Source organism: Castanea sativa, chromosome 4 (genome assembly GCF_040712315.1).
Source record: "Castanea sativa cultivar Marrone di Chiusa Pesio chromosome 4, ASM4071231v1".
NCBI lineage: Eukaryota > Viridiplantae > Streptophyta > Magnoliopsida > Fagales > Fagaceae > Castanea > Castanea sativa.
This window is the reverse complement of record NC_134016.1, coordinates 46,289,183-46,361,071: the sequence shown is the minus strand read 5'-3', so window position 1 is coordinate 46,361,071 and position 71,889 is coordinate 46,289,183. Positions and strand designations below refer to the sequence as shown.

The 71,889-nt window shown below is 36.2% G+C and overlaps 4 protein-coding genes, 1 long non-coding RNA gene and 2 pseudogenes across 6 annotated transcripts; 2 read left to right on the top strand and 5 right to left on the bottom strand.

The window, feature by feature from the left end:
- Positions 1–11,260: 11,260 nt before the first annotated feature.
- Positions 11,261–17,091, bottom strand: LOC142632118 (26S proteasome non-ATPase regulatory subunit 6 homolog). Its single transcript, XM_075806535.1, has 8 exons — positions 16,771–17,091; positions 16,535–16,649; positions 13,190–13,280; positions 12,939–13,084; positions 12,615–12,834; positions 12,344–12,452; positions 11,936–12,104; positions 11,261–11,631 (listed from the first exon to the last, which is right to left on the bottom strand). Exons 1-8 carry the CDS (start codon positions 16,904–16,906, stop codon positions 11,457–11,459), a joined length of 1,161 nt encoding a protein of 386 aa, XP_075662650.1. The 5' UTR covers positions 16,907–17,091; the 3' UTR covers positions 11,261–11,456.
- Positions 17,092–27,355: 10,264 nt separating this feature from the next.
- On the top strand, positions 27,356–30,519 carry LOC142631907 (putative ubiquitin-like-specific protease 2A). The gene is made up of 7 exons (XM_075806257.1): positions 27,356–27,594; positions 29,049–29,238; positions 29,328–29,495; positions 29,628–29,759; positions 29,837–29,918; positions 30,029–30,139; positions 30,240–30,519. The coding sequence occupies exons 1-7, from the start codon at positions 27,504–27,506 to the stop codon at positions 30,333–30,335; spliced, it is 870 nt and encodes a 289-aa protein (XP_075662372.1). The 5' UTR covers positions 27,356–27,503; the 3' UTR covers positions 30,336–30,519.
- An 879-nt stretch (positions 30,520–31,398) lies between these two features.
- LOC142632116 (uncharacterized) lies at positions 31,399–34,131 on the bottom strand. The gene is made up of 2 exons (XR_012843730.1): positions 33,714–34,131; positions 31,399–31,838 (listed from the first exon to the last, which is right to left on the bottom strand). It is a non-coding gene; the product is annotated as an uncharacterized LOC142632116 (long non-coding RNA).
- Positions 34,132–34,696: 565 nt separating this feature from the next.
- Positions 34,697–43,869, bottom strand: LOC142631834 (uncharacterized). 2 transcript variants are annotated; one of them, XM_075806157.1, is made up of 13 exons: positions 43,677–43,869; positions 42,667–42,695; positions 42,452–42,554; positions 41,575–41,746; positions 40,649–40,825; positions 40,255–40,415; positions 39,342–39,618; positions 38,104–38,318; positions 37,791–37,889; positions 37,177–37,703; positions 36,057–36,826; positions 35,588–35,786; positions 34,697–35,031 (listed from the first exon to the last, which is right to left on the bottom strand). In XM_075806157.1, exons 1-13 carry the CDS (start codon positions 43,840–43,842, stop codon positions 34,873–34,875), a joined length of 3,054 nt encoding a protein of 1,017 aa, XP_075662272.1. In that variant the 5' UTR covers positions 43,843–43,869; the 3' UTR covers positions 34,697–34,872. The 2 variants fall into 2 exon arrangements, with proteins under 2 accessions (XP_075662272.1, XP_075662271.1); XM_075806156.1 differs by having other exon boundaries at positions 41,575–41,763; positions 43,677–43,849.
- A 3,508-nt stretch (positions 43,870–47,377) lies between these two features.
- On the top strand, positions 47,378–48,584 carry LOC142633016 (putative arabinose 5-phosphate isomerase; annotated as a pseudogene).
- Positions 48,585–50,347: 1,763 nt separating this feature from the next.
- On the bottom strand, positions 50,348–51,621 carry LOC142630593 (B3 domain-containing transcription factor VRN1-like; annotated as a pseudogene).
- A 110-nt stretch (positions 51,622–51,731) lies between these two features.
- On the bottom strand, positions 51,732–63,603 carry LOC142633015 (uncharacterized). The gene is made up of 5 exons (XM_075807306.1): positions 63,496–63,603; positions 62,692–63,417; positions 52,420–52,592; positions 51,898–52,005; positions 51,732–51,735 (listed from the first exon to the last, which is right to left on the bottom strand). The coding sequence occupies exons 1-5, from the start codon at positions 63,559–63,561 to the stop codon at positions 51,732–51,734; spliced, it is 1,077 nt and encodes a 358-aa protein (XP_075663421.1). The 5' UTR covers positions 63,562–63,603.
- Between the last annotated feature and the right edge of the window lie 8,286 nt (positions 63,604–71,889).

Here is a 71,889-nt window from a genome sequence, read left to right as displayed (position 1 = left end):
AATGTAAAATGTAAAATGTAAAATGCCAATGATAATATTAATAACATGAGGTTCAACTATTTCAAACAAATAATATTCACAACATTAAGAGAATTTTAGCTTGTTTCCTATGATATTTGATGAACACATTAACAGTAGCAATATTTTCATTTTTGTGATTGGTGCCACTATTTTTTTTTTTGGCACTACTATTTATTTATTTCTATAATCAGCTTTCCAAAATTCAAAATTATAAGTGCAAAAGATTAAGGCTCCCAACTAGAGAAAAGCTGCTTCTACCTTTTGTTTAATCATGTTGTGGGAAATTAATGCAGCGTGTTATGTGTGTTATGTTTTGGGGTTTCGATGAAATGCATTCTACTGTTTCTTCTTCTTTTTTTTTTTGGATGAACTTAAATGGGTGAGTGCGAGCAACTATTGTGACGGACTCCCATGGGCATGATCATTGGGGCACTCACTCAATAGGAAATGTTGACCATAACTACTGCTGTCCAGGGTGACAACAGAACCCACTTTAACCTCACGAGAAGGCTAATACCTTTCAACTAGCTGCAGAAAAGAACTCCCATGTTCCGACCATTAATGGGGTTCGAACATGGGATCTCAAGCAGTGTTGTACTCTTGCATTCATGCCAAGACTACTAGGCCACCCTTCTTCGTGGTCTACTGTTTCTACTTGATCAAAAGGAGGATAATAATCTAACATGATATATACTATCAAATGTCGCATGTTGAATTGATTCTTCTAGTTGTGTGGGCTGATTGTAATTAAAGACAGAATATCATGTTATGCTTATCAAATTCACAAATCTAAAACCTAAAATAGGAAAACTGATTAGATGAATCATAATAGCACAAAGAAGGCATCTAAAAACTCACATGATAAAAATACAAACATAAAATAATTAATTAAAGTCTTGGAAATAGTTCTATATGAGTTTATTTCTCAAGCAGATCAAATCAAGGTTATTAAAAAGCCTATAAATTAATGAGTGTAGGCTCAATTTGTTTTTAAATTGTGCCCTAATATTTTAGAGCATGCTCTTGAACAATTTTTTATTTACAATATACTTTTATTTTTTATTTGTAATTTATTGTTTGGACTCAGCTCGTTTATTAAATAATCTTAAAATTAAGACTCAAGTTTGAATTGTTTATAATAAACAAAAATGAGCATACTTTTTACCAAACCAAGCTCGAACGGTTTATAAACAACTTGGTTCAAATAACCAATATTTTGTGTAAGATGCTTGAACAATTATGTCCAATTTATCCGTGATTCCAAATTCAATTATTTCTTTTTGAAAATTTACCAAGAAAACTAACCATAAATAAATAAATAATAAGCCCATAATTAATAAATAAACCCATAGTAGCAGGAGTACAAACCAGAACTATCCATATCAGAATAGGAATCTTGAAGAAAAAAATTTAAAATTTAAATAAAAAAAGTGAACGGAAACCCTAGAAACACAATACAGTTTCAATTTCTGAATCCGTATCCAAAAGCAAATGAGCAAAGAAGAAAAACGAAAACCCTAAGAACACTGTACGGGTAGAGACATGGCTTCAATCTATGAATCCGTATCCAAAAGTAAACGAGCAAAAGATTCATTGCAATCATCATCAGCTTTTGTTTTTGGAATCCGCATCCAAAAGCAAACGATCGAGCAAGAGAATCGTTACAAACCACTTTAGTCCTTACGAGGTCTACTTTAGCTGCCACCACAAAGTTGTTGAACCCATATTGTTTAGAGGCATCAATAAGATGGGACACGATCAAGGGCCTGATGCAGTCACAATGAAAAGGGTTAAGCTCCAAACAGTCGAGAATCTGATCAACTTCTATTTTCAGCGACTTGGGTGACTTCAAGATATGGTAATGAATGTTAAACCCTTCAATGACATCCAAACTGACTGTGTCTTCAGTGAAACCCAATGATTCTACTGTGCCATTGCTACCGGTCCCAACAACTTCAACTTGATGCCTTCTTCTCAGTCGGAGTTCCAAAACTCCGGCTTCCGGGGTCGGTTCTTCAGACTTGAACGACTCAATTCCAAAGTGCAGATGGTAATCCAAAGGATTAAAATCAAAAGCAGTCAAATAAGGATCAAAACCTGCAGTCATTAGCATTGATAGGGAAGACAATGCTTTGGTTTTCTTAACTAAGATTTTTGATAGACAAAACAAACGCACTGCTAGGGCTTAATATATAGTTAGAGCTTAACTATTCCTTCTGGGATTCGGATTATAAACCCAGTAGGATACGAATTTCGGTAACTAGGTAAGTCGGTTCTACCAAAATAATTTAAAATATGGTAAGTACCGCTATGTTTCTTGAAATATATACGTAATATATATATATATATTTTTTAAATATATATTTTAGGAGTCATCTTTAAAAAAAAATATATTATTTTATGAGGTGAGGAGGTATATATAAACTTCTCTGTTGCTTTTAGAGTATCATCTCGCTTATATATTTTAGGAGCTAGAGAGGGTGTTATTTGTGAAATCTTAAGGGAGGAAGATGTGATTTACTCTTTTATATTTTATATAATATTGTTACTATTATATCTTCTTATTCTTTTTTATTTTTATATTTTTTGAGATCTTGCTGGTATTATATATTTTGTTATTAAATAAATTTATGAAATCTTAAATCTCTAATACATTAATCATTACGTTTTCAAAAGAAATAAATAAAAGTTCATTAATTATTATGGTACGTAATTGGTTGGATCAACCGATAATCAAGATTCTAATAAACTATGCAGACGTGCTTATGACCTGAAAAAAGACATAAAATTCAAGACTCACTGTTTAACCTAATTACTAAATTGGTTAGTACCCTATGTCTGCGGTGGACTGGTAATGCTAATACCTTAAGGAAAGTTGTAATTAACCTTTGTCTAGTTCTTTGCCACGTATATAGTGACTATTAAAAAAAAGAGTTGTAATTAATTAAACTAGTGTGTAACTCCACAGAGTACATTTAAAACCAATCTCAATTAGGAGCCACGAAGCACTCAAGGGCAGCAGCGATTTTACTGACGTAATAGACTTTGTTTTTGCAGGAAATAAGGATCCGGAGCTGTTCTCCATCGTCATCAGGAATTTGTGGAATCGCCGGAATAACCTTCGACTAGGCAAGGTTGCTCTGCCCATTGACCGAATAACAGAGCATGCGAGAGAAAGAAAATTTGAAGTTTTTGCCCCTCCAGTGCTCCACACGCCAAACCGGAATCAGCAACAGAAGGTTTGGTCTCCTCCAGAAGCCCAAGGTTTTAAAGCAAACTATGATGCGGCTACATTTGTTGAAGAAAATAAGGCGGGTCTGGGAGTTGTCATTCGTAACAGCAACGGCATCGTTCTGGCTTCGCTGACACAACAAATCCCATTATCAGCCACTGTGATCGAGCTAGAAGCGCTAGCAGCGAGACGAGCGACGGAACTTGCACTAGAGATTGGTCTCTACAATATTGTTCTTGAAGGTGACAACGAGTCTCTGTTCAAAGCTTTGAAGAGTGGAGATAGAAACTTGGCACAACATGGTCACATTATAAATGATATTCTGTTTCTCAGCTCTTTTTTTCAAATTTCAATGTATCATTTGTACGTAGACAGAGGAATAAGTTAGCCCATTCTCTAGCTCCTAAGGCAAAAGACGTCTCTCATATGTCCGTCTGGATGGATAAGGTGCCACCAGATATTGTACCAGTTTTTCAGGCTGACCTTCCTAGCCTGACTTAATATAAGGTTTTGTCTGGATTCAAAAAAAAAAAAAACCAATCTCAATTATATATATATATATATATATATATATATATATAATTTAGAATCAAATTAATTCTAGACTCTTTGGTTTTTGCACCAAATAATTCATTTGTCACAAAAATTAAAAAAAATTAGATGGCACATAGTACAAAATTGAACTTCAATTAAAATTTGATTTTTCCTCTAACAAAAATTAAACTTCAACCTAGAATCTAATTGAATTTAGACTCTTCAATTTTTACACCTTATAATTCACTTGACATATAAATTTAAAAATTAGATGAGACACAGTATAAAATTAGACTTCAATTTAGAATTTAATTAGATTTTTTCTCAGTTTTAGCTATATATATATATATATATAGACTAGCTAGTATAATTAATATAGATACAGGGAAGGTTAGTGCCCGTTTGTTTCAGCTTTTGCGAGCTGAAACACGCTTTTTCAAGCTAAAAAAATAAAAAGTGTGTTTGATAAGTTTTTAGAAAGCTGCATTTTCATAAAATTCGCATTTTTATTTGTGAAGGAAAAACTCAAATCGGGAAAGCAGCATCTTGCTCCTTTGCCAAAAAGCGATGAAGCGCGTTTCAATATTACCGTTGGAAGTTGCACAAATTCCCCAAATTGCCCACTATTTTTTCTTAAAAACTCAATTTTATCCCTTTGTTTATAACACAATTTTACAAAGAAACCTAATAATGAAATCAGAACAAAAAAAAAAATGATCTGACCCATTTCTACCGCATGTCGTTGGCAGTGGGGAAGAGATCAAGCAACGGTGGGAAGGAAGACAGGCGGCAGTGAAGGCAGAGCAAATGAGATCAAGCAACGGTGAAGGCAGAGCAACGGTGGCAGACACTGCTGTTGCACTGTAATGTTACGGTGGAGCCGTGTAGGTGTGTAAAACACAGTAACACAATACAAAAAGGCACACAATTTCTGATAGTTTGGTTGGTGGGCTTTTTGGTCTCTTTGAGAGTTGAGACTGAGATTGAGTCTGACTCTCTGAGAGGAAAGGTGAAGTGGCAAGAGAAAGGGGAGAAAGGAAGAAAAAAAATAGAAAAAGAAAGAGGAAGAAAGGGAGCTGTGTGTGGAATGTTCTGGAGTGTGGAGGAAGTGGAAGGGAAAAAGAGGAAAAAAAAAAAGTTAAGGTACGTGTGTGGAGGAGAAAAAAAGATGGGGAAAAAAAGGAAAAAAAAAGAAGAAGAAGAAAGAAATGCCTTGTGTGGAGGATAAAAAAAGAAGAAAAAAGAAGGAAAAAAGAAGAAGAAGAAAATGTTATCACAATATTTTCACAATAAATTTTAAGTTGTAGGTTATTATTAGCTAATATTGGTGAGAAAAAAATAATTTTTTTAAGAAAGAGAAAAAAATAATTTTAATAGTACGTTAAAATTAAAATCAGTATCAATTTTTATCACAATATTTTTACAATACTTTCACAATAAATCTTAAGTGATAGGTTATTATTAACTAATATTGGTGAGAAAAAAATAATTTTTTTAGAAAGAGAAAAAAAAAATTGTAATAGTATGTTCAAATTAAAATCAATATCAATTATCACAATATTTTCACAATAAATCTTAAGTGGTAGGTTATTATTAGCTAATATTGGTGAGAAACAAATAATTTTTTTAGCAAGAGAAAAAAGTAATTTTAATAGTACGTTAAAATTAAAATCAGTATCAATTTTTATCACAATACTTTCATAATAAATCTTAAGTGGTAGGTTATTATTAGCTAATATTGGTGAGAAAAAATAATTTTTTTAAAAAGAGAAAAATTGATTTAAGTATGATGAAGTAGTTGATTTAAGTAGAGTTGACCATACCCATTGGATAATGGATATCCAACCCTATCCGATCCAAATATTCCAAGTAATACCCGGTTCTTAATGGGTATATCTTAATTGGGTAGGGTACAGGTATTACCCAAATTGTTCGAGTAGGGTATGGATATTATCTAAACCCGACCCATATTAAAAAAAATACTAAACAAATACTGAAGTGTACAAAGTACAAACCACTTGGCACTCAATCAATGATCAGTCGTTTACCACCTTTTCTGCTTCTCCACAACAAAACCTAGCAACAGCAACCACTTACATTTCCTCAAAACCATTCACCTGCACATGGCGTCGTTTCAACTATCACTCTCTCATTTTCCCCAAAATGAGTTCACAGCATGTACCGACTTTCGCATTGGATGGCAATGGTGATTGCACTAACCCAAAGAACTAGAGCATTTCGGAGTTGGTTTCGAAGCTCCAAACTGCATATCAGAGTAAAGACTTTGACCGTGCCGAAGAGATTTTGGTAGCAAGAGAAACAAAATTGAAACTAGAAATTGATAACGAGAAGAAAGAGAACGTGTTGTTGACGGAGAAATTCCAGATGGAGAATCTGGATCAGATCTACCTGGAAGACGAGCTTGAAAATCAGAAGAAGGTGTTGAAGGCGGTGCTAGAGAGAGAGAGGAAAGCATAGGAGAGAAAGAATTCAAAGCAAGATGAGAAGAACGTGGTAGGGTATGGGCCCATGGTTTTGCTCTGGGCGTTTTCTTTGGTTGTAAAGCTCCTGGGCCGGGCTTCCTTTGTTTGTTTTTTTTTTTTTTTTCCTTTTGATTAATATATTTCTATCTTTTCAGTAAAAAAAAAAAATGTTTTGAATTAAAAAAAAAAAAAAAGGGTTTCGAGTATGGTATGGATATCCATAAATAATAAATTCGGGTAAGATTGAGGTATGAATACTAATGGCTATTAATATTCAGGTATCTATGGGTAAACTTTTCGGGTAGGGTATGGATTGGGTATACCCATACCCTACCCATGGACATCCCTAGATTTAAGTATGAAACAAACTCCTTTATATTTATATTGTCCTTTTTGGTAATTTACCACTCAATCCACCACTTTTATAAGTGCTAGTCAAATATTCAGCTTTTTCAAAAAGTACTTTTTAACAGCTTTTATCAAACATTCAGCTTTTTCAAAAAACATTTTTTCATACTGCACTTTTTAAAAACTCCAGTTTTTAAAAAAGCTGAACCAAACTCACCCTTAATGTCTTAATGAGAGCTTGAAGTTGCTATCTGCATGGGCTGCTATGTTACCATTGCTTTAATTATGCACTTCCACATTCACGAATCAAATATAAAGTTATCTAATATTATCGCAATCATCAATGTAAAATGTCCATAATAATAACATGAGGTTCAACTATTTCAAACAAATAATATCTCACAACACAAAGAGAATTTCGATCTTGTTTCCTTTGATATTTGATCCATACATTAACAGTAGCATTTTTTTTTCTTTTTTTTGGTGATTGGTGCCATTATATATTTATTTCTATAATCTGCCATTATATATTTATTGCTAAAGATTGAACAAAATGAGTAATTTATTTATCAGTTTAATACAACCATATGGGAGTGTGCCTGCATTGTTTGGAGCTTACTTAACATACAATTGTGAGAAATCATTATCCCATTTCAACTGAACTCCACATTCATATGCCTACATCACTCCTTACCTCATATATAAAATTTAAGCCTAAATACATTTCTAGATGAAATAGAGATGGACATAATTAATTTTATGTGACAATTTCAACTCAACAAGACACAATCTGATCAATCAAGCATGTGTATCAATCAATTAAGCAAGAAGCACTACCTATATTTTTTAAACCTTACAATTTAAAAGTGAAATTTTGGGAAATCATTTAGTGTGTTCTATGTAATAATTTTTATGGTGATGCTAGCTAGCATGCACTGCTATATATTTTTTGAGCCTGAGTAGGTTCTCCAGCCTAAATTTTGTGGTTATGTGCTAAGTTTAACATGTTCCTCTAGACAAGGATCCTCTGATGTAAAGGCTTGTGAAGATAGTTTTGTTGAAAAGAGAAGCCAAGCCCTATAGCTACTCCTTCATTCACTTATTTTGTATTGGTAATTTCCATTCTACAACAAGGCATACTTGATGCCATTAGTCCAAAGAATGCATATTCCAAATTATTCAAATAAGAATGACAAATGGCAAAATAATTGCATAAGATTAAGGCTTCCAACTAGAGAAAAGCTGTTTCTACCATTTGTTTAATCATGTTGTGGGAAAATGCAATGTGTGGGATGTTTTGGGTTTTTGGTGAAATGATATCCTGCATGCATTCTACTGTTTCTGTTTGATCAAATTGGAGGATGGTAATCTAATATGATAGATACTGTCATATATCGCATGTTGAATTGGCTCTTCAAATTGTGTGGACTGATTGTAATTAAAGGCATAAGATATCAAGTTATTATGCGTATCAAATCTACAAATCTAAAACCTAAAATAGGAAAACTGATTAGATGAATCATAATAACACAAAGAAGGCATCTAAAAACTAATTCACATGATAAAAATACACACACACAAAATTAATTGAAGTCTTAGTAATAGTAATATATGAGTTTATTTCTCAAGCTAATTGTATCAAGGTTATTACGATGCCCATAAATGAGCTTAGGCTCAATTTGTTTTTTAATCGTGCCCTAATATTTTGGAGCATGTTCATGAACAATTTATTTGTTTATTATATACTTTTGTTTTTATTTTTTATTTTTTGCTTGCTCTGCTCATTTATTAAACAATCTTAAAACTAAGGCTCAAATTTGGATTGTTTATAAAGAAACAAATATGAACAAACAACTTGGTTCAAGTAACCACTATTTCATGTAAGGTATTGAAATTTTACCAAGAAAAGTAATGATAAATAAATAAATAAGCCCATAATAAATAAATAAACTCGTAGTTGCATGCAGTAAAAAACCAAAACTATCCAGATCAGAATATGATTCTTGAATAAAAAAAATTATTATAAAAAAGTAAACGAAAACCCTAGGAAATAAAAACTGCAAGATTAAGAGAGTTTTGGTAGGTAATGCCATTGACTTGACCAAGAGAGATTGATTAAACACAAACAAGAACATAAATTAAAGAACAACAACAAGAATTAACATAAAGTAAACGCAAAAGATATTTCATTTCATCCTCAATCTTGAATACATGGCTCCATAGAGAACGACGACAAAAGACCCACAAAAAAAAAGCCCCAATTCGAGATTATAGAAGAAAAAAAAAACAAAAACAAAAACAAAACAAAATATCCCACACCTTATACCAAAGCCCTATACAACAGAGACCTAAACCTTCTTTTTCTTCTTTTTCTACACTAAATCCTAAACCTTTTTTCTTCTACCCTCTAAATCCTAATACTTTTTTTCTTCTTCAGCTCCTTAAGATTCCTTTGCTCGTTCTTTGAGAGTCCCTGAGTCACCTTAACACGACCCCTGTAGTTGTACTTCCACACGAGTACTTCCAGAGCTCGGACTTCATCTTCGTTAGGGAAAAAGACAAAAAAGCCCACTCAAAAACCTTAGCCCTATGCCATGAAAAGAAATAAGAATAAGAATAAAGACTGAACTACCTAACCCTTAAACCTCCTTTCATACCTAATCCCTAAAACCATTACACTCCCATCCACTTCTTCTACTACTCCTACGCACAAACAACAAAGGTCTTGGGATTTTGTTTGGTACTGGGCGAGAGTTTTCTTCGATGATTTGTTGGGGGGAGGTGTGTTGATTCTCTTTCTTATTGATCTAGTTGAATTTCTGTGCGTGGTGCAACTTATCTTTAGTTTTCTCTAATATTTCAATAAGTTATATTAAAAATATTATAATTTGACACCTCAATTTTCAATAGAAACATTCAAGACTCAGATCCTCACCCCAATGTATAAAAAAGATATTTCAATAAATTTCATTGTAAAAAATTGTATTCTTTAATTATTTTATATATAGACAAAATAGAAATACACTAAGAGTAGATTAGTGATTTGATCATACTATATATATGTGTTTATAAATTGAAAGTTACATGATATAGTAGCTCATATATATAAGCATGTTTCATGCCTACTAAAAAATGCATATATCCTTCAATTATTTTTTTTACATTCTTGATTGTGTTACTAAATTTTTTTTTCCCCTTTTTGTCGGACATAGTTTTAATTGTTGCAAAAAACAACTAAATTTGAGTAAAAATGTCATATTTCAAATCAATTGTTTTTCACGTAAAAAAACTAATTGTTTCACATATAAATCTTAGAAAAATTATATTAAAATTTCATTATGCTCAAAATAATTAATATAACAAATAAATAAATGGTGTAGCATGTGATTGATTTCCATTTTGTAAATTTTGTTACAACAAAAAAAATATAAAACACAATGTTGTTTTAGTATCGTTATTTAAGTGTTGTGGAAATACATGTTTTATTGTTTAAATAATGAAAACTGTTGTTCAAGCAACGTGAAACAACAACATTACCAAACAGGCCTAAATATTTTGGGTTGCGGTGTTTTTCCACTGATGTAAGGTTTTGAATTTCAGCTAAGCTTAATGCAACTAATTGGGTTTACAATGGGAAAGCTTAATTCGACCCCCTAGGGTATAAGAGCTACCAGTCAGAATTACAAAAGGATCTGTCAGAAAATATTTATGACTTATGAGCCCTATTTTTTTTTTTTTTTGGGAACCCCCAAGGGAAAAAAACAATTTTTTCACTGATGCAAATCCCTGCTTCAATCATTTGCTATAAAGCAGGTTTGCGATTGATACTGGGACTGAGCCTACACAGATACAGTCTCATTCTCATACACATTTCTATCTTTTGCTAGTTTATCTGCAGCTTGATTAACCTCCCTAGCTTCGTATTTGGCCTCCCAACATTCGAAGTTCATGAGCTTGGTTTGTATCTCCTCCACTAGATGAACCAATCCTGTGAATAGCTCTTATCACATTAATGGTCCAATGGAGTCACCTTCAAGTATTAATCTTGCAATGCCCATATTCTCTGCTAAACCTATAGCTCTTCTGCATCGCCAAACATGTGATCTTTTTGACTAACAGCTGCTACCGACTTTACCGGCTTGATCACAAATGATTACACCGATACCAATAGCTTTAAGAGATTCAAATACAGCTCCATCAAAATTTATTTTGACAGCTCCAGGAGGAGGTGGCTGCCACTGAATTAATCAGCTCTCTTCTATGAGTGTCTGTGCTAGTTGGTTGATTATGAATTCTGTAATCTACTAATAAGTAATAACAAGACCTTCTGGACCATTATGGTAGGATCACTTCATTTCCCATCTACCATTATTCTTTAAAAATAACATCATACTGCTTTGATGACTGATGCAGCCATGTGTATTTTAATCAGGAACCTAAGGAAACCTAACTTATTGGGTAAATCAAATAAGAAACGGTACCTAAGTTTTACCAAAACTAAATCCAGAATTTCCACCAATAAACCTAAAATCTACACGCACACTTATCCATCATAAATAACAGTAAACGATTTTTAATTTGTTTGGAGGGCCACAGAGACATGTTGTGTGACATCTTATAACCTAAGCAAGCAGTCATAAACTCAAGAAAACTGAAAACTGAATTGAATTCTGAATCAGTATGTTCAATGCTTGGTAAGTTTGGAAAACAAATAGTTACAGATAAGTTAATATCAGATTCACGAATAAAAGGCATCCAACAGAACTTCCTTATGCTCTGTGTTCCTCTGAAATGTGCAAATTTTGGCATCATTTTCAAAATGAAAATCAAATAATACTTCACAGATCAATCACACGAGATAGCTTCTGGATCCGGTTTAATAGGAAGTCTCCTTGCTTGATAGTTGCTTGGTAAAGAGCATTCTTTGCATCTGGACGATTAGTCTCAAGAACGCCTGCAACTTTATCAATCTTGCAATGAAGCTTCCCTGCAGCAATAAAACGCGAGAGCTCCCTGTAATAGAGAAATAGCGAAAAGGTGGATTAAAAACACAATTAAACACACCACCGTCTCAAAAGAAAATCTCAAACCCTATTAAAAATATACTATACATAACGAACACGAAAAATGCATTGGACAAGAAAATCTCAAATCCTGTCGAAAAATATTTTTTGCTTATTCATTTTATTATTCAATTTCACTGATATTAGTGAAATTTATTTTCAATTTACATATAATTTTTATTCAATGTGTGTATGGCACAAACATACTGCTAGATAGAATCTAAAATAGAGCATCAATAAATTTATGTACTTACAAATCAATAAACTCCACTGTAACTCCAAATGCCTTAGCCATTGCTTCAATTGTAACACTTTTATAGGATTCCAAAAACTGGGAATAAACCACAGTTCTGACCTCCCTCATATAGTAACGAAAGTGTGGATGCAAATAGCGGTCCAATTTTATTTGCTCCGTAAGGCCAGCTGAAAATGAAAAATGCAATAGAATATACAAGTTATATATAGAATTGAACAAGTTATAAATAAATTAATTGGTACCGGTAGCACTAGCTCTTATAGGTATACCATATCACATAAGCAAACACCAAGAAGCTCAGAGTGTTGCAAGAAATCAGACCATGCAGAGGAACCAAAAGAACATATTTCTTTTAACATTTTATTGTTATGTTTAAGATTATGGGCTATATTAGATCTCAACTTACCAAAAGCCACAAAAAATGATTTATATTGACACTCGTACAAGGAGTTCAAAAACTCTGAAAGATATGGGATTTTTTCAATAATTGTCAATATCTCTGGAGCATCAACAACCTAAACAAATTTCAACCAGAATTAGTTAGTAAAATAATATCAGAGAACTTGCTCAAAATATATATATATATATATATATATATATATATATATATATATATATATATATATATTACATAAGTTGGATAAATTTAAACCATCCAGTGGGGAAAACCTGAATACCTTCTGCTTCAGGGAAACTCTATCCAAGGTTATAATGCTTGTAAGGACAGTGTAAAATATGAAGGTGTCATAAGGGAAAAGTTCATAAGTTGTGAAGGTTGATATAGAATCCAAAAATAGACTGGCTGCCTTCTTGAAGTTTCGAGTGGACATGCAGTACAGGCCTTCATACACCTTCAAACGATTCTTCCTTTCCCAATCTCCTCCCTCTTCAAACAAGCTGGAATCATTGTACAAACAGTTATAATTCAATGACTCATGTGGGCCAACTTTCAAAAAGACAGAAGCACAGAATGTTGTTGGGAATTTCATGGCATTGCTTACCTTTTTGCTTTATCAATGCTTTTGGAAATTAGATCAAAATCCATGTAGAAAAATCCAAGCTGTAGTGTATGGAACACCAAGTCCATCTTTTGCCCAACTGCAACTGTTTTGCTTTCTGTCACCTTGAGTTGTTCCAATGCTTTCTCCTGGGTTCATGGTAGGTCAGGAGGGGGAGTTAGATGTCAAATTCCACTGTAAGCAGACAATGGTCACAATACTTTCAATAGCAATAAGATATGAAAATTATGTACCTTGTCACCAATTTGAATAAAATACAAGGCTTTTGCCAAATGGGCTTCTCGAACTTCAGTTTCACCCAAGTTTAGCTCAGCATCAGCAATCCTGAATAAAGTACAACCAGATAGAATTGCTTAAGTGAAAAAAAATAAGGATCAATTGGTGATCATAATACTTTGAATCCTAATAGATACTCATGGTTCCATCAAACAATATACCAAGTGATTCCTATTATTTGACATAATTTTAAGTAAACACCCTCTTTCATCCACAAGATTTACAGCAAGCTGTTTTTACAGAACAATCTATTATCTAGGACACGTGGTAGATAAGGATTAAGGAATTCAACCTTATTAACATAGATTTTTTTATTAAAAAAATTGACACACAGCAATCAGAATTTAGATGAGTTGACACAAGTAAAAGCATCCAGCAAGATGATCTAAGGTTCAGACCAAACCTGATTCAACTCAACCTAATTTAAACACAAACTTTAGACCATAATACAGTCTTGTTGCAAAAGATTAATGCACTAAAATAAGGAGACAGTTGTGCACTTGTGCTCTCCTTCAAAAAGAAAATGTAGCAGACAAACTAACAAAAAAGAAAAAAACATTGAAAACACTGAGCTGAGGGGCTAAAATTTTAACTTGTCATGTAAAAATAAATTGTGTAAACATAGAAGCTCTTTTGCATGGAATGCCGCCCACCTTGTTTAAGTTGGGCTACATGGAAGGAGAGAACAACCAAACTTTTAATGACAAGGAATCTTTTATATATAAATAATGGGATTTAATTAAAAAAAGGAACTATCTCATGTACATGAGAATACACAATGACAAGCATTCTACTATTCTGGAGCTGAAATCTAGCCTCCTAAGAGGGTTCTTCAAGTGGTCCTGAATCATAGGCACTAGAAGTTCAAAATTTAAATTCTATTTTAGGTTTTTTTTTTTTTTTTAATTCAGTAATTCACTCTCTTCACATTGATGAAGTGATGATAGGTGTCACAATATTTTAGGAATGTTTAGTGAAAACAGTTGCGTGCTTAAAGTATCTCATCTTTCTCAATAAAATCTTATTATCTAAAAGGGAAAAAAAAACCATTTCACAAGTTTTAGTTCACTACCAATTATTACAGTCCATATCCTTACATATTGTTTGTTCATTATACCATACTTCTTCATTCCATTAATATTCTATCAAAGTCAACTCCATGACATTCAACTCAATAGCCAATAAGGAAATCATTTTTGAAAAAACAAAGAGCATTCATCTGCACAAGCATGTGTGTCATAAAAACATTTGAAGACACAAGGGAGCACAATTGTGAGTCCATTGTAGAGGATTAAAGAAAGCACACAACTGTGGGGAATGTTTTGAGCAGAATCCAGCACTTAAACTACTCAGAAGATGCAGAAAATGAGTGTATTCATGCACACAAGCATATGTTCTGCTCATCAAGCTTGTAATCGTAGAAGTCTAACTCAAGCACAATTATGATGCCAAAATCTTGTGAGTGCACTAAATTTGCAGAAGATTATAAAGAAAGCATCATAGTGATATGGTTGGTTTGAGCAATAGAAAGAGGAATCCATTGCTGAAACTACTCAAAAAATATGCATTCCACAACCCCCCCCCCCCCCTCCTTTCACGTTAAGGCATAAATCTTGTCACTGTCATGCATCTAAAAACTAGTTCCAGCGAAAATAAATGCATATAAAAACTAGTTCCAACCAAAATAAATGCACCTCAATACTAGAAACCCCAACCCAAGCCATACCAATTACAATTAGGTTGAAAAAGCTCAGCCTGAATACAATGCAATTAGTAAAAAAATCAACCATAGCTTTTCTAATCTAAAAAACCCAATTCTCCAACACCCCCCCCCCCAAAAATAAAAAAAAGAGGCTAAAAGTCTATGCAAGTGCATTAAAGTTGCAGAAGATTAAAGAAAGCATGACGGTGACAAGACTAGTTTGAGCAAGAGAGAAGAATCCATCACTTAAACTACTTGGAAGACTTTTTAAATAAAAAATAATAATAATCTTCCTCTTTCATATTAAGGCTTTCAATCTTGTCCCTATCATGCATCTCAGAACTGGGAGGTTACACTGAAACCCAACCCAACTCAATAACAATTTGTTTGAGAAAGCCCGGCCCAAATACAATGCATTTAGTAAAAAAATTTAATTATGACTTTTTTAGTCTGGAAACCCCAACTTCCATCCCTCCACCTCCAAAATATGCCCCAAAGATTTGTTTAAAGGCTTCTAAATCCCCTTAAACATTTGACACAAGATTTCGCAGCTCCAATTATTTAAGGGTCTTGAAGACTTCAGCTTGGCATGAGATTCTAATTTCTATAGCTTCTAAATCCCCTTAACCTTTGCACAAATGTAAACACATTTGAAATAATCCAGCCTTTAGAATATTGCAACTAAGTCATCAAGTAACTATCATAAGTCTAACCACCTGCTAATATCTCCTTTGAATGAACATTCCACTACTTTTTCCTAGGACCTAAACCCCACCAACCAATAGAATTGGAAGACACAGCTAAGAATCTGACTATCAAACACCAATTCCCTAAACTTCAACATAAAAACTAAGCCCTCTCCCATTCCACCATACCCCTTATTATCATCTAGCAGTAACATACAGGAATTTAAGGAAAAAGAAAAAGGTAGCATCAACACTTATCAAATAACTAAAAAAATTTAAGATAAGGGTAAAACTTAAATTGTACATTAATTTCTCCAATTAAATTCAAGCACATTGTTATCTTTTCTGATGAAAATTAAATTCAACGCAGCTATGCATTTAAATTTGATTGAGAAACCTAATGAACTGCATCTAAACAACCGTATCCAAGTTTTATCCATAAGATAATGGTACTAACTACTAACCACTAAATGTGAACAAAACCGTGTTTGGTTGCTGAGAAAATTGCGCGAGAACAAGAGAAACTTAAATCTCTTACATACAATTTCAGATCCATGAAAATACTATTATATTAATAAAACACCAAAACCAACCCTAATGCAACAGTTTTCACTACGTCAAGGTTGAATTTTTATCACTAAGTGCCACAAAAAATTCAAAATTTTATTTTCCTTTCCCTAGTTCTCTCACCAAAAAAGCAAATTAAATTGAAATTCAAAATAAACAGAATCTAAAATTAAATTAAATCAAACACAAGCTCAATTTTCGTCAAGGTCGAATTTTTATCATTAATAGCCCAAAAAAAAAAATCAAAATTTTATTTTCCATTCCCTAATTCTCTCACCAAAAAAGCAAATTACGTCGAAATTCAATAAAACCAAAATCTAAAATTAAATTTAAAAAAAAAAGCTCACTTTTCGTCAAGCTTCTTAATCTCTTCGTCGATCTTAGCACGCATCGAGTCCAGAAGCCCCTGATCTCTCTCCAACACCGAATCGGTAGCTAGGGTTTCGTACAACGGAGCCATATCTACACACAAAATACACACAAAAAAAAAAAAAAACAAAGCATTGTGAGTTGAGTGAATCGGAGGAATGCATAACTCGGTGGTGGTGAAATCGGCGGAGGAGGAGGAGGAGGAGGAGTTTACCGTCGGATTTGACGGCGGAGAAGACCTCGTCTTTGAGGCGGACCTTCTCGATGTCCTGAACGTGAGGGTGCCTGAGGAGGAAGAGCTTGTTGGCGAGCACGAGGTGTGGCTGCTGAGTTCCTTCTTGGCTGTCCATGGTGACTCGTGACTCGGTGGTAGCTCACTCGGCTGAGTTTGATTTATCTGAATCTGAAACTGTGTGTGTTGTGTTGTGCTTTGCAGTTTGCTTGAGCTAGGAGATTAGTATTTTTAGTGTTTTGTTTATTATTTATATATTTATAGTGCCTTGAGCAAGGAGGTACTGTCCTATGAAGTTTGAATAAACACACAACCTATTCGTGTAGTGTTATAAGTATAATTACTTTAGGCAAAATTTACAAAATAATATTTTATTTTAGGTAATAATTATTTAAAAGTTAAATAATTACTTAAAAGTTAAAATTCAACTGAAATCGTAAATTTTCAAAAAATATATATATCAACCAATTACTTAGAAGTTAGAATCCATTTAAATTTAAATTAAATAAATTTATTTATTTATTTAAGATTTAATATTCTATTTGTGATTGATACGTAATAAAAGTGATATTAATAATATAATAATGTATCCTAGTTCAAGTAATATCGTTCCAATTACAAATTTATCATGTTCGTAGTTGTAAAAAATATTATACTTCTAGTATTATTATTTTAATAAGGGAAAAAAAATGATGGATGGCAAAAATTTCTTGTTGCGTTCGGCCATTCCTATCTTGCTTTACCTTGCATGAGTTTTCCTTGCCTCGAACCCTAAGGGAGGATGAGACAAGACAAGTTTTTATCGTCCTAAACTTTCCCTACACCATTGCAAATGTGTGTGCATTTTTTTTTTTTTTTTTTGCTAAACTATATATTTGGTCCCTAACTTTTACACCATATTTTAATTTAGTCCCTAACATTTTAATTGTGTCAATTTGATCCTTAACTTTTCAACGTTGTGTCAATTTAGTCCATGTCGTTATATCTTAGATAAAAATTGCTAACATGGCAAGTGGCCGAAATAAAATTTTAGTGTATTGTCATATCAATAAAAGCTAATTTTTTATTTTGGCCATTAGAAGTGTTATCAATTTTTATTTAAGATATAACGACATGGATTAAATTAACACAGTACTAAAAGATTAAGGACCTAATTGACACAATTGAAAGGTTAGGGACCAAATTGAAATGTGGTGCATAAAATAGGGACTAAATATGTAATTTACCCTTCTTCTTTTTTTTTATATATAGATCATATATATAGTTTTTTCTTCTTTCTTTTTATATACATATTCTATTATTGTCTCCTAAAAAACTTGTTTTTTACTCCATCACTGATGGCTCTTTTTCTTTCTTTCTTTTTTGGCTCATATGTATCTCATATCAATGATAACATTACTTAATTTGTGATACCAAGATATCTCTACATCGCACCATGTCCTATCCAACTCCACTTGTGCCTAAAAGGAAATGAGGCACTCATGAGTTGATCTTGTCTCTCCTTATTGTCATCCCAAACTACCATGTCACATGTATCCCTTTAAAATCAAATAATTCCATTGAATTGAGTGTGATTGTATGTGTGATGGCATCTACTATAATAAGAATAACAATGAATCCGGTTATTGAAATTGTTAAGGATATCTTTTTAGGTTCTAAAATATTGGCAATAATTGATTAAAACTTCAGCATCAACTCATAAACGCACACCTTTTAGTTAGTTTGATTCTATGGAGAGATAAAGCAGTGGTTATTTTCATTATGCAAGTAAGATTGGTTGGATTAGCCCAATTTTCTGTAAGCTATATATTCACCTATGCTACTTGCATTTTTCGAAAAGGCATGAATACTCATCAATACGTTTCTTGAATTTTTTTGAGAATCAAAGATTAAAATAAATTATTTTCTTGAATCTGAGAGAGAGTATATTTGGACACTATACTAGACTATGGAACTACCTAATTTTCTTGTATCCTATTCGCGTAGTTAAACAAAATAGCAAAGCAAATGCTACATGTAATCTAGTATATTTGAATATTATATAGCAATTTTTGGTCCTGCACCTTCGTGTCAAATGGCAAAAATTAATTATAATGTGTCATTTACTAACAAGGAAAAGACTAATGCGTTTAGTCAATAGGCATTACTACAACATAATTAAATAAACTGGTAAACAAAACAAACGGGTAATGGGTTTAGTTGGCTCAATTAATCAAGTTTATCAAATAAAGGCTATGGGTTCAAATTTCACCTAAAAAAAAAACCCGCAAACACCCAAGCATATTACAGTGAATGATGATCAGATCCAATCCAACCGAGCCATTTACTTTCCATCATAAAATGCAAATCAAGGCTGTGAGATAATTTATTTATTACATATTCAGAATTTCAGACCATTCCAATCAATCAAACTTCAATTTCAAAGCCCCTTTTCCAGAGTACTTATCCTCAAAATCTTGTAACCAAGCAACTCAAGAAGCTGCAATCCTATAACCAAAAGTTGGATGCAAGAAAAGTAGCTGGGATAATAAAATAAAACACCTGAAAAGTTAGATTGCTGCCATAAACAATCAATACCAACCTGAAGATGGTTTATGATTTTGTCTAATACAAAAGAGTGCAGGCCTTAAAAATCAAGAATAAGTTAACAATAAGAAAAACTATTAGTCTACATTTTACCGTTCACGTAATATTTACATTGTAAACTAAGTAAACGTGTATAGTATTGTTACTATTGTACACATTTACAAACAAACTCATTATCAACTCATTTTAAGTAGTGGTTTTTTGTTTTTCCTCATGAAGCCCAATCTAACACGCCCCTTTTTGGGCAGCTTCACTCCACCTTGTTGTCTTAACATTTTCCACCATTGCAACTTCTTTGCCACCCTCTTATTACCAACACGAATCCTACCTTTTGAGCCCTTTTTTGATTTCTTTGAATGCCGAACATGCCTCAATAGCCCTTCCATCAAACCATGAAACTGTTTTACCTGGTGCTTACGTGGCACGCTACTGACCATTGATTTCTTCACCTTTTGAATCCCTCTATTATCATGGTGTAGCATTTTCTTCAATGGCTTCCACATGGAATTCTTCTTCTTGTGGCCCACTAGGGCATGACCAATCTCATCATCATCATCATCATCATGGTGATGATGGTGGTGATGATGATGATGATGATGATGAAAGATAAGTCCTAGTTTGTTCTTGAATTTCCTCAACCGTCCGATTGATTTTTTTGGGCTCCTCCTACGGCTTGATTTGAATCTTGTAGAGGGACCCACATATGAACCAATAGTATCTTCTGAGCTCCTTTCATCACTAGCAATTCTTGATGTGGGATCAATGTGATGTTGGGCCCTTGGCAAAGAATAACCATAGCTTTCACTACTTTCACTTGTAATTACAACTTTCTTATGATGGGCTCGAGTTGGGCTTGGCAATGAATAATCATAGCTTTCCATACTGCTAGGCCCACTACCTTGTTGATTACTAGCCCAACTACTTTCACTTGTGGGACCAATGTGATTGTGGGCCCGAGTCTGACTTGGCAATGAGTACTCATAGCTTTCACCATTGCTCTCTCTCCCACCACTGCCAGTACTACCTTGTCTATTACTAACAGAGAAGTAAGAATCTAAAGAAGAGCTGGGACCGTCTGATTCATCATGAAACTGACGTGGCAAGATCTTGTTGTGTGGGCCCTCATGACTAATCTTGTGGGTCCCTTTTCTTTGGTCTAGTCCTAGTAGAGTTGGCTTGATTACCATTTGATGTGGATCAAGAGAATTAGTGGACCCCACTGAATGAGGTGGCATGGATGGTCTAGATCTGACTTCCTTCCTAGTTTTCTCAATCTGAGCCGTTGGATCTTTTAGTTTTCCACTCTCTTTCAAAGGCTGACTCGTAGGGAACCTAAACCCATGAACATAATCACCACTCTGACTCACAAAATCGTCATTCCGACTCGCTGCTCGACTCAGTAACCCAATTCTACTTCTCACACTCGACCAGCCACGTGCTCTTGCAAATGATTCACTGTCCGTACCTCCAATCTGACTCGCCAGCTGACTCAGCGAATAAATGGGCGTGCTTGCTGGGCTCAAATAGCTACCATGTTTCATACTGAGTTGACTCGCTTGCTGACTCGGTAATTCACTTCGATCCAAACCCAAAAGTGCAGGCCCATCAAGATTGCCCAGCTTGCTTTTTTTACCAAACCCATCTTTAATTTGTGTCAAAGGAGTAACTGGCTTAGACACCAAACCCAAACCCAAACTTGTACTAGTCATGTTAGAATCCACAATCCCAGAACAAAGGTTCAAAGCTGATATGTGGGAATCAATTTGCTTGATTGTACTAGCAACATCCTTTGAAATATCATCGGCCTGGTCTGGTTTTTTATCTATAAGATAAGTGGGACTATAACCAAGTCCTGGTTCAATAAGCCCAGTTGCTAAATAGCTTGAGGAACTAGCAATGCTTGGACTATGTTGGAGTTCATGCATTCTTTTCTGTATTGAGTTCTCTTTCACTTGTGGTATTCCTTTTGCTTGCAAATTGAACACATTAAAAGGGCCTAACTGATTGTGCAGCTGATGTTGATCAGTACTTTTCATGCTTGAGCTTGTGGCTTTATTGTTAGCTATGTTGTTTGCGTCCTCAACTGAGTTCTGCCTTTTCATACTGCTTTGCTCATAAATCCAACGCTGTCGCCTTTTGTACTCGGGTTTGCTTGAAGAGATGCTGGGTTTAGAGAGCATGGGAATTGCTTTCTCTGGTGTTGGTTTCCTGGGTGGCAACTCATCCTTTTGTGAAGTGATTGTTTGGAATTTTGACCCATTGCTTAAGGCTTGAGTAATGAGGGGAAAAGATGTTGAAACTGGCATAGCCTTTGGTGTGTTAGAGAAACCAGATTGTGCTGCTATAATCTGTTACACCATCATGAGAAGATAAATTAGGCAACAATCATCATATGGGAATGATTTTCTCTTCCTATTAGGATCCAAGAGCATGCTTTGTTTTCTTTGATGTGTAGTTTGCTCTAGAAAAAAATAATAATAAAGAACTTCATTCACAGTACTGAATGACAAAATGTACCTTTGAATGGCTCTCAAAAACTCTCTCTCTTGCATTGTCAAGCAAAGTTTTCAAAAAGAGTCGTGCTTTCTCATCCAACTGTTTAAGAACAAGAAGGTCATGTTAATATTAAATCATACCAAAAGAGTATTGAATGTTTACTATGTTGCTAAATACCATAAAGACACTCATTCCTTGCGTTTAAAAAACTTACAAACTAAAGTGACAATGAACGTGATTGGTATCAGCACAATAACATAATAAACAAATTTCTTAGTTACCTTTTTCTTATTAAAAAATTGACACATTAATTTATAGAGCTTATGTAGTAAAATTTGTAATATTCCTAGCATCACTCAAAAAAGATATCAACAAGAAAAGGAAAAACAACTATACTAAACATATGATTTCTTTGCACATTCTCAAGATTCTTCACAAGAATCTATAATCAAATCATACAATGCACAAAGGCGTACAAAAGTATAGAGTATATAGCCACAATGTTTGAGGAGAAAAATTAAAATTAAGAAACAAATTCAAAAAAACTTTCATTTCCGTTGTTAGTTTTTTTCATGGCCAAAATAATGAGTGTGGTAGTGAAGTACTACATTTGAAAGTCAAAGACTCCATGACATGGTAGGTCAAAGGTAATAGATTGTTTCGAGATAAGAGAGCTTACATTTTCTGAACTTTTGCTTTGTAGACCTTGACCAATATTTTGAAGGAGCCCATATAATTGTCTCAAGGCAAGGAGATCAGATTGTACTTCCTCAAGTTCCATCTTTTCTCATTAAGAAATCTGTAAAATTTATTGAAATCAAGTTTAGCCAAAAATAATTGATTGTTGGGTAAAGCAATCCAATTCTAACCTCTATAGAGGTGGCTAAAAGAATCAAAATAAAGTAAATTGAATATCATATGAAACATATGATGTCATCTACATGGGACATAGTTTCATCCCAAAGGTCCCAAACATGACCACTACTCCAAAATCATCATTCTGCAGGTAATGTTTGCACACAGAAAAAGGGCCATTTAAGAAAAACAAGTTTTTGGTAAAGCATACACTAGTTGCATTTACAAGATATATTAACAAATTAAGCAAGAGAATAAAATTATAATAAACAAAAACAAAACAAATCACACATAAAAAATCTAGAACACACTTACTCGAAAAACAGCAACAAAAACAAAACTTGAATAAAACCCATATAAAATCTAGAAACATGGAGTTAATTCAGACTCAAGAATTAAAAATTCTCGCATGCACCCAATTTCACCAATACAAATCATCAACCCAGAGGAGCATTTAATACAATGCATAAAATCAACAGTGAATAAGATTGAGTCTGTTTAATATCAACTCACAAGCAACTGTTGTACATGTATGAAAGCAAATAGATGATGATAAAGCAGAAAAACAAAAAAGTGGCAGATTTGAGATAATTTGTCAACTTTTATTCTTGAAACCTTTTATGGGGTTTCTGTCATGTACTCTGAGCTATGCTCTCTTCTCCATTTCCTGCCTTGTTATGCGCTCTAGTTTTGGGCAACAAACACAACAGTGAAGGGCTTTTGGAAACACTGAATTACTCAATTACACTTGTTTAGTGAGGCAGTTTGTGGCGGTTGGGAACGTTGAGAATAGGTGTCTTTTGTTGATGAATGAGACAGTGAAAGTGACTGCGCGTCCTTTTGATTTAAGGTTTCAAAGGTTTGTAACTGCCGAGTAAAACGAGTCCAAGGAAAATTGGCATCTTTATATCTTCTGTGTAGAATGTAATCTTCTTCTTATAAAATTGAGATTGGGCCTATGCCCCATCTTTTTTGGTTGCTTCGGTTTATGTTTTGGAGGAAAGAGGTGGGCTAGGCCCATTTATAATTGTTAGATTTTTTTTTTTTTTTTTTTTTTTGCTGAATAAAAAAGGTGATCTCCAGTGTGGACTCATCGACCTCACGTCATGTGACGGCAATGGATAATATCACATGTACCACATGAGTCTTGCTGGGCTATTGTTCGAATCGCTCCTCTCTGGGTATCGAATGAGAACTCCTACCATCAAGCCACATCTATAATTGTTAGATTTTAAATGTTAGAAACTCTAATCAAATAATGAATTACTTAAGGATATCAGAGCCAATTTGCTAATGCCTTGCACAAAATGTCTTTTGCCACACTTTTGTTTTGTATTTTTTTTATAGATAAGAACACAAACACACAATGGTAGAGAGAGAGAGAGAGATTTTTGAAGGGTCCTTGTTAACAAATGCATTTGTTAATGTTGTTAATGAACAATTTTATGAAAATTTTAATAATATTTTGATATTTTCATGATAAAAAATATAAAAAGTTATAAAAAGGTCAATTGCTTTTTTCTTTTCTTATATAAGTTTTTAAAAATATTTCATAAATCAATTAGATCATTCGTTAACATTTTTTTTTTTTTTGGTGTGAAAAACTTACAATACAAAATACACTCCAAAGACTCTAATTCTTGAATGTATAACTAAAGACTTTTTTTTTTGGGTGAAAAGGATGCTTTCATTAAAAACTAAAGAACAGATACAAACCTATCAAAAGCCACCCTTGCAGTGTCTAAATGGAGTAAAAAGGAAACCTCAGTAGGGGGGGTCTAAATACACCACAAAATCTTGAGGGAGAAGAGCACCTCTTCTAGCAAGGGCATCTGCACATTTATTTGCTTCCCGATAGCAGTGTTGGACACGAACCATTGGAATTTGTCGAAGTCCATCCTTGCAGTCACTAAGGAGAGCACTAAAACTATTGGATGGATCACCATCCTTCTTCAACAGGTCCATAATAAGCTGAGCATCAAGTTCCACAATCACAACAAGGAGTTTTAGGGAGATGCACAGCTTGATACCGTCCCTTAAAGCCCATAATTCTGCTGCAGCACTAGTAGTGCAGCCAACAACCCTTGCATACCCTTTCACAAAAGAACCTATGTCATCCCGAATTAAGCCACCTCCACCTGACAGACCTGGGTTCCCAAGAGATGAGCCATCGGAGTTAAGCTTATGCCAATTTGATGGGGGTTTAATCCAGCTAACTTTAATGGGAGACTTGGCATGGGTCTGTTTCCCATTGGACCCAAGGAAAACAAATTCAGTGGCTCTTGCTATAACATCAGATCTTAAATTACATGGTTGCCTCTCATTTCGAAAAATAAACATTGTTACACCTAATCCACAAAGACCAAATACCAAAGGCAAACAAAGTTCCCTAGCTAATATCAGAAAAGGAAGAGATCCGGGAGCAGCAACAATTGATTTTAAGCCAATCCTTCAGGCCAGACTTGTGGAAAATAGAAGTAGAAAGAGGAGGGGCTAAGGAATTCCAAAAAACCTGGGCTTCTCGGCAATCCCTAAGAGCATGAGTGATGGTTTCAGAACCTTCATTACACAGGGGGCACACATCAGGAATACTTAACCCCTTGGCAGAGAGCACTCCACGGATCGAAATACTTTGGAGGAAGCATTACCATATAAAACACTAAATTTTAGGAATGGTGATTACCTTCCAAATCCAATCACCATTAAAGGATACAGAGGACTAGCCCTCATCTTCCAAGTACGCCAATTCGTAAGCTTCTTTGTGGTCAAAATGACCACTAGAAGAGGAACACCAAATAATGCGATCAGTACTTGAAGCCGCAAAGGAAATAGGGGTAGCTTTAATTTCCTGCACCAGGGAGGAAGGGATGGAGAAGGAAAGTTTTTGCCAATTCCAACTTGAATGATTAACCACATCCTTCAATAAAAGCCCATCCTCTTCACGATTAAGCGGCCCAACAATATGATTTCTAAGAGTGCCCTTATCCATCCATTTGTCATGCCATAGCGACAAGTTACTATCCTTTCTGACCGCCCACTTAGTCTTTCTATTAAAAACCTTCTCACCCTTGCAGATTGCTAACCATGTGGAGGAACATGGCTTGCTCCTAGTGTTGAGATTAAGGATTCTTCGAGGGGAACGATATTTCTGAAGAAGGACTCTTGCCCAAATGGAAGTGTTTTCACCTTGCAGACACCAATTAAGCTTGGCTAATAGGGCAATATTTTTTTCCTTTGCTGCTTGAATTCCTAAGCCACCTTCTTTCTTCGGCCTAGTGATCTTTCTCCAACTAATCAAATGAATCTTCTTCTTGGATTCCGTTGACCCCCAAAGGAAATTCCAGCTGATTCTATCCATGCTGCTAAGAATCTTTGCAAGTAAGTCCACACATTGCATGGCATAGTTAGGAATGGTAGTTGTCACGGCTTGGGTAAGAACCATCCGACCCGCAAAGGAGAGGAGGTTTGCTTTCCATCCAGCAAGGCGATTTTGCATCCGCTCAATAATGTACCCAAAATCCTGATTAATACTCGGGTGCTTGATTGGAAAACCCAAGTATTTACCAAGAGAGGGGGTAGACTGGAAGCCCAAATTCTCACACAAATCAGCCCTATTGTCCACAACCACATTAAGATAGAAGAAAACTCTGGATTTTTCAAGACTCACCTTCTGACCCGAGAGCATCCTTAACAGCCATGCAGTTCTTGCAATTTGCTCTCGCAAATAAGACCAAATCATCCACAAAAAAGAGATGGGAAAATGCTAAGCCTCCTTGAGAAGCCTTGACTGGATTCCACAGATTAGCACTACATTTTTTCGATATGAGGGTCCCCAACACTTCCATGCAAAGAATATATAGGTAAAGGGAAAGAGGATCCCCTTGACGAATACCCCTAGATGGATGAAAAGGATCAAGAGCACCTCCATTGAAAAGAATGGATATTGAGGATGAAGACACACAACTCATGATAAGAGAGATTAGATGGGTAAGGAACTTGAAAAGGTGCAGTGTATCCCTTATGAAGCTCCATTCAAGGCGATCATAAGCTTTTTCAAAGTCTATCTTTATTGCCATGAGACCATGCCTTCCTTTTTTCCTAAACATGGAATGAATAATCTCTTGGACAATAATAGCATTATCAATGCCTTTCCTTCCAAGGACAAAAGCAGCTTACAACAGAGACACCAAATAAGAGCGCAAAGGCCTAATCCTAGCCACAATGACCTTAGTTACAATCTCACATACATCACTATTTTCTCCACTTTGCCCACTTGATTTTCATTTGATAGATAAATACACACACGAGCAAAAAAGGAAGGATATTTTTCTCTTGCCACGTCATATCAATGTTCACTTACGAAAAAATGATAATTTACAATTTTTCACCTTAAATTATCATCCTATTATACTTTTTTTTTTTTTGAGAATTAATTTTGCATTCGGATAGCTAGAGGATTAATTGTCCAAGATATTCTTGCTCATAATAATAATAATAATAATAATAATAAAGTGTTCAAAGGATGACTGAATTAAAAACAACCCACGTTTGAATTTAATTGAAAATTCTAATACCTAAAAAATCTAAGATGCTGTTATTATTTTATCCCATCCAAATGTATTATCAGTCCAGATGATTCGCAGGTACACACACATGACACAAACATTCACAGAATTCACTTTCTTCTAGAACAAACAACTACCAAGTCGGCAAGTCCCACTTGCATTTAAAACCCTCTCTCTCTCTCTCTCTCTCTCAATCACAAGGTCTCAATTTCAATGAGAAAATCTCGAAGAATGGGAAGGAAAGAGAGAAAGCTGGTTGAAACCATATCAATAATCGACGTGGACTCTCCTTCTCCAACTTCTGGTATGCTTTTCTCCACCGTTTGATCACTTTCCTTTTTAGTGTTATTGTTATTTTTATAATTTATTCGTTACTTTGTTTCTGAGAGGGAAAAAAAAAAAAAACTAAACTTTATGGTTCAAAACACAAAAAGATTTGAACTTTATGGTGCAAGACTCTTAGTTCTTTCGGGTTCTTAATTTGGTACTAATTTTAATGTTGAATTCTCTTAATGCTGAAGGAAAAACCAGTGTAATTGCAAACTTTTTGTTTTATTGTTGAATGTACGAACAAGGGTTTCACATTGTTGAAATTGTGTTTGCTGACAAAGAATCAGTGTGTTTTGGTGTTTGATGGAAATTTAATCTAGCCCATTTGTGGGGTTTTTATTTTTATTTTTTTGGAATGTCAGTTGGATTTGGAGTTTAAATGTTTTTTATTTATTTATTTTTTCTTGTTTGGGCAAATTAAATAATGAAAGAAACCACCAAATCTTACTCACTTTGCAATAGTATAGATTAGTCAAGTCTTCATTGCTCACATCAGAAATTTGACAAAGGACAGATAGAGAGAGAGGAAGTTATTATTATTATTATTATTATTGGTAAGGAATACACGCACCCGGTAAGTCTTGAATGCAGGGTCTCACTCTCCATCCCATTATTATGGGAGGAGGAAGTGCCAGTTGAGCTATAGCTCATTGGCAATCGGGTGTATTTTTAATTTGGAATGACGGGACCAAAATAGAGGACAGTCATATTTTATGGAATTTTTAGTATAAGTGGTTTGAGGGAATTGTTTTGTTATAAAGAAATTATGTGTTATTACATTGATTTGTAGAAGCTTAGAATAATTTCAGCATAGTGTCAATAGTTAGTGTGCTTGCCATACTTATGTATGAAATGCTGCGTAACAAAGTGGCATGCCTTGCTTACTCATTTCTAGTTTTTTATTATTATTATTATTATTATTATTTTTTTTTAATATTGTAAATATTTAATGGAGATGTATTTTTGAGTCCCTGGTGAGTAAAGGGAAAAAGACTGAACAAGGTATTAAATTTTTTATTATTGTGGTAATCTTTTGCCAAAACCCCTTTGTTTCTATTGATTTGGACTCCCATCTTTTAAAAATGTTGTTCTTTGCACTGAGCCATTGAGGCTTTTGTATACCCTGAAATTCTAGGCCTTGTTCCTTTTAATCATTGCTATAAATTTTTTACTTATAACAATATATGTGTATTCAGTCTCTAGGAAATTGGGGGTGCTGAACTCAATTATGTCAGTGTCGTAAAATTTTTAGCAGAATTTGAAGTTTTCTTTTGCTATATATTCTTAGCAACAAAACGGATCAATTAAACCTACCCGATGCTTTTGTGCTTTGGTCATACCTGTTAAAAGGATTTTTATTCTGCGGCGAATGAGCTTGTTTTGCCTTCATAAAGTTTCTTGGAACTCAAATTTCAAAGCATGTTGCAGCTTCCATGAAGGCTCACAGTAATTTGACTAAGCAAGAAGCTGACATGATAAAGAGGGGCTTTCTAGCAGATTCTTCAATGATTCTAGTTGACTTTCCTCGCCGTCGGCGATCAAAGAGGAAAATTAAGTCTAAGAATGCAACGGCTATGCAAAATAAGCTTGATAGTGGAGCTTTTGAATGCTACTTCCAGTGAGTCTTGATCTCAATTATTCTGCCATTAGAATAGTTGTCTCAATTTTCTTGCCCATGTTCTGAATTAAAGTGCCTGACATGTATAGGAATCTATGGAGGAGCTTTTCAGAAGATAAGAAAACATCCTTTACATACCTCGATTGCTTATGGTTTGAATTACATAGGAAATCGGCCTATAAAGCCAAGGTGCTAACATGGATCCAGAAGAAGGACATTTTTTCAAAGAAATATGTTTTGGTTCCTATTGTTTGCTGGTAGGTTTCTTTCCATTAACTTGACGGTAAACATTTTGTTTATTGTCAATGGTTGGAATTTTATGATGCTGCCTTGTTTCTTTGTCCTAGAGATATAATCGGATTTTATTGTTTCAAATACCATTTCTTTAGGCGTCACTGGAGCCTCTTGATCTTCTGCCACTTTGGTGAGAGCACAAAATCAGAAACAAGAACACCGTGCATGTTGTTGCTGGACTCACTTGAGAAGGCAAACCCAAGGCGGCTTGAACCAGAAATACGAAAGTATGTATAGCAAAACCCGCCTCCATGTGTTGGTATAATTGTTTATTCAGTGTTTTGATTTTTTTGATTTCCTTCAGATTTGTATTGGACATCTATAAAGCAGAGGGTAGGCTTGAGAGTAAAGACTCTATTTATCAAATTCCTCTCTTGGTGCCTAAGGTGATCTTTATTATGTGCTGTTGATTAATTTCCACCTCAATCCTATTGTTTTTCACTTGTATCTACATCCGGAACAATAAGAAAGTGGAATTTTTTTTATTTAATTTTAGGTGCCACAACAGAGAAATGGTGAGGAATGCGGCAGTTTTGTTCTCTACTTCATTAACTTGTTCATGGAGAATGCTCCAGAGGATTTTAGCACTCAGCATTTTCCTTACTTTGTGAGTTTTCTCCTTGCTGTCTCCTTTATTATATGAAGTACCAAAACGAATGTGTAGATGTTGTGCTGGAGTTAACCTTTTTTTTTTTTTTTTCCTGCAGATGAAAGATAATTGGTTTACCCCTGAAGGCTTGAAAAGCTTTTGCGCGAAAATTGAATCCTTGAAAGAGAAAAGCGATATTGATGAGCTTCTGTAGTTGATTTCTGATAGCTTGATAGGTTTAAGGTTGTTGTTAGTGTATTAGGAAATGACAATTTGTCCATATATTTAATTTTTAGGATGTGTTTATGTCAATGAGGCATGTATATAGGTAAAAAAAGTTGCTAATTAATGATTGATATACCATTTGGCTATTTAGATTTCTTCTTTCCTTCCTCTTCTGTGTTTGTTTCCTATCTCTCTCTCTCTCTCTCTCTCTCTCTCTCGCTCTCTCTCTCCTGGGAATTAAACTGATATACAGTATGATGACACTCCAAACCTATAATGCTCATGCAGCTAGAGATGAGTAATTATAAGTGGTCTCAAAGTACAGCAATGGCAATAAAGGCCATAACCAATTGCAGTACCAGCACAGCAGTCTCTAATTGCTACATAACTTATTTTAAAACCGTTGAGAACTTTTGATCAAGCAGGGCGTTTTAAAGGTAAAACACTTTGTTTGATGATTATGATGAAAACAGATAAGGAGAAAGGTGGGAAGTGATCCCTCTCAAACCTATTCTGGAGTTCTCAATAATTGGATAATTTTTGTATTGTATTTTTATTCCTGCTCAAAGTCACTGCCAAAGACTTTACAATGTTGTGTAATTCTTAAATCAACACCCCCCTCTCCCCCCCGGCACATTTATGCTCCATTTTACTAGTCAAAAGGGGGAATAAAAGAAAAAGCTCCATTTAAGATTATACATATTCCTATGAGGATTATGATCCATTTTATTTTATAGTTTTCATTAAATATTATAAATTTTAAGCTATATTTATTCACTTTAAATGATATATAAAATCTTAACCATAAAATAGAATCTCTACATATCAAAGTTAGTAGCAAAGATTAGGATGCCCTCATGGAGAATTTTTATGCCCCCCACAGCATGCTCATTGACGTGGCTCAATTGGGTGGGTCTTCCTTGACTTTTTTTGGTTATCTTCTGATGATTCAGTGATTCATTGGATTTTTCTCAATGGACCAAGCTTGATTAAGATGAATTCAGTTTTGTCAAGCTTACTAGTAATGTTTACAGCCAGCTCTACACAACTAGTACCCCAAAAAACAGGACTAAATATCAATAAGAGGTTTATGGTTCTGTGACCTTGTCCTATCCATCCATAGAACAAAATTTGGGTTCTAATCTCCATTCCCTGCTTGTTGTAAGCATTAAAAAGAAAGCAAAAAAAGAAAAAAGAAAAAAAGACTTTATATCAGTAGGTTGAAGTTAGTATACACAGCATGTGAAAAAACACTGTCCTGCAAAACAGTACAGTGAAAACCCCACTTCTTCAGAAATCTCACAGATGTGGCATTCCAAAATGTGGTTGATACAGCTTCTCGCTCCCCCCCCCCCCCCCCCTCTTCTTCTTCTTCTTCTTCTAGTGTTTACAGTATGGAAGATCTACTTCATAGTCATCCCAGTTATCATCTTTGTCACCATTCCTTTTCTTAGGGGCTTCCTGTTTAGCCTGGATTTTCGGTAGTGGGCGCCTGAAAATGAGTATATCATATCAGAAAGGACCCATTAACTCATTGTAAAGATATTTCAAAAAGAAGAATACCTAAAAAACAAAGGTGGGTATGAAACAAAATGAATATTTTAGCAATTCATGATGTAGTGCTAACAAGGTCCAGATATAACTAGACATACTCATCAAAAGAGACACATAAATATGAAAGGGGGAAATAATTCAAGATTCTAAAATGAACCTCAAATTTTCACAATTACTAACAGTCTATAAGGCCATTAAGATGAATTTTTCCTAGTGTAAACAAAAACACCAAAACATGTCTTCGCTGAATTTGCAAAAAAGTAAGAGCAATCAAATGAGAGAAGAAAATAAACTATTGGGCAAAGTTAAAAAAAATAGCTCCCTTTTGTTGTAGAAAGAAAAGAAGGTACATTTTGATTTTGATCATCTTTCTCAACTTGTGCCAGTCTTTGTACTTCATAATGCAGACCATGTTAATATGTTACTTCCTCTTACTTCTTTAACTGACTTGCAAAGTCATGCATCATACGCTAAACCTTAGTAAACTGATATTAAATAGTGTATAAGTCATGGGATTAATTTGTGATAAGTATAACACAGAGGATTAATTATAACTAATCTAAAAGAAGCAGCTAGTTAATTAATCAACCTAAGGAAAATTATGAAATTCATCTTCTCACCTAGTACTACATAATTACTAACTTCTTTGCGCATGACTCTTTTAAGTTCAGTTACAAACACAATCATGGGAATTGCAAACATGTGGATGATACTACTTTCTTGAAATCACTCTCACAGTCAAAATTTCAATCTCCAGCCAGGATTAGCAACACAAAGAATATATTTTAACAAAAGCTACATTGGCTTTATTGCCTTAAAGACTGCATATTCACATTCAAAGCAACAGGTAAAACCTTCCCTCATTGGCTTTATTGCCTTAAAGACTGCATATTCACATCCAAAGCTGCAGGTAAAACCTTCCCTCCTAACCCCCCCCCCCCCCCCACCCCAAAGCCTAGAGAGTAGAGATCACCCAGTGCTAACTGACTCTCCCTCAATAATTGCTTTATGCTTTACAATAGAGTGGTTCATGTATACAATTTACATCAAACATCACCGGCCTCTTCACTATCTAACACACCTTCATCCTTCAGTGGGGTGAACTAAAGTTACATTGTGATCTTTCAGTCATGCTGAAAATGAATAGTTACCATAGATTACTACATATCCCAAAAGCTTAAATTCCATTTGACAATTATTCTAAGGCAAGGGCCAACCATAATGACATCCTTGTGATGTTCCATGTCTTAGATTCGAACCCCATCTCCCCCTCTACCCTCCCCCACCGTCTACCTATCAAAAAAAATTTATTGTAAGGTTCCTCATTATGTGTGGGTCTAGACTTCCACTAGTAAGTAAAATTCAAACTTTTTTATTTCTTTTTTAATTCATAGGTAAAGTGGAAATAGAGTTTGAAGTCGCTTATTAAATTACAATAATTCTAAGATTACATCCAATTTCACAACATATTGATATGGTCACACTTTCTGCTCATTCTTACATGGATCCACCACTTTTGGTCAATCACTCACAAAGTCACAATCAACCACATTAACATGTGAAATTGAGTAAGTCCATAGTACTGTTGATTAAATTACCTCTGGTCCAAAAAGCTATGTTTAAGCATTATTCTAACAATCACTATTTTGTAGAACTAACATAAAACCCAAAGCTAGAATATTTCTTTCCATTTCTTTTCTTCCCATTTTCTCTGCTACCGACCAGTCCCACAAAAAGTAAATAACTTTGCTTATGAAAAAAAGAAAAAAAGAAAAAAACAAGAAATAGACAGAAAGAGGACAAAAATCCAAACCATTTTCGGTTCCTTCTAGCAGCGTCACGTGCCTTCCTCTTCTTCTTGTCGTGAGTATTCTCAAAGTACCTCCTCCTTTTAGACTCTTGGATCACACCAGCCCTCAACACCTCTCTCCTGAACCGGCCCACCAGTTTATCTTCCGGTTCATTCTCACCCACTATCACCTGAACGTTATAGGAAGATTTGAAGTAAAGGGTGTTTGAGTATGCCAGTGCAGGACACACTATTGGGCTGATGAAAGAAGAACAACTCGGAGTTGTGGGGTCCAAGGTGGTGGACACTAGTGAGACCCACCCAGATGGAGGTTTGTTGGGAAAGTGGAGAATTGAGGGTGGTGGTGGTGGTGGGATGGGTTGTTTTGAAGGGAGAAGAGAGGAGAGAAATTGAGAGAGAGATAGTGAGGTAGCCATGGCTATGGCCTATGGGTTGGTGGCTTTGAAGTTTGAAATTGAACAAGAAGATTGTGGGCCAGTGGGCCCAGAGCCCAAAACAAGAGAAACAAGCTTGAAAAGAGTTGGTTTGGATTTCCTCACTTTAGCAAAGTCTTTCAATTGCATGTACAGTTTATGGAACACAACATTATTCCATACAGCATTCTGGCAAGTTGTTGATACAATAATATTCACAGCTTGTTCTACAGCATTGTTGCAAGTTTAGCCACAAATAGAGCTTGTTTATGGTAAAAGAGTCTTGTAGTCAACTGATCTTACTTAATTTTCTTTATAAGGATAATAATAGTTCAATTTTCTCCTTTCCCACTTATCTTATCATTGAGACAATTGAAAAAAAGAATGGAGTTTGCTCACATTTAAAGAAATTATTTGAAGTAACAATTATTAAAATAAAAGATATTATTGATTCTTCTACATCGTTTTGAAAGATAAAATGTAGCAAATGATATTCATCGCTAACAATTTATAACATCCAATATGATTATTCATTATTAAAAAAAATTAGAAAAAATGCCACAAGAAAATTAATTAGGAAATTTTAATTTTTGTGATAAATAATTCACATAACTTTAATGTCAATATATGTAACAATCAAACAAATTTAAGAAAAATATATGTTCAAACAAAGCCTAATATCACGAGCCTAGAATTAACAGCTTGGGACTGTACAAAAGACCTTACAATGTAAGAAAAGATTAACAAAATTAAAATTCCACAATTGAATGAGGGATTTTAATTGTCCCCTTGGAGAGATTGGAAGGGAGACCAACACCCTTTGCCTTGAATGTAGTTTCCGCTGATTCTAGTGCTCGGGTAGCTTGTAGGGCCATCTCAGAATGGAGTTGGAGACATGTCATAGCCATCTAAAAAAAAATAAAAGAACCCAATCAGTCATGTGAGCATGGATAAAATTTTAAACAATTCCACAGTAGATGAAATAAACGAAACAAGAAAAAAAAAAAAGGTTTTCTTAAGGTGCTGAACTTCTATTATATCACAGGAGTTACATATGCACGGTTTCAGAATATGTTCTCAATTCAGCAGAAGTAGAGTTCTTCAAATTTCTTAGGGGTATTCCAAACATCACCGTGTAACCAAAAAGGATAGTAGCTAGCATTCAGAAGAATATGCTTCATGAATGACTGATTCATGAAGCATAATAATGATGAAAGCTAACTTTTCAGAAATGTGTTAGCTGACGAATTAGTAAGTAAATGTTACGGATGGTAACAACAAAGAAATGATTTTTGCGAGTCCATTTCACAATGTTAATTATAGCATATTCTTTACTACTTGACTGTTAGCTTCGGCAAAATCTGCAAGTTCAACACACAGGCAATATTATCTGCATGAAAGAGATGGTGAAGATGAAAAATGCAAGCATGAATTTTGAGCCTCTATGGACCTTTTATTGCTTACCGTATAGCACTCTCTATCTGTGTCTGACTCAATCACTTGAAGGGCAAACGTACGCACCCATTCAAGCCCAATAGAAAGTTCAAGATTTCCTTCAACCAAGGAAGACGCTACATTAGAAGGATGAAGTGCCACCAATATGCATGAGGCAGCAAAAAGAACAGCTCTTCTGACATATGCTTCCTTGTGATGGCATACCTCCCTGCACAAAATTAGCAACAGGATTCAGGGACAGATAAACAAATACTTTCCACCTAAGGTTTAACATGCAAAATGATGCACAGATACAAAGGTGAAACTGCAATGAAATAATCACCATAAGCCACCATTCACCCAATTTTCACTTTTACACCACTTCTATACAGACACACATGCAGGTCAAATAGTCACTTCTACCCAGCCGTTAGATATTGATCATCTCCAGGGTATCACATCATATCAAAATATCAACATACTGAATTTTAATTAGTACCTGGATCTTAACAAATCAAGAAGAAGGGGAGCCAATGAAGATGCTTCTGGGTGCATGCTTGCACATTTCATACAAACACCAAGCATATGGATGAGTTTCCCCAGGACAATAAAATCTCTACCTAGCAAGTCAACACCATGTCTTTTCTTATCAAAACCCTGCATGGCAGGAAGCATAAAGGCGGCTGCATACACGGGAAACTTATTATGAGACCATTCTATCTGGCTTTCTTGTATATTTGAGGATCTTAGGCTCCATCGGCGTGTCTTCCCTCTCCTGATCTGACCAGGTTTTGAGGGAAGTTCCCTCTCATAACGAGTAGACCAGTTCAGCAAAGTTTCGGCTTCTGAGATCTCCTTCCAGGAACTAGCTCCAGCAGGCCCTCTGCTACTAGGTAAGAACCACGGTTGACTCTCTGAAATGCTTGATATGAGGGGCCCTGTTTGATGTTTAGGTTTTATAGTTTTAGAATTAGCAAGCTCCTGAGCTGCATCTGTCATGACGTCAAGTATCATAATGCGTTGGCTGACATCAACATTTGGCGAATAAAGTAGTTTGTTTAGAGTATCCAGAGATTCAAGAGGACATGTGACAAGCAAGGCAACCAATGCTCTCTGCCTCTTGTCTTCGGCTGAGTCCTCCTCACCTTCTACAGCTAAGTCGGAGCAACGAACCTGCACCAGAGTTCTAGCAAGATCACCAGCTAAATGGCTAAGCTCATCAGGTGATGCTCGCACAAGTTTTTCAGCAACATCAAGAGCCCTCTCCACCTGCAATATAGCATAGGAGCAATTAATGAACTAGAAGACAACTTGGTTTACCAACTTTTGACGAAATAGGTTGAACCGGAGATTGCACCAAAACCTACTCACTAGTTAATTGCAACCACTTAGTAAAACTAACTCTGTTAAAATCTTTTATAGGGTGGTGGATGAGATATAATTGGCTTGTGTGAAATTTTACCAAAAGAGATCTCACAAATTGCACAGAAATGTGGCTCTTTTTCAGTGCCACAACTGATATTTTAAGGTTTACTCTCAGGAGAGTCTTTCAAAGAATTTTTTTATTCATTAAGAAAAAACTTTAGAGAACATATGACTGATGAATTTAAATGACTTACCCCATCAACATCATCAGATTTCCGTAGTGCCCCAACTACATCAAGCAACTGTGAAATTTTTTTTTTCAAATCTGTGTCATCATCTGATAAGTCATAAGGCTGTAAAGATGAGTCACTCGAGGAATCAGAATTCTCACTTGCATTATCATCATCATCTTTATCAGAGACTGATTCATTATTTAGTGTCGCTGGATCAATGATCTCATCTGGATCGACAAACTTAAATTCAGATAATTTCTTGTTTTTGCTCTTTAGATTGTTGCTTATCACATTCTTGGCGGTATATTTGAAGTCTTTTTCCTGTGCAGAGCTAGATGTTTTACTTTCATGACCATCTTTTTGCTTGCAATTTGAGGTATCCAGATTCCTTTTTTCAGGAGTAGGCATCCCAAACTCCCAGTCAATAATGTCACCAGTACAGCTATCATCAAGGTATAGTGGATTTTTTGGGTCAATTACTTTAGAGAACGCTAAAGCAACACTACTAGCCATTTTCCGAACTAAATTATTAGGGCTCTCCAACCTACCTGCCAGCAATAAAACAAGATATAAGAGGAATACCAACCAGTCACATTATAGGACAATATACTAATAGAATGAGGAAAAGCATCTACAGCTGACTCCTTGAAGAATCAATTGCATCACATCTTTAGTCTCATCTAGGTCCTTTTTAGACATCTTCTCCAGGCAAAGGCCTACAGCTGCAGATAAATCTAAAATAAATTAAGGGGCAACAGAATTTGAAAAAAAAAATGAAGATTTCTGTAATGCACAGGGCTTGTTAGAGAACAATACAGTTTAGTAACATATGATATCCAGTGTTTTTTAATTAATAATGAGGCTTCTACAACTTGTACTGTTACAGGAATTTTCCCTAAAAAAAAGTGAATTTTTCAGCAACAGGCTTAAAGGAATGACAAAGGATACAAGTTTGCTGCTCCATTGTGGCTGATTGCACATATTCCTTTTTAGACCACGCTGCTAGCAGACGCTGCACAGTGTCTAAGAGACCATGGATATTATGACTTTTTGTGAGTGAACTAGCATCAGGCGGGCATTCAAGAACAGCAAATTGAAGGATCCATCGCAGGCAACAGATGGGAAATATTTTCCAGTGCAAAAATTTGTCAACAAACATGGACCTGAGAAATAAGAGCTATGAATTTAAAATCTGTGAGTAATAGGAACACAACAGCAATGTGTTCTCAGAAGATGGTAAAAAATAAAATAAACTAAACTAAACTAAGTATAATGAATTTGAGCAATATTTGATTTAACTTCATTCTGCCAGAAAACCTTAATCCTCTGTGTGTATGATGAGCTAATCAAGGATAGAACAGACTGGAGAGTTTTGCATCTCCCAATTGGCAGGTATTGCAGATATGCTTTGAGTTTACTAGCATCTACCTATGGCTGACACCATTTGAACCACTTAAATGTGTCTGTCTAAATTAACTCCAAAATGTGCACAATATTTTTTGGACTTCATTGTTGTGGAACAAATAATATACAAGTTACTTCAATCATTAACTTACACTTAGTGGTTCTTTCATACAGAACCTAAAAAAAGACAGTATATTTTCATGTTTTGAATACTATGAAACCTAAAAGACAAATATATATGAATCTAGCAGTGGCCAATTTTTGAGAGGTACCATGTTCCAACGCCCTAGATCAATTACTTGTGTGTGTGTGTGTGTGTGGTGTGTGTGTGTGTGCGGGGGGGGGGGGGGGACTGAATCCATAACATAAGGCTACTCATGTTGTTGTCTAATAATGGTAAGATTTGAACTGCCTGGTAGTCAAAGGACCAAAACTTGGAGGGAAGATAAGAGATTTTTCCTAATATACAAAATTTGAGAATTTTGAAGAACCACTCTTAATTTAAAAAACATTTATTTTACATAGAAAAATCAAAACAAGGAAGAAACATTCCATAGTGGGACATCTATCTCTGGCCTGGATTTCAGCTTATAAGAACTAGCAAATTGATAATTGCAAGTTCTTCAAACAGCAATGCAATTTCTATTTCATATGCAACAATGAAAAATCAATTTGTTATTTTCAAATTGTAGATTATCTACACAACACACTCAACACGCATAGAGCTCTGGTGCTGCCAGCTCCACTTGGCCATAAATTAACTACAAAGCATGTTCACTGACCTCACTGATGCCTGATTTTTAAAAGTCTGATGAAATAATAGCCAAAAAAACCAGTAAGCTTCAACATCACTGGCATGTTCAATAGCTAAATAATGCAGAAGCTGCTCAGACAATCTTTCCACAGCATAAGGATCTTTGATTGCTTCAATCATCTTCAACCAAAACCAGGAACCAGGGTCTGACTCAAATACATCAGCTACAGATGAATCAATATTTGATGACAGAAAGCTCCGAACATGCCTGAGAACCCGTGGAGTTATTTCACTTGAAATCACGTCTGTCAAAAAAAAAAAAAAGAGGAAAAAAACAGTTTAATTCTTTGGTTGCAATTGTAATCCATCTGGTAGGACATGATAGAAGAATAATTAATCCATTATATCAAACCCAAAGCAAAATCAACCAAAACAGAGATGGTTTTAATGGCTCGGATAAGCTAGTTGTACCAGCCACTGTGTTTGAGAGACAATTAACACCTAAGGATGTTGATGGTGATACTAGTCAGGACTATGAGCCCGCAACAACTACCAGACTTAATAGGGTGCAGATCTTATTCTGCAGCATTTTATTACTTATAACCATTTAGGGTAATTACTTCCATCAAAATAACCAAGTGCATATAGACAGGCATGAAAATTTCAATACATTTTCCTTACACAAATCCAAAATCCCAATTTCTTCCAATAACAACCTGCGCTTATGTTTTAATCAGCGACTTGTCCAGAATTGAGATTTTACGATTTCATAAGATTTCAGTTTTGATAAATGAAACTAAGAAACTGTGTATCCCATGATTGTAAAATAGTTACCTTTTCAAAGAAAAATAACTTATTGAGAAAGCAAAGAGCACAGTCACGCATATGCACACACATGCACACATCACCATTTTTATAGAAAAAAAAAAAAAATCAGTTACCAGCAGATCCACGTCGACAAATGCGAGAAAATGTTTCCCCAACAAATAACAAGGCATCACCCATGTCGTTTCTATTGCTGAGAGTTCCATTATCAAATAGTTTCTCATTCTTTTCCTCTGCTACTGAAAGAAGTTTAATGGTAACTTGCCTGAAGAACTTACTGTGGCACTCTTGTTAAGAATAACTATAACTAAAGGCAGTAACACATATTTGATGTGTATTAAGTATGGATATCATATAGTGAAAACTAGAAAGTAGATAATACAACATTTTTTTTTTTGATAGGTAGATAATACAACATTCAAGTACGTTGATCGTTTTGACAAAAACTTGTGAGAGCACAATTGCATTCATGGACAACCCACTATATCGTGCAAAGAGAAAAAAGGATACTGTGATGAGAGTGAAGTTGGGGCTCCCAATCTTGCTTTGTCAGGAATAGATGCAATTATCTGCGCCACCCTAGATACAACTGGCGTTAAACGTTCACTCAAAGAATTTTTGGACTGCCAAAATTCTCTAGCCATGTGGAGCACCCCATCATTTTCCAGCAAGCAGAGTACAAGTAATCTGTCATGGTTGAATAAGATGTAAACAGATTGACTAATAATTTATTATGATGTCTCTTACATGTGATTACATATACCTGAACATACAATTTAATCATTAGACATTTTTTTATATATATAAGTAATCATTAAAAATTCTAAAACTTTCAGTCCTATAAGTTTGATGAAGAGGACACATGGAATTCAAATGTACCGCATCAACTATATTAGGGGTAAGGGCATGTATCAGATAAAACAAAAGAATGTCCTCAAGAGACATAGAGAACTATGTGTAAAACATAAAGGAAGGTGCTTGCACCAGATAACAATCTATTAGTCATAGGTCCTTTGAAATTTACAATGGCATTATCAACATACTAATTAATATCAGGTTCTTAAAATGACCATGATTTCTATTTGAAAATGGGTTAAAACTGGCAACACAAGTAGATGCAGAGCTGAAACAGCATGCTAAACAATTTTGAACTGTAGTTTTGTAAAAATGAATAGCAATGATCTAGTCATGAACCATCGCGATAATAAATGTCAACAGCCAACATGAATTGAGGATTCGTTCATCATGTTCATATTGCTTTGCAACTGCCACTAAAAGCTTGGTAAGATAATGGTCTTTGTATCGACTAATTTTCTAATCAAGTATGTGCAACCAGAGCTAAACAAAGCTGTCCATTAAAACAATGAAATTATTACTGGGAAATGATAGTGACTGCAGTTTTAACAACTACGGATATAAGCGTGTTTACCCCATACCTTTCAGTATTGGAGTGGACAGAATTAACATCATGGTCATCAGTTGCATTCTGCCGTAGACAAGGAACCAAGGTCTGAACAACCTCAGTGGCAAGCCCATCAACAAAGAAAACATCATAGACATGTATACGCGCCGAAAGGGGGAAACAAGCTAGCCAATTGGAAGCGAGATCTGCGTGCAACAGCAATCTGTATAAGAAATTAGGGACATGCATCACAAGACTGCCAAAAGAGAAGGAAAATACAGCACAAATGGCAAAAAGAAAACACCACATACTACTAAATTCTGGAAAATCAACCATCAGTTTTTTTTTTTATAGGTAATAGAACTTTTTTTGAAAAAATGAACATCATGTTCATGATGACGAACACTCTGGACGTGACGAAATTACAAAAAGCTCAAGTGCTGAATCTAACAGCTAACAAATTATAGAAATCAACCATCAGTTAGAAGCTTTAGGTTATACAAACCTTCTAGCTCATGATGTTGTCTAAGGACTTAAGAGCATACATTCTTTGCAATTTGTGAAACTAGAAATAATTATTTCTTGATGAGGAACTCGTTTAATCGGTAAGTTACACATACAACCAATGGGTCTTGAAACCCAAATTCCAGTTTTCCAAAAAAAAAATAATAATAATAATAGATATTCTATTCCAAGCCAAAGTTTTACCACATTGAAAAGAAAAGAAAAAGTGTTAGCTAAATATTCCATTTTCCCTATATATCTGTTTTCCACCAGGCTTTATTTTCATGCAATCAGTAATATAACAACAGAAGAGTTTGTGTAGACAAAGATAAACGGACACTGCGCTTAATTACTTCCTAATCATAATATAAGGACAACACAATGCAAATACAAAGCAAGCACATTACCAAGTAACAGAAACCGAGCCAATGTCGGAAATGCAGCTCCTTGATAGAACGCTTGCCACCACTCCCTCCTCTTTTCTTCTGAAGGGACCTTAGCACTAAGGACCTGCACACACACCACATGCAGAATGCAACCAAAGAAATGAAAAATGGACCTTTCAAGAAAATCAACACAATCCACAACCTCTTCAAAATTCCATGTACAAATTTGCACAAACCTGCTCTTTATACCGCTGATCAACACTACCTACAATTCCATAATACACATGCGAATCAGTCAATTTCGCATGAATTCAAACAATAAATTAAATTAAATCCTCAAACAGTGCAAAGGAATAGTTCCAATGTTTTTATCAATCCTTAAATAGAATTACTATTTTTAAAACGTTGAAAAATCATGAATTTCAATATTTCGGTATTACAATTCCAAAATCCATTAGTATTAAAACCAAATTGATTCTTAAAACAAAATTCTTTGAACACAATCTAAAACACTGCCCTATTATTCCAAAATTTTGAAAAAATAAAAATAAGGCTAAAATGCAAAACTAACCGTCTAACTTTATATTTCATTCCAGTTCTCTAATTTTATTTTTGTTCATTTCAGTCCTCTAGGTTTCAAATTTATTCAATTAAGGCATTTCGGTTAATTTTTGTTAAATTTTTTTGAAAAAAAAAAATCTGAAAAATATTTTTTCAATCATCAATTGAATTTTTTTAATTTTAAAATTTTGAAGAAAAATTTATAAAATTGAAAAATTAACCAGAACATGTAACAAAAGTTGATGAACAAAAACAAAGTTAGAAAAATGAAATAAAAACATAAAGAAAGTTCTACAGTCAGTTTTAGAATTTACTCTCAAAATAAGAAAGAAATTCGATATTTCAGAATCAAAATTTCGATACTACTGTATTACTATTCCAAAAACATTAACGCTTAAAAATTTTCTTTTTAAAAAAAAAGTGAAGATAACCTAAAACACTAACCTGCCTAGATTACTCTATTACTATTTTAAAATGTTGAAAAATACATCAATTTCGATATTTCTAAATCAAAATTTCGATATATTTGTGTATTACTATTCTAAAATCCATACAAACTAAATCCAAAAATCGACGTTTAAGACAAAATTCTTTGAACATAACCAGTCCTACTAATCCAAATTTGTTGCGAACTTCATGAATTTCGATATTTCTGTTCGCTTCGGAAACGAAGAAGGTGACTGACCTGAGAGGAGCGAGGAATCGAGAGGGAAGAGAAGGAGAGCGAGAGAATGAAGTGCGCAAACGACTTCGTCTACGTGCTTAGCGCTCTTTATAGCTGAGATTACTTCGCTGACCTTTTCGATAAGCTTGGTTTCCGTTTCTCTCTTTCTCTTCGTACTGTCCTCCATTACTATACCTCCCTGCCAATGCTTGCTAATTTTTTTATTTTTTTTTATTGCACTAGAACGAAGACCACGAACCAGTAAAAACGTCGTCGCTTTGAAACTTCTTTGAAAATTCATTTAATTAGCCAAATTTCGAAACAAACCAAGCACTATATTAGCCCAATTGTTATATAGCCCAGTACTATTCCCGACCCGACCCAATTCCGCCAAGAAGGTTAAAAAAAAAAGTCATGGGTCGGGTCCTAACCTTCTCTTATAGCAGACCTGGCTTTACTCGAACTTGCTTCATTAAACCCCTTTTGCTTCAATTTTATCTCTTTCTTTTGTCCCTATGGACCCAACAACATAAAAAAAATTAAAAAAAATGCAAGAGTAATATTAGTAACAAAGTTAGTGAATTAAGAAAAATAAAATGTTGAATGAAAAATTGAGAGTAATTATTAATTCTTACGAGAGTGGGAGGTGATGTTGCTCTAGAATTTGTAGAGCTAAATGGAGTTGGGGCTTCTGATGTTTCTTTTGAACTCGATGGAGTTGGTGCTTCCGATGCTTCATTGTGTTGTGAAGAACTAATCAATGGAGTTGGAGTGGGAGCTTTAATAATCCTAAATACAGTTCCAAAAATAACCTCTGTATTTAATCGAAAATTATTTAAAATAGTATAAATTAAGTAGTATTAAAAAAAAAGTCCTTTCAAACAAAAAAAATAAAGGTTTAAGTTAAGGGTATAAGGGTAAAGGACTTTTAAATTAACATTTAAATTTCCTAAAATTAGGACACATTTTATACTTCCCTCACGCTCCCTTAAAAGTTACTACAGCTTTTAAATGGAGTTTATAACGTACATTTGTGTTAGAACTTCTTTTGTCCTCCATTGTGCGTGTATGTTTGTTTCAAAAAAAAAAAAACATATTTTAGACATTAACTACAACTAATTACGGCTACAATTTAAAATTTTCATCTTTTGAACACAGGGCATGCTAAAATTACTTGTGTGTACACAGGGCATGTTCTTAATTCTTATAGTCACTGTAACATTAGAATCACTTATGTATACAAATAATGTTCATGTTTTATATTTTATGTAAATTATAATTATTTTCACACTATTTGGGAGTAGTTTAATTAGGGATGACAATTTGTGTTCGCATGTCGAGTTCATGTCGTATTAATTCATGAGTATTCGATTATATAGATTAACACTAATCTGACATGTTTATTAAACGGGTTAAGATTCCTCAACTCTAGCACGACCTATTTATTAAATAAGTTAGTCATGTCAACCTGTTTATCATATTTTATCAAAATGAAAAAAAAAATGAAAAAACAAACAAATAAATATTTTTAATATAAAATTCAAAACTAAAAAGTAACTGCATCATAAATAATCATTCAAAATTAAAGTATATCTCAATATTACAAATAATTAATCACACTATGTCAAAGAAAATAAATCACAACAACTAATAAGTTTACGTACCTAGGATTTGAAGGGTATATTGGTAAAATATCATTTGATTAAACGGGTTAGATAAGTCAAATGGGTTCCATATATTGAACACTAATTTAACCTGTTTATTAAACGGGTCAGTCATGTCTACCTGAATATGACACAAACCCATTAATTAAACCTCAACCCATAACTAGCTAATTTTGTGTCATATCGTATCGTGTCGGATTTGCGAATTGGGTCCAATTTTGCCACCCCTAAGTTTAATAATCTATTTAAATGTACTTCAATAACCGGCCCACTATGTGATGTTAAACTATTTTTTTTATATAGTTTTGGATATAGCTTGTGTCGAGTGCATTAGTGTACTAGACACGTTAGGATACACAATATTGGACATATATTTGCATACTAACATGTCTAGTGCAACTTATGCACTAGATACAATCTCAACCCTTTAGCTTTTACGATATAGGTGATATTTTATTATAACTCTCTTGTATTAGGACAAGAGACTTTGTCAATTTTTTTAAGTGAGTGTGTCAGGCAGGGGAAAGGGGGTGGTGTCAAATTCAAACCTATTAAACGAGTTAGTCGTGTCGACCTGAATATGACACAAACTCATTAAGCCTTAGCCCATAACCAACTAAGTTTCTATCGAGTCGTGTCAGATTTGCAGATCGTATCCAATTTTGCCACCCCTAAGTTTGATAATCTATTTAAATGTACTTCATTAACCGGCCCATTATGTGATGTTAAACTATTTTTCTTTAGTTTTGGACATAGCTGATGTCAAGTGCATTAGTAGACTAGACACGTTAGGATACAGACACCTACCCAAAATTTGACATATATCAGCATACTAACATGTCTAGTGCAACTTATGCACTAGATACAATCCCAACCCTTTAGCGTTTACGATATAGGTGATATTTTATCATAACTCTCTTGTATTAGGACAAGAGACTTTGTCAATTTTTTTAAGAGAGTGTGTTGGCAGGGGAAAGGGGGTGGTGTTAAATTCAAACCTAAATTAAATTTTCTCCCCATAGAAGTATCACCAACAATGTAACAAAGCTGCAAGGGAATATCATTTGATGCATTTTCTTTAAAGCATAAATATGTCATGTTTTCAAAACTACCATTATTAATTTAAATTTTAATGAAATAGAGGTATTGACTTTTTATTTTTTTCAAAAAAGAAATGAAATATTTGAAAATTTATTTAGTAACCTTTTAAAAAATAATACTATGTCTTGAGACATCCTAAAATAGAATATAGAATTGAAAATTTGAGAATCATGGAATCTTATCATTATTATTCCCTAAACAACTTTACGCCACACATTGTCACTAAGGAAAACACTAAAAGTATTATAAATGTTATTACATAATGCTTACAAACTAATATAACAATAAATGTTATTGTTGGGCTTCAAATACATAATAAGTGAATATTCAAATTGTTTTTTTTTTTTTTTTGTTGATTGATGATAGTGACACATCAACTTGTAAGCTCTCTCTAGTAAAATTTGTAGTAGTATTCTCGACATCACTTTTTTACTAAAGTTTAAAAGGGAAAATAAAATTCTAAAATCACATGAGATTGACCTCCAAATGATTTTCGTACACATATTAATGGCCTGTTTGGAAGTTTGGAGAGGGAGGAGAGTAGAGAGGAGTAGAGGGAAGGAGAGTAGTGGGGAGGAGAGTAGAGGGGAATGGTTATCCTCCACTTTATTTGGATGTTTTTAAAATTAGTAAGGGGGAAGGGAGTAATTAGCCTTTCCTCTTGTTTGGTTGTTTTAAAAATTAGGATGAAAAAGAGAAGAAATAATTTAACCCCTATTTGAAAATAGACTTACAACATCGATCTATGATTAATTTGTTAGATTAAATAATTATTTAATCAACATCTTCATTCCATCAAATACCACTAATAAAAATATAAAACTACTATTAACTATTATAAAATAATTTTATTACCTCAAAAAAATTATATAAAAAAAATCCTTCATAAATTTGAAATTTCTACAATTTCCTTGCATTTCTCACCAACCAAACAAAAAGTTAGAGCAATAAAATTCAAAAATTGACGAAACTACCCTCCTGGATCTCTTCAAATCTCAACAAAGCCACCTCACTTCTTCTTCCAAAACCTCTCTCCCGCAAACCCTAGCCATCACTCGCACCCTACTCTCCTCCTCCGGCACCATCTTCTTCTCCGGTGTTGGCAAGTCCGACTTCGTCGCCAACAAGATCTCCTAGACCCTTGTCTCCCTCGGCATCTGCTCCGCCTTCCTCTCCCCCGTCGACGCCCTCCACGGCGACATCGGCGTTCTCTCCCTCGACGACGTCGTCGTCCTCTTCAGCAAGTCCGGCAACACCAACGAGCTCCTCCGCCTCGTCCCTTGCGTTCGCGCTAAAGGCGCATACCTAATCTCCCTCACTTTGATTCAGGGCAATGCGCTCGCTGCCGTGTGTGACGTGAACGTGCATTTGCCTCTGGAGCGAGAATTGTGCCCCTTTGATCTTGCTCCGGTCACTTCCACGGCGATCCAAATGGTTTTCGATGATACCATCACTATTGCGCTCATGGCGTCGAGGAACGTCACTAGTGAACTCTCTTTTTCATTAATCTGTTTGGTTGCCCAGAAAGTTGGAGCACTAAAATTCAAAAATTTCAACTTATTAGTTGATTTATAATTATTTATTTTTTCATTTTTGTGGTCTTTCGAAAATGAGATGGTTGAAATAGTGAGATTTTTTTTTTCATTCACCTTAAATTTTCTCAAGAAACAAACAAAAATTATTTATATAATCAGTTTGTAATTTTCTTAATTTAGAAATGGTAAATTGGAGAATTCATATAGTCAATAATTTATTTACTCTACTCTCCCTCCAAATCTCTCCAATTTGGAGGAATTAAAAATGAGGGGTTAGAGGTAGTTGAAACCCCTCCATATCCCTCCAAACCCCTCTCCCTCCTCTCTTAAAAAATTTTCAAACAAGATAATTGAATTACTCTCCCTCCCTTTACTCTACTCCCCCTCCTTTTTTAAACTTCCAAACAAGCCATAAGTTTTGGCACCTCAACACACGTACCAGTTAGCCGAGAGTGATAATGGGTTGGGTTTTTGACGTGTGTTTAGGTTTGGGCTAATTGAAAATAGCTCCACTCTTTTAAATCCAATTAATTTACACGTATTCCAACAATATTGAAATATAACTATATTATATTATGAAAAAAATTTATGTAACTAAAATTAATCATGTAATATAGGTAAATTGTTGAACACATAAATATTATTGTAAAGGAGGGTAAAATAGTTATTGTAAGCGCACAATTGCACCTGGCCCCAAGAACAGTTACGGGCTCAGGCCCAATGAGCCTTAAACAATATGAATTTGTAGAGTGTGGACTTGAAACCCAGGTTAGAAGTGACTAAGGATTAAATGACAAATCAAAGATTGCTAACACTTGAAAACAACAAGGAATATTGTAAATCAACCTGCTCGGACGCAAGCCGAGAGCTGTTCTTATATTATCTCTTTCTCCTTTTTGATTACAAAAGAGTCAGTCCCCCCTTTCTATTCTAGATTGCTCCTTAAATACTCCTCTTTTTTATACTTTGTACACGTGTTGCCCCAACTCCCCCTTAGCCTAGATATTTCTTTTCTCAGTGCCTTTGAATAGTAACCAGAAGTTTCCCTTCCACTGTTCAGGTGTCACTTCCCCATTAATGCGGCCAGGGTGGTAGGTGCAGGGTCTTTAATGTGGAGGTGGCAGCCTTTATCTTTGGTATTTCTCTAACATCGGTGCTTCCAGGACATTCAAGGGTTCACCCCTTTTAACCATTGGTCTTGACCGTGTCATTCCCTAACCTTTACCATGAAGTCGCGGGTTCTCCGGTGTCCGTCCGAAGGGAAATTCACCATCGACTAGATCCTCGGATCCTCGGCGTATGGGCCGACCCGTAGTACTAACAAGTTCTAAACCCAAGAGCAGGTCGGCCTTCCTTAGCATGGCCCAAAGGCCCACGTTCCCATCAGGGTCTTTTTACTCCCCACAGTTATAGTTCTTGGAGTTCAACCCAATTTTTGAAACAGACCATTCGGTGGGTTTTACTAATGAAGTATTTTTGTTAGATATAAATACAGGATTTATTTTCCCAGTTTTAAGCTCAAAGAAAAAGAAAAAAAAAAGGAAGTAGTTTCCCCCTTGTTTGAGAATTCATGTTTGGCCAGCACTAATAATGTATTATCTAAAACAAGCTTGTTGTTACTGTTTACTTTACTTGGTAGCTATTTCTTTGTCTAACACTCTAACTCCATACACTTCCTATTGAACATATATATTTGGTTTAGTAGAATTAGAAGTCAACTGTTTTGATATCTTGGGTCAGAAGATATGCTAGTACAAACTACTACGAAATACAAAAATAATACTAAATTCTACCCATAATAATAATAATAATAATCTTTTGACTACTTTTATACTGATCGAGCCTGTTGCTTCTTTGTTTGTTTTTTGTTGTATTTTTTCAATTTTTGTTGCATAAATAGACAACTCCAATTGTTTTTGGCTATATTGATTCCTCTTTTTCCCTTATTTTTGAAATAAATTTATCTTTATATTTCAACATAAACAAAAGCACATCCATTAATGGCCAAAGTTTTGTAACATGTGAATGATAATGTGCCATTTCCCATTGGCATGCATATTTATATACATGTATGATGTGGTATTGACGAGCAGAGACTATGTATGATATGCTTACTCCTCAGTCATTGTAATTTCCAATGATTATTATTATTTTTCGTTTATCTATTTCAAAATAATAGCTTGTGACTTTCCTTGAAGTGAGTTTCACAAATTTTTTAATATGCATGCATCTATGTCTAACTCTAACATACGTTGTATTCAATGGGAAATAATAGTTCAACCAAATACACTGTTAAGTATAAAAAATAATATAGATAATTCAGATCAGATCAGCTCAAACAAGTGAAGTAAATAGTCTCTAAACATAATTCACTACTATTGCAACCGCTTAATTAACTGAGTGAGTCAATCTCTAAAAAATCGAAACTTCCAGCATCACAACACCATTATTATTCCTCTTAATCAGCTCAAAGACACAAACATCTCCTACTTGCAGACGATTTTTCCTTGCCAATGTCGCCCATCCAGCAGAAAATGAACCGGGTCGTTTCTCTCCAGAAATTGAAAACAACACCTCGCATGATTGATTCCCAACTTTAAGTATAACACGTTGTCCACTTTGAATATAATTTTTCTTGGTAAAGTGAACTGGTATACTCTGCACAAAATAGATAGCATTAATTGTATTCATTAGTGCTAGCTATATACTAGCAAAACCTTGACAACGTTATGCATGCTTTAAATTAAAAGCTTACCAAGTACCATGCATTAACGAAAGATAGTTGCATGACAACCATAAAATGAGGATTTTCCGATTTGAAGCCACTAGCTTTCTTAAGAGCTTTAGCTTTTTCTATTCTAGTCAATTGTCGGGTCCTTGCATTAACCTTAGATTTTTGGCTCTCAATTCTGCCACTTGTACAAGTAGTTTTCATTTTCTTCCGAGGCCGATGATGTGGTAAGAGTGATGTATCCCTTCGCTTTGGGCGTAGAGGACATGAGTTGGGTAAGGTTTGAATAGAAGTATCACTCTCATCAGTGTCTTCGTCACACTGATCCTCTTCATGACCATGGGAGCTTTTGGAAGGATAGTCTATCTCTGTTGCACTCGGATCAAATATGAGTACGTGAAAATGTGAATTTTCTTCATATCTGAAAACTACGAAGTGTCCCTGCTTCAGAGGGTAATACTCAGCAAATTCTCGCCAGCCCTTTTGTAACCAAACCTCACCATTGTGTTTGGTCAGCTCTACCTCCCATTTTGCACCATTTGGAAGCGTAAGAAATGCCAAGCTAGATAATTTTTCTCCATATTTAATTGTAAATTTTCTTGGAATGGCCTACAAATTAAGAATTTTCGGTTAATAATACATCTAAATGCAATGTAAACATTGTAATATACACACACAAAGTCATATGCTTTTCAAAATTTGGAAATAAATATACCACGATGAATATCATATATACATGGCACAATCTGAATAAAACAAACAGCTATATATAATTACTATCACATTTTTTTACTCAAAAGGAGAGTGAGAGATGTAAGTATTCTTACAAGCCTGCCGTGGCGAAGATTTTCGTTGAGAATAATCTTTTAAAAATGTGTCCCTTCCATAAGATCACACGGGGCATCATCATGGCCTCTTCGGTTTTGATAAGTCATATTAGTTGAACTTGAAGTGTTGCACTGCATGTGTACATATGACTTTTGAGTGTAAGATACTAAAATGCACCATTAAGAATAATTAAATTCAAGAAAAATATTAAAAGTAACTATCTAGTATATTACAAAAGAAAAAAGATTTAGAAACTTATAAATTACATCATAATGTAGCATTATTTATACCACAACCAACTTTTTAGAAATTTGATAAATCAATTAAATTTAAACATATAGTCTTCTTTAATTATTTTGAGGAACTGAGGGAGAGAGAGATACCGATCTTCAGATCGAGAAGAAGAAGAAGAAGCAACAGATCGACTATCGAGGAGAACCGATTGGAGACACAGACCAGCACCGATCTGCCCTGCCTCTTCGGTCACTTGACTAGACTAATCCAACATTTTCAAATACCCACACATGTAAATATACAAATCCAACATTTTCCCATACCATCTCAGCAACTAATCAATTACCCAACAGAATATTTCAAATACCCAACATATATATACACCTTTAACGTAAAAATAATCAAATACCCAACAACCAAAACAAACTCACAAACACACACATACACCTATACACATACACAAAATCATTAATACACACACATATAAACATAAAAATCCCACATTTTCTAGCTACCAAACAATTACCCAACACATATATACACCTTTACATACATAAAAAAAAATCCCACATTTTCTCAGCTCCCAAACAATTACCCAAAAAACCCAGATACCCAACAAGCAAAACAACCACAAGAACCCAAAAAAACACAGAGACAGCCATAATAAAAACCTGAACTTGGTGGGCTTGGGTTTGCGCTTGTTAACGAGTGGCTTCTTCACATCATCAGCTGGGTAAAACTTGGGTGCTTTCACAGCCGAAGCTGGAGCCTTGGGCTGGGCGTCGTGGCGAGAGAAAACGCCGCCGTTTTTGGCCTTGATAGCCCTAACAGAGACCAAACAGCCCTAACAGAGACCAAACAGTGGGCACACTGAACTGAACGGCGTTTATAGATGGCCTGGTTTGGCGTTGTTCTTCACAAGGGTAGCAAATTTGAAGAGTATTGGGATCTCCCTCTCTCAAAAACAAAACAAACAAAGATGAAAGCTTTTCGAAGATTTGAGGTACACCCACACCCAATATTTAACGTATCTTTTTCTTTCAATCCCATATATATTCTAACCGTTTTTTAATTGTGTGTGTCAGAAGATTTCAAACAGTACTATTTTTTGTTTGACTGGCCACCAAGGTTCCATTTTTTTGTTTTTTTGGGTCTCTCTGTACAAACTTCAGCCCATGTGTTGTTGCAAAATTTCAGACTTCGGGGTTCTCAGTGCACAATAATGAATCAGTACACGGTCCACTGTGAATTCATAAGATTCTCTTTCTTTTTTTTAAAAAATAAATTTTATGGCAGACTGTCCAAAGAGAATCAACAAGACACAGGTGATTGGAGCGCAGACTGTCCAAAGATTCTCTTTATCAGTTTTATTTGATGGGAAATGTTAACATTTACTTTTTTTTTTGGGTTTCACTTAAAATAATAATAAAAATTATTAAAAGGGATAAAAAAAATTGTCAAAAACTGGTAGAAGTTATTTAAAAAGTTGAAAAATTGTCATTAACTATGTTGTTAGTTCGTTAATTTAACTCTTATTTTGTTTGTTGTATAAAAATAAAATTATACTTCAAAAAGAAAATACTTTGTGAAAATTTAAAACTATAGAAAATACAGACTAAAAACAAATAAATGAAAAGAAAAATTATTTTCTAGTTAATTGCTCTCTCAATACATGGTCCACTACACCCCATCTATCTGAGCCAAGCACAAAGCATTTAAAGAAAAAAAAAGATTATATTCTAACACGAATGTATTATTTCATATATTCATTTTTTTTATTTGGAATCATACTTTCTTTGCGAAAAAAATCAAGATGTCAACTGATAATGAAAAATAAAGATTTCAAACTATTTACAAAACAAGATTTTAAAGTATATTAGTCTCTTAACACTTGCTCATATTGAACTATTTATAAAACAAGATTTTTAAGTATACTAGCTTCTGAGCACATGTTCACGTGTGTGTTCAAAGGCTCTTTATTTTTTTGGGTAAAAATTAATAATTTTCATTTATTATAATTTAGGATAACTACATTTTTCAATTACAAAAAAAAAACCTAGCAGTGTGATGAGTATCATGCATTTACTGGTGAAATATTTTTTCATCACTCCTAGTTTTTTGTGTAATTGAAAATTTAGTAATCCAAAATTATCATGAATGCAAATTATTAACTTTTATCCAACAAAATAGAAAAGCCTCTAAGCACATGCATGAACACGTACTCAAAAGCTAGTATTACATAATTATCATCCGTTTTTGGCAATTTTGTTAATGTAGTAATCAATTTATAGTGTTCATTGCACATGCATATACATTAAGCAATAGATCTTTCCTTGTCATAGATTGGGAGTATTAAAACCTTAAACAATTAAACTAATTTTGAACAAATCACATGTAAGAATTGTAATAATATTTGCAATTATAATAAAATTTTAGTAAAAGTTGAAGCATGCTAAGTTTAGTCAAGTAAGAGTTTGTAATTAGAAGAAATAAGTTACACTTCTTTAAATTATTAAATTATTATTTTAGGTAGAAGTATTGAGAATATATAGATTTAGGTTATGAATTGTTAAATCAATGTGAAAAAATTTTTTAGAAAATGTCTAAATTTTATTTTCCAAACTCATTTTTACATAAAATTAGATTAAATTTGTCGGACTCATTTGACACAATTTAAAACAAAATCATGTTTTTTTGCAAGGCCAAGTTCAAGTTGTAGTTAGCTAGAGTATAAGGCCAATTGAATTGTGTCTAGTTACACTTTATTAGAAGAAGTTTTTATTTTCCAACACCCAATTGGATCAAGTCTACCATCTAAAATGTAAAAAAAAATGCTTAAATAATAGTTGTGGGGGGGTAAAAAGATCCTGATGGGAACATGGGCCTTTTGGGCCGTGTTAAGGAGGGCCGACCTGACCCTGGGTTTAGAAGTTGTTAATACTATGGGTCGGCCCATGCGCCGAGGATCCGAGGACCCAGCCGAGGGTGAGCTTACCCTCGGGTGAGCACCGAAGAACTCGGGATTTCATAGTAAAGGTTAGGGGATGGCACAGTTAAGGCCAATGGTTAAAAGGGGGAAACCCTAGAATGCCCCAGAAGCACCGGTGTTGAAGAAATGTCAAAGATAAAGGCTGCTACCTCCACATTAAAGACCCTGTACCTACCACCCTGGCCGCATTAATGGGGAGGTGACACTTGAACAGTGAAAGGGAAACTTCTAGTTACTGTTCAAAGGCACTAAGAAAAGAAATATCTAGGCTAAGGGAGGGGTTGGGGCAGCACGTGTAGAAAGTATTAAAAGAAAAGAGTATTTAAGGGAGGACCTAGAACAGAAAGAAGGAGAACTTTTTGTAACCTAACAAGAAAAAAAAGACAAAGAGAGAGAGATAATATAAGAACAGCTCTCGGCTTACGTCCGAGGAGACCTATTTACGTTACTCCTTGCTGTTCCCAAATACCGCCAATCTTTAGTTTGTCATTTAATCTTCACTCACTTCTAACCTGGGTTTCAAGCCCACTCTCTACAAATTTTTATTGTTTAAGGCTCATTGGGCCTGAGCCCATAACTGTTCTTGGGTCCAGGTGCAATTGTGCACTTACAATTGGCGCCGTCTGTGGGAACCTAGTCTAGAAGTAGTAGGGATATTATGGCAGGCTTAGGCTCTCACCATGCAGAGTCACAAGGATCACAACCGGAAGATCATTTCGAACGTCTTGAACATCTTAGGGATCGTGAGGGAAGCGTCCATACAGAATACCCGGGGGCTAGCCATACTCGGGAGGGGGTAGCACTACCCACGATGAGGGCTCTAAATCCATGCGAAGGAAATTAATCGTTTAAAGAGGAAGTTACGCCGTGCTAAACGTAAGGTTTCCCCGTCCTCATCTAGTTCTTCCTCGGAGAAGGATAGGGGAGTTGGCTACGGTTCAAGGTCATATTCCCCCGCTAGCGCAACATCCTCCGGCGAGGAGGACGACCAATCAACTCGCGGACGTAAGAAGCTTCGTTCTAGGGGCTTGGGCAACGATACCATGAGTAGAGCGTTGCACCAACTCTCTAAATCTCCGTTTTCACGGAGGATTGAGAGGGGAGGCTTCCCGGGAGGTTCACCCGGCCCACCTTTACCATCTATAATGGCCGGACTGATCCGGTGGAACACGTGAGTCACTTCAACCAAAGGATGGCGGTGCACTCTCATAACGAGACTTTGATGTGTAAAGTCTTCCCCTCCGGCTTGGGACTGTGGCTATGAGATGGTTTAACGGTCTCAAATCGGGGTCTGTGGGCTCGTTTGGGGAGTTAACTAGGGCATTTGCTTCGCGCTTCATCACGTGTAGCGAGTCCCTCGGCCATTGGATTCGTTGCTATCCATGGTCATGAAGGAAGGGGAGACAACGAAAGCATACTCCGACGGATACCGGGAGATGTTTAATGAAATAGATGGCGACTTTGATGAGGTGGCGCTTAATACCTTTAAGGTAGGCCTCCCTGCGATCACGACCTAAGAAAGTCTTTGACGAAAAAGCCCGTCCGCGGCGTACGCCGTCTTATGGATCGTATTGATGAATATAAAAGGGTAGAGGAAGACCGGCGGCAAGGAAAAGGAAAGGAGAAGGTTATCCCGCGGGAGAGAAGGGATTTCGGGTCGGACGGATATCACAACAACAAGCCGAGGAGGGATTACTTCGGACAATCCGGCTCGGCGGCACCCCGTAAATACCGTGTTCCGAGAACCGGTGCATCGGTTATTAGAAAAAGTTCGTAAAGAGCCCTTTTTCGAGATGGCCCGGCAAGATGGCGGGGGACCTTGCGAGAAGAAATCAAAACCTTTTACGTCGGTACCATCGGGATGTGGGCCATACTGCGAGAACTTGTCGGACCTGTGGAACCATCTGGAGCGACTCGTCGGTGAGGGAAAGTTAAAGCGGCACTTGTGTCGGCCACCGGGCAAGTAAGTCAAGTTGGTTCAAACAACCGGAGGAACAGTTCATCTCGGCCGGCATTGGGAACAATTAATGTTATCTTCGGCACACTGGTAGGACCGGTTCGGGTCCCACTAGGATTATGGCGGTTTCTCATTCGCGAGCCGAGGATGTAGGTAGCGAGCCGAAGAGATTAAAGAGCACTTTACTGTCTTGGGTTTCTCCGAGGAGGATAAAGTAGGGACTATCCAGCCCCATGACGATGCTCTTGTGGTTACCCTCAGGATAGGGAATTATGATGTGAGAAGGGTGATGATAGATCAAGGCAGCGGTGCAGATATCATGTACCCTGATCTATTTAAAGGACTGAGGTTGGAGTTGGAAGATTTAACTCCTTATGATTCTCCACTTATAAGCTTTGAAGGAAGGGCCGTTGTGCCGAAGGGACAAATCCGTCTACCCGTTCAATCCGACACAGAAACGATTGAGGTAGATTTCATTGTGGTTGACGCGTACTCTCCATATACAGCCATCCTCGCCAGGCCATGGCTGCACGCTTTGGGAGCTGTTTCTTCCACCTTACATGTTAAAGTGAAATTCCCCTCGGGGGAGCATGTTGAGGAAATCCTCGGCAGCCAGGTAGTTGCTAGGCAATGCATATCGGCTGCGGTGCTTCGTCGATCGAAATGGAGTCATCAACCTTGCCCATCCGGGAGTCATAGCAATTAACGGCTCGGAGGCACCTGGAGCGATGACAGAAGATGAGGCTGTCTGCGAGGAGTTAGAGAAGTTTGTAATAGCAGATGATCCGGAGAGGTTCTTCCAAGTTGGCATACTTTTGCCATACCAAGAGAAGATGGAGTTGTTGGAATTTCTGAAGGATAATTTAGATGTCTTTGCATGGAACCCCTATGAGGCTCCAGGTGTAGATCCGAACTTTATTTGTCATCATTTAAATGTCAATCCGGCCATTGTTCCGAGGAGGCAGCCACCTCGGCGATCTTCCCGAGAACATTCTGAGGCTGTGAAGGAAGAGGTTCTTAAACTCAAAATGGCGGGGGCTATCAAAGAAGTTTTCTACCCTGAATGGTTGGCTCATACTATTGTCGTTAAGAAGAAGAACGGCAAGTGGAGAGTATGTGTGGACTTTACTGATCTGAACAAGGCCTGTCCTAAAGATTCGTTCCCAATGCCACGGATTGATCAACTGGTAGATGCTACTGTCGGACATCCTCGGATGAGCTTTTTGGATGCCTTCCAGGGTTACCATCAAATTCCCTTGGCGTTAGAAGATCAGGAGAAGACTGCTTTCATTACACCAACCGGGAACTATCATTATAAGGTCATGCCATTTGGGTTAAAAAATGTTGGGGCTACTTATCAAAGAATGATGACCCGAATGTTTGAACGACAGCGGGGAAAAACATAGAAGTATACGTGGATGATATGGTGGTAAAGAGTAAGACGGTACCTTCGCACATGACAGATTTGGCCGACACCTTCCAGATGCTGAGGAAGTATAAGTTGCGCCTTAACGCCTCCAAGTGTTCTTTTGGCGTGGGATCTGGAAAGTTCCTAGGATATATGATCACTCATAGGGGCATAGAGGTGAACCCGGTGCGGAGTTAAGGCTATTCGGAATTTGCAGCCGCCTCGGAACCCAAAAGAGATTCAAAAATTGACCGGAATGATTCTTTGCGCCGAATAGATTTATTTCTCGGTCGGTGACCGGTGCCGTCCTTTCTTTCAGTTGTTGAACAAGTGGAAAGGGTTTCAATGGACCGAAGATTGTGAGTCAGCTTTCCAACAGCTTAAGCAATATCTTTCTCGCCCGCCCATCTTATCTCGTCCTGAGGTGGACGAGGTTTTATTCGCTTATTTGGCCGTGGCTGTTCATGCGGTGAGTTTAGTCCTTATAAGGAATGAAAATGGATTGCAGAGACCAATTTACTACGTTAGTAAGTCCTTGAATGAGGCCGAGGTGCGCTATTTGCCCTTGGAAAAAGCGCTTCTGGCAGTAGTCCACGCCACGCGCAAACTTCCTCACTATTTTCAGTCTCATACTGTGGTTGTTTTGACCCAGTTGCCTCTCAAGGCTGTGTTGCGTAGTGCTGATTATTCTAGCAAGGTGGCAAAATGGGGAACCATTTTAGGAGCCTTTGATGTTAAATACAAGCCTCGCACTTCGGTGAAGGGGCAGGTCCTCGCTGATTTGGTGGCAGAGTTTACTGAACCATTGTTAGAAGAAACTTCAAAGGAAGCGCACATGGGTGAAAAATCAGTTGGTGTGATCACAGCCGTATCGCCCTCGGCTTGGAAAGTTTATGTGGATGGGGCTGCTAATCATAAAGGGTCTGGGGTTGGACTTGTTCTAATGTCCCCTGAAGGGATTGTCTTTGAAAAATCTTTGAGATTGGCCTTCTCGGCTACTAATAATGAGGCTGAGTATGAAGCAGTCTTGGTAGGCATGCGAATGGTACATAAGATGGGTGGCAAGGAAATCCATGTGTTCTCGGACTCTACGTTAGTGGTCGGCCAAGTCATGGGGACCATGGAGGCTAGGGACCCCGAGAATGCGGGATTATTTGGCCCGGGTTAAACGTCGGCAAGCCGAATTCGACTCCTTTGTCTTAGCTCATGTCTCTAGGAGTGGAAACACTCATGCGGATTCCTTGGCTACATTGGCCATATCCTCGGCTCAAGGTCTACCAAGGGTTATTCTCGTTGAGGATCTGGTAGAACCTTCTCTTGTAACTGCTGATGCACCTCGTATCCATCTAATAAGGCCTGGTCCTAGCTGGATGGATTCGATCATATCTTTTCTTAAAAATGACATCCTTCCTGAAGACAAGGTCGAAGCAGAAAAGGTACGTCGAAAGACGCCGCGTTTCTGGTTGTACGAGGACACGAAGTAATACAAACGATCCTTTTCGGGACCGTATTTGTTGTGTGTACACCCTGAATCAACGGAATCATTCTTTGGAGGAATTGCATAAAGTAATATGTGGGAGTCACACCTTTGGGGAAGGTCCTTAGCCCATAGAGCCACGACTCAGGGTTATTGGTGGCCTAACATGCAGAGGGAGGCTCAGGACTATGCCAGAAAATGTGATCAATGTCAGAGATTCGCCCCTAATATCCACCAACCTGGAGGGGTTCTTAACCCTCTCTCCAGCCCTTGGCCTTTCGCGCAATGGGGCTTGGACATTGTAGGGCCATTCCCGAGAGCTGCTGGAAACAAAAGATGGCTGCTCGTAGGGACAGACTACTTCACTAAATGGGTCGAAGCTGAGCCCTTAGCCAATATCCGAGATGTTGATTCCAAGAAGTTTATCTGGAAGAATATTGTTACTAGATTTGGTATACCACATACTCTTATTTCGGACAATGGCGTTCAATTTGACAGCAACGCCTTTAGGCAGTACTGTGGTGACATGGGCATCACAAATAGATACTCTACCCCAGCTTATCCTCGAGGAAATGGACAGGCCGAGGCCGTTAACAAGGTCATAGTCAACGGGCTCAAGAAGAGGTTGGATGATGCGAAAGGCAGATGGGTAGAAGAGCTCCCTCATGTCCTGTGGACGTATCGGACCACTCCGCGCAGGTCCACTGGAGAAACGCCATTCTCTATGACTTATGGAGCCGAGGCGGTGATACCATTGGAGTCTGGATTTCCTACTCTAAAGACAAGTTCTTTTAGTCCAGAGAATAACAAGGAACTTCTAAAGAGAGATCTTGATTTACTTGAAGAACGGCGTGAGGCAGCTATGGTCCAAATGGCTTATTATCGGCGAAGCTAAAACAAGGACATGATGCCCACGTGAAGCTAAGGCCACTTGCGCTGGTGATCTTGTATTAAGGAAAGTTGTAGGCACTTCTAAGAACCCAGCATGGGGTAAGCTAGGACCTAACTGGGAAGGCCCCTACCGCATTGTTTCAATAGCAGGCATAGGGTCGTATAGGCTAGTTGACCTGGATGAACGAGTTGTACCACGTCCATGGAATGTAAATAATCTTAGAAGGTATTATTATTAATCAAATAAGCTTTTGTCAATTAATGTTTCAAAGTTATGGCTAGCTCTCATATTTGAAGTTACAATTTTTAAGAATCAAACAGAAACTTGGTTAAGTGCAGTCCTCGGACCACAAACCTTGTGGAAATTTATGTCTTATCATTTGTTAAACAGAACCTTAGTTATGCCGGGTCTTCGGACCTCCTACTTTGGGAAAATTAACATTTGAAGTTATTGTTTTAAAGAATCAAACAGAAACTTGGTTAAGTGTAGTCCTCGGACCACAAACCTTGTGGAAATTGATGTCTTATCATTTGTTAAACAGAACCTTAGTTATGCCGGGTCTTCGGACCTCCTACTTTGGGAAAATTAACATTTGAAGTTATTGTTTTAAAGAATCAAACAGAAACTTGGTTAAGTGTAGTCCTCGGACCACAAACCTTGTGGAAATTGATGTCTTATCATTTGTTAAACAGAACCTTAGTTATGCCGGGTCTTCGGACCTCCTACTTTGGGAAAATTAACATTTGAAGTTATTGTTTTAAAGAATCAAACGAAACTTGGTTAAGTGTAGTCCTCGGACCACAAACCTTGTGGAAATTGATGTCTTATCATTTGTTAAACAGAACCTTAGTTATGCGGGTCTTCGGACCTCCTACTTTGGGAAAATTAACATTTGAAGTTATTGTTTTAAAGAATCAAACGAAACTTGGTTAAGTGTAGTCCTCAGACCACAAACCTTGTGGAAATTGATGTCTTATCATTTGTTAAACAGAACCTTAGTTATGCCGGGTCTTCGGACCTCCTACTTTGGGAAAATTAACATTTGAAGTTACTGTTTTAAAGAATCAAACAGAAACTTGGTTAAGTGTAGTCCTCGGACCACAAACCTTGTAGAAATTGATGTCTTATCATTTGTTAAACAGAACCTTAGTTATGCCGGGTCTTCGGGCCTCCTACTTTGGGAAAATTAACATTTGAAGTTATTGTTTTAAAGAATCAAACAGAAACTTGGTTAAGTGTAGTCCTCGGACTACAAACCTTGTGGAAATTGATGTCTTATCATTTGTTAAACAGAACCTTAGTTATGCCGGGTCTTCGGACCTCCTACTTTGGGAAAATTAACATTTGAAGTTATTGTTTTAAAGAATCAAACAGAAACTTGGTTAAGTTTAGTCCTCGGACCACAAACCTTGTGGAAATTGATGTCTTATCATTTGTTAAACAGAACCTTAGTTATGCCGGGTCTTCGGACCTCCTACTTTGGGAAAATTAACATTTGAAGTTATTGTTTTAAAGAATCAAACAGAAACTTGGTTAAGTGCAGTCCTCGGACCATAAATCTTGTGGAAATTAATGTTTTATCATTTACAGTTACAATTTTGAAGAATTAAACGAAAGATTGCTTAAGATTTATCTTCGGACGATGACTTTGACTAAACTTAACTTTTGATTGTGTCTGGATGTTAATACCTTACTGTTTATTAACTCGGATCTTAAGTTTCATATCTTCAAGTGTTAAGCAATTTTGTATAAGGAATGGTCTTCGGATCTTACATCCTACTAGAAACAGTGTTATGCATAGTAAGGGCTTAATCATTATATGAAGTCCTCTTTCCTTTTTAATCAAGGCATTGTTCAAACGTATTAACTATCTCACCTTGTATTAAATCTTTAGTAATACACGCATGACTATGTGGAAGTTATGATTGTGCCATCCTTGGAGTTAGATTTTTATACTCTGAGAAACTTTTGATGTGACTTAATGGGAAACTTTTGTGATAAGTACAAAAAAAAGTAAAGTAGAAACAGAGACAATCCAAGTGAAAAGTAAACGAAATCGTTCTTCATTAATCAATTGAGTATGCATTACATATAATTCAAAAAAAAAAAAAGGGAAAAAGAGAAGCCCTAAGCTAAGTCCTAAGCTGTTAGAGGAGGATCTTGCTGAGAGGTGCTAGTGCCCTCGGTCTTTCTCAACTCCAGCTCAAAAGGAGTCATAACCTGTTTTCCTTTATCCGCTGTCTTCGTTGAAAGGACGATGGGTTCCATTGTCTGGCTTAAATCCTTCTCTGCATCCCCTCCTCCTTCCTTCTCTTTGTTGGAACCAGAAGGTTCTGTAGGATCGGGAATTTGCTGTGGGACCATCGGAGGTAAAGCAGGAAGAGTCGTCTCAGGGGTAGGAGCAGCAACAGGAGCCTCTTCAATCTCCTGTATATCTAGGGGAAGCCAAACGTTCTCGGACTTCCTCAAATCCGAAGATTGGGGAACTCCTGCTGCGTTTAAAGCTTCCCCCCATACTTTTTGACAGTATTCGCGGCATAAAGCCGCGAACTCCTCTGTCAGCTGCTCCTCGGTGGTTGCTACCCCTTCATCGAAACTTGCCTGCTTGGCAGCTTGAAGAGAGAGTTGGAAGGAGCTGGCTTCTTCCTTCATCAGCGCCAGTTGCTCCTTCAGATCCGAGCACTCCCTTTGAGCTTGGGAGAGCTCTTCATCTCTTTCACGAAAGAGCTTGCGCTGTCCTTCTATCTGGGTCTTCATAGTCTTCAAGTTTGACTCGACCCCGTTTTTCTCTCTCCTCAGCTCCGCTACCTCCGAGGTCAGCTTCTCATTCTCGGCAAGGGCTATGCCCAAGGACTTCTCAGTCTCCAACCTTATTTCGAGCTCAGTTCTGGCTACTTTCCGAGTGTCTTCAATAAATTTTTCAGCTACAAAGACCTCCTGAATAGCCTGCAACAAAGTATGATGGAGTTAGGAATAATGAAAACAAATTTACTTATAAATATTGTTAAAAGGAGAAACACTTACCAGCGCTAAGTCTCTTTTTAGGGAGAGGAATAGTTGTGGCTGGCCCATTTTTTCCAAGGTCTCCATATCCTTGGGCAGCAGAAGAGGGCGTTCCAGGACCTCGGCCAGGTGGTGAGCATGGCCTTGTTGAACCGCCCTTATGCGGACCGGGGAGATGGGAGCGCCGTCCGGCCTTAGATCGGGGGACCGGGTGGTCGGTGCTCGGCGCACTACGGCCTCATCCCCGATTTCCCCAAGTTCGGTGAACGGGCTCTACCCTTGCCCTTGTCCGGCCTGGCTGTGGGCCGGTGGGAGTTGTTGGCGTGGTTTCTTGGGGTCTTTAGTAATCGTCCCCTCATCATCCCCCTTCCTCTTCTTCTTGGGATCCTCGGCTGGCAGTTTTGGCTCAGCAGGAGGAGGAGGAGGAGGTAAAGCTGGGGGAACTTGGGACGTCCCCGTCTTCTTTTTCGCTGCAACTTTGGCAGCCCTGTTGGTGAGGAGACCCTCCATTCGTCCCATGTCTTCTTCTACGTCGTCCTCGGGAAGGGCAACCACAAACCCAGCAATTCCAGAGGCTTCGGTGGCTTCTTCTTCCTCGTCGGAAAGTACCACAAACTGGTTCCCGCGAGGTCTCTCGGTGTCTTCGAGATGGAATTGATCTATCTCGTCGTCAAGTGTGTGTGAAGAAGACACCGCTCTTCTGGAATGACAGTTGTTTGTGAGTGCACGGCGAGGGGGACTGCTGCTATCGGCCGGTTGTACAAAATAGTGTTAGGAGTGTCCGGGAGGTCACAGTCGTCCAAAAAATGGCGCCGAGCTACGTTGATCCTCTTCCGTCTTCGGTCGCCTGCAATAATGGCGTCCTCTATCTCTTGGAAGTCTTTGGAAAGGGGAGTGTATCCGAGAATGAGGTGAGCAGCCCGGAGTTGTAAGTCTTCGCTGACGAACACCTCGGAGCGAAGTACTCGGTTTAGATCGGCAACGTTACAGTGACTCAGACGAGGACGCACGTGCTGCTTATCTGCAAAAAAGACGTCAAAACAAACAAACCTGATTAGATTCACACAAATATTTAATAAGTTTAAGTAAATACAAATACGCGTTTTTGTGTGTGTGTTAGGAGAGGTTGTGTTGTGGGGAGATTAATCCTAACGGCGTCGCACCTGGATCCCCCCACTGAACTGGGCAGTGGAAGCCATCGTGCCAGTTCCCAGACATGATCAAGTAGTCGTCCTTCATGCCTTTGTTTGATTTGGGCAGACAGGAGATTAGCCTCACGGTGCTGGACCGAGATTTCATGTAATAACCTACCTTAGAGAGTTTGTGGGACTCATATAGGAACACGACATCGTGCCATGTGAGGTTTAAACCCATCTGCTCGTTTAGAGCATCTACACTACCTAGAACTCTAAAAACGTTTGGAAGGCATTGGTCGGGGCACAACCGGTGGTTGCGAAGATACTCCCTCATTACGGGTTTCATTGGAAGGGTCATCCCACCCTCTATGAAGGCTATCATAGGGATGATAACCTCTCCCTCTTTCCTAGAACCGGCCACGGCTGTTGCCGGGCAGTATTCTAGCCCTACGTCGCTGGGAATATGGTATTTAGCTCTAAAGCCTTCCATCCCAGCGGCGGTATCAACTAGACACTTAAATTTTCCCATTACAGAAAGACGATAGACTAAACTTTAAAAGGGAGAGTGTTTGTATTGGTAGCCGAGGACAAATATCGAGGAGAAGAGGTTAAGAATAGGAGCAAGAACTTACAAGGTTGAAGGTGTGCAAATCTCCACGGTTTTCTGCAAGGTAAGGTATGATGACTGATGTCTTGATGGGATTACCCCCTGAGGAATTAAATGAAGGCGCGGGTTCCCGAAGCGTCACGACGTGCGAAAAGGCGGCCTCGAAATTATGTCTGTCCCGCCTAAAATTTTGTGGAGTAATGAGAACCGTTGGATGCCCATCTCACCGTTGAACGTGGGAGACAAAGAGTAACTTACAGTAATAAATGCGCGCGTTTTCGAAAATAAAACCGCCAAGTGTCATCTTCTGGGACGCGAAACGATTTCCACACGTGCCATCACTTATAAAGTGTGTAGAGCAGGTTCTCGTCAGATCAAAACCCTATTTTTCTCCTCGGACGTTGAAAATTAGAGTTTTGAGGGGCTATTGTGGGGGGGTAAAAAGATCCTGATGGGAACATGGGCCTTTTGGGCCGTGTTAAGGAGGGCCGACCTGACCCTGGGTTTAGAAGTTGTTAATACTATGGGTCGGCCCATGCGCCGAGGATCCGAGGACCCAGCCGAGGGTGAGCTTACCCTCGGGTGAGCACCGAAGAACTCGGGATTTCATAGTAAAGGTTAGGGGATGGCACAGTTAAGGCCAATGGTTAAAAGGGGGAAACCCTAGAATGCCCCAGAAGCACCGGTGTTGAAGAAATGTCAAAGATAAAGGCTGCTACCTCCACATTAAAGACCCTGCACCTACCACCCTGGCCGCATTAATGGGGAGGTGACACTTGAACAGTGAAAGGGAAACTTCTAGTTACTGTTCAAAGGCACTAAGAAAAGAAATATCTAGGCTAAGGGAGGGGTTGGGGCAGCACGTGTAGAAAGTATTAAAAGAAAAGAGTATTTAAGGGAGGACCTAGAACAGAAAGAAGGAGGACTTTTTGTAACCTAACAAGAAAAAAAAGACAAAGAGAGAGAGAGATAATATAATAACAGCTCTCGGCTTACGTCCGAGGAGACCTATTTACGTTACTCCTTACTGTTCCCAAATACCGCCAATCTTTAGTTTGTCATTTAATCTTCACTCACTTCTAACCTGGGTTTCAAGCCCACTCTCTACAAATTTTTATTGTTTAAGGCTCATTGGGCCTGAGCCCATAACTGTTCTTGGGTCCAGGTGCAATTGTGCACTTACAATAGTAATGCTAAGCTAAAATTGCTAAAATTTATATCTATTCCTTTTTATTATCAATATTGAATTCAGTCCCTTATTTATGGGCATATCTAAACTTTTTTTGTTTTTTGTTTTGATTTTTTGTTTTTAGTGAAGTATAGAAAAAGAATACTTAATTTTTAAACAATTCATTTATCAATTTTTTTTTAAGAAATAATTATAACATGCTGCTAACTCTGCAACTCGAATCCTTTCGCCCTAGACCCCCAAGCATTTTGTACATAGGGAGGTGCCAATTCAACTACAAGGTCTTTGGCCATTTATCAAAACTTTTATTTACACCTCTTTCCTCAATTGTTTCTTATATTTTTTTAAGAGAAAATTTTGATTTATTGATGAGAATTATCTACTTATCTTTAATCCTAAAATTTAGCCCCTTACTACACATCCATAACAAAGTCTCACATTTTCTTTTGTCTTACTTTTTTTTTTTGTTAAAGGAAAGGCTCTAGGATCCACATTTTTTAATTTTGTACACATTTGCAAAATTTGTACAATATTTTCCATTTTTTTGTGCAAATGTATATAATATTTGCCACTTTTTATGTGTCTACAATATAAACTTAAATTGTAAGTACAAAGTAAACATAGAAAGATCCTTAAAAAAACAAAAACAAAAACAAAGCTTAAATCAATTGCGTACTTGAAAAAAAAAAAGTATAAGTACAACTCACCAATTGAATAAACCAAAAATACTATTCATAGAATATTGGCTCCTTTTATATAATTAATAGATAATAAAAATAGAAATAGACAGATATATGAGACTGAAGATTTTTCACCACCATTCTCCAAATCCTAGCCGTTGATTTGTATGTACCGGAACAGAGTTTGATAGGCCGCTGTTCCTGTGTTCATGTCCTTTGGTCTCAGACTCTCAGTACTAATTAGATAAGATGCATGCTTTCTGCACAACTCAGTAGGTAGTCAAATGGTTCAGTACTACTCACTACTCAGATCTCATAATGACTAATAAGTATTTGTTTAACGGGTAATTATGTTGGAGACTGATATGCTAATTAAGCTGAATTGGGTAGTTAAAGGAACTTATAATTACTCAACATTAGTGATTCACCGCATTTGGATCAACTAGAAAAATGGGATTCACATTAGCAAATCTGAAGGAGGTAGTAATTTGTTAATTTGCTGTTACGTAATTCCAAGCAACCAATAAAATATAATAAAAATCTCTTCAGAATGGTGTGCTATAAACTGCAGGTCATAGAGGATTTCGTTGTTTTGTGTATAATTGTCCTTCGCCGATTGATGTTTGTTGGTATATGTTTCTTGTATAATTTGAAGCTGTTGGGTCGTTTGACTCTGATGTAATATATTGGTGGTTTTGGCTTGCATCCTAGCTATGCAACTTGTCTTTGTTTGATTGTAAAACTCCCTTTTTCTTACCCAGGTGAATTTAATCTCAAATCCCTTATATGATGAACAAAAAATAAAATAAAATAATTTACAGGTTGAAGTAATATAATCGTGTAACTTAGCTCAAAAAAAAAAAATTCATGTAACTTGTTAAGTAATTTAAACAAGTTACATGATTATTAAATAAGTTATATGGACAATTATCTTATTGCTAGAGATTGGCAACTTTTTCTTTACTGATTTGAAAGAAATTAAATTTTATCCATTCGATATTTTGTAATCTTTGAATTTGCATGGAGAGTTTCTACATATTCATATATTTATATATATGATTGGGATAATAATTTCTAGTTTTTATTATCAACGTTTCATAAATTTCAAAATTATCATGTTCAAATGGATTTTCTTAAAAACACAAATTAAGAATTTTTATATATAAAAAAGACATGATTAAAAAGAAAATTGAAAAAAATCAAGGCGTAACACTTTCCTTAAATATATTTAACACCATTTTCTACATCTCAATCATATATAGTTTTTGTAAGAATAGGAAGACCGAACAAGTGTATTGGGCCGTGGACCGTGCTCTAGAATAGACAAAAGCCCAAGGATGGTCAAAGGGTTTATTAAGTTTGTGTCAATGGGCTGAGGATAAAGGAATAGAATGATGGATTAGCTATGGTTCTCGAGGACTCAAGCCACCTCGGGAGAGCTTTAGGGAAGGATAAGTTTTAGGTAAGGTAACATAGCTAAGTCAATAATAAAAGAAGAAATATTTGGAAAAAATGCTGTTACCACCACATTAAATGCATTGCATTAAATGAACTGACTACATTTATGTAGAAATGACACCTGAATAATATCATCTCAATTCACAGCTACTCACAAAGTTTTCAGGAGGTCCTGATGGAATAAGCATCTAAAGGATTACCTACGAAATCAACAAGTGGAAGGCTACGATAGAGGGGTGAAGGGCTATATAAGAGAAAGACTACCGTAAAAAATGTGGCATGTAATTTAAAAAGGAAGAAAAAAAGAAGAACACATTGTATTTAGTTAAACTTAATAATATAGGAACATCTCATTCTCGGACACGACTGATGAACATTATTTCTATCAATTTGTTCTTTTAATCTTATTGGCTTAAACCCTATCAACTGTGGCTCATATTTAACTTGTTGACTTGTTCCCTAGAAAGACTCATTCTCTTACAAATATATTGTTTTGGGCTTATTGGGCTATCGTGCATTGTTCTTGGTGGGCTGAAGTACAATTCTAGTCCTTACCGTTATAATAATAAATAATTTATAATTTTTATACATATTGATAATTTAAGATAACTGGGGTCTTATCCTTGCTATCTTTAGACTCTTCTATTTTTACTACAGTATTAAAGGGGTATAAATTGATTTTTGAAATTTACATAGTGGGCATAATTTTTCCCTCAAGTTTCAAGTGAGTATTATTGGTTCCTCGAGTTTTATAAATGAGCACTACTAGTCTTTTTGATAATTCTCATTAGTGTTATTGCCTATGTGGCTAATATTGTAGTAATGTGACTTATTTTTAAATGATATGGCATTTTTTTACTAAACCAATATGAAACATCGGTGTTTCTGAATCGGTGTACATACTGGTAGGATAAATTCTAAGCGTACCGGCTAGTACAGTATGGAATTGTCTTCCTTAACTAGTTATCATGGTGTAAAAGTATGTTTATAGGCTTAGATCGACTTTCTCACACAAGTGTTAGTCTTCAACATTGAGTAGCAAGCGAAGATATCTTCACTCTAATTCCATTTAAGCCTAAGAAGTGTGGTCTCTCAATCAGTTATATATATGTGTTCAAGGGAGAATAATAGAGTGGCTTACACTCACATACACACCATTTTATTTTATATTCAACTCTTTTGAAATTCTGTATATTTCTCTTCTTATTTCCAACTAATTATCTAATTGAGCTAGCCTTTTGGGCCATTCAATTGGGCTTTAGTATGTGGCTTGGAGTGGTACCAAAATGGAACAAATAAGACTCTAACTCTAATGAGCTTTGGGCTTTTCTGTCAACTCTTGACAAGTCCAAAGTTACCATTAATTATATTTAATACCACTATATATATATATATATATAATTTCACTTTAGGCCTTATTAATAAATTATATCCCAATAATTTATTATACATACAATTTTTTCATAAAATATTCGTAATAATAGAAAGTCATGAATATTAATTGCCACTTTAAACATTAAGAAGTATGAGGTATAAACATTAACATATATGATATATGAATATGACATGGTGTGCTTGGATTTACCATGTCTAGATTCAGAGGAATGCCAGGATTCATGGGGGGCAGATCAAATCATAAGAGAGTATCTTCCGAGCTTTCAAATGGTATGTTAAGACTCATATGGAGACCAAAGACAGTTTTCTTGATTCAATTAAGATTAAAGCGTTTGGTTGTAGCTGTGATATCCCTGCCTCTGTTATGAATGGGAAATTTAACGGATTGTAAATTGTAATGGTGGGTTTTTTTTTTTTTTTTTTTGATAACCTGTAATGGTGGTGTTTCTATGGTTTGTGCTTGTAAGCATGATGTAACTAGTGTGGAGTTTTGAGTTTGTTGTATCTATAAGCAAGTAAAAGGGTCAAGAAAGCTGCAACCAATTCAGTCTTCTGAGATACCTACAAGCAACAGCATGCTTGGTCGCAAATCGCAATATTCATAGATAACTGAGAGTTACCTACTTAAGTCTAAAGAAGCTCTTCACTATACATTGCCATGGCACAGCAGCCAGAATCCAGTTGCTGGACAACATTGAAAAGCCCTTGCCAAACAAATGAACTAGAAACCATCAAATTCTCACTTATCAAAATCCAGCCGCTTCTCTGAACAGTGAAAAATATCAATCCTCTAACCTATTTTCCTCTGTTTCAGTGCAAAAATAAAAAATTAAACTGCAGCATTTGACATGACTTAAAAAATTTTGCAGTGATTTTTTTTTTTTTTTTTTTTTCAAAAGGAGCATTTTAACCAAGGTAACTCATACTATAAATCCTATTGATTAAAATTTTTATTAGAACCATAGAGCCATCCCACCAAGTTTGTCTTCTGACATTGAAGAGCCAATAAGAGAAGCAACCTCCCCATGCCTACATATGTTAGTAAAAGTGGTTTAGAGATTGCTTTTAGCTAATTCAGTTAAACTAATAAAAAGTAGATAATACAACATTTTTTTTGGATAGGTAGATAATACAACATTCAAATACGTTGATCGTCTTGACAAAAACTTGTGAGAGCACAATTGCATTCATGGACAACCCACTATATCGAGCAAAGAGAAAAAAGGATACTGTGATGAGAGTGAAGTTGGGGCTCCCAATCTTGCTTTGTCAGGAATAGATGCAATTATCTGCGCCACCCTAGATACAACTAGCGTTAAACGTTCACTCAAAGAATTTTTGGACTGCCAAAATTTTCTAGCCATTTGGAGCACCCCATCATTTTCCAGCAAGCAGAGTACAAGTAATCTGTCATAGTTGAATAAGATGTAAACAGATTGACTAATAATTTATTATGATGTCTTACATATTATTACAAATACCTGAACATACAATTTAATCATTAGACATTTTTTTATATATATAAGTAATCATTAAAAATTCTAAAACTTTCAGTCCTATGAGTTTGATGAAGAGGACACATGGAATTCAAATGTACCACATCAACTATATTAGGGGTAAGGGCATATATCAGATTAAACAAAAGCATGTCCTCAAGAGACATAGAGAACTATGTGTAAAACATAAAGGAAGGTGCTTGCACCAGATAACAATCTATTAGTCATAGGTCCTTTGAAATTTACAATGGCAGTATCAACATACTAATTAATATCAGGTTCTTAAAATGAGCATGATTTTCTATTTGCAAATGGGTTAAAACTGGCAACGCAAGTAGATGCAGAGCTGAAACAGTATGCTAAACAATTTTGAACTGTAGTTTGTAAAAATGAATAGCAATGATCTAGTCATGAACCATCGTGATAATAAATGTCAACAGCCAACATGAATTGA

Coding starts and splice junctions, on each gene's coding strand:
- LOC142631907 (XM_075806257.1), top strand. CDS start 27,504: ATGAGAAAATCTCGAAGAATGGGAAGGAAAGAGAGAAAGCTGGTTGAA. Junction 27,595..29,048: donor CTCTCCTTCTCCAACTTCTG/GTATGCTTTTCT, acceptor AGCATGTTGCAG/CTTCCATGAAGGCTCACAGT. Junction 30,140..30,239: donor CTCAGCATTTTCCTTACTTT/GTGAGTTTTCTC, acceptor TTTTTCCTGCAG/ATGAAAGATAATTGGTTTAC.
- LOC142632118 (XM_075806535.1), bottom strand. CDS start 16,906: ATGGACAGCCAAGAAGGAACTCAGCAGCCACACCTCGTGCTCGCCAAC. Junction 13,281..16,534: donor ATTAAGAAGCTTGACGAAAA/GTGAGCTTTTTT, acceptor TACTTTATTCAG/GATTGCTGATGCTGAGCTAA. Junction 12,105..12,343: donor ATCATTTTTTGTGGCTTTTG/GTAAGTTGAGAT, acceptor TTTCATTTTCAG/CTGGCCTTACGGAGCAAATA.
- LOC142631834 (XM_075806157.1), bottom strand. CDS start 43,842: ATGGAGGACAGTACGAAGAGAAAGAGAGAAACGGAAACCAAGCTTATC. Junction 39,619..40,254: donor TTGTCGACGTGGATCTGCTG/GTAACTGATTTT, acceptor TTTTTTTGACAG/ACGTGATTTCAAGTGAAATA. Junction 37,890..38,103: donor CACAATGGAGCAGCAAACTT/GTATCCTTTGTC, acceptor AATTTATTTTAG/ATTTATCTGCAGCTGTAGGC.
- LOC142633015 (XM_075807306.1), bottom strand. CDS start 63,561: ATGGAGACCTTGGAAAAAATGGGCCAGCCACAACTATTCCTCTCCCTA. Junction 63,418..63,495: donor TAAAAAGAGACTTAGCGCTG/GTAAGTGTTTCT, acceptor ACTTTGTTGCAG/GCTATTCAGGAGGTCTTTGT. Junction 52,006..52,419: donor CCCAAGCCCACCAAGTTCAG/GTTTTTATTATG, acceptor GGATTAGTCTAG/TCAAGTGACCGAAGAGGCAG.